This window comes from Pseudopodoces humilis, chromosome 3, assembly GCF_049639895.1.
Source record: "Pseudopodoces humilis isolate 2021_Gansu_Grassland_sample_001 chromosome 3, ASM4963989v1, whole genome shotgun sequence".
NCBI lineage: Eukaryota > Metazoa > Chordata > Aves > Passeriformes > Paridae > Pseudopodoces > Pseudopodoces humilis.
The window spans coordinates 3,155,032-3,215,979 of record NC_142202.1 but is presented as its reverse complement, the minus strand read 5'-3'; the positions used below and the strand labels follow the sequence as shown (position 1 = coordinate 3,215,979).

The 60,948-nt window shown below is 40.3% G+C and overlaps 1 protein-coding gene and 1 long non-coding RNA gene across 6 annotated transcripts; one reads left to right on the top strand and one right to left on the bottom strand.

Moving 5' to 3' along the window:
• Positions 1–607: 607 nt before the first annotated feature.
• PAPOLG (poly(A) polymerase gamma) lies at positions 608–19,673 on the bottom strand. 5 transcript variants are annotated; one of them, XM_005525454.2, is made up of 23 exons: positions 19,605–19,673; positions 16,700–16,858; positions 16,528–16,594; positions 15,820–15,901; positions 15,627–15,736; positions 14,991–15,044; positions 13,816–13,927; positions 12,848–12,937; positions 12,124–12,262; positions 11,913–11,985; positions 11,711–11,831; positions 11,352–11,436; positions 11,011–11,064; positions 9,355–9,474; positions 8,989–9,098; positions 6,999–7,120; positions 6,742–6,911; positions 5,748–5,836; positions 5,432–5,670; positions 4,456–4,527; positions 3,809–3,862; positions 2,942–3,036; positions 608–684 (listed from the first exon to the last, which is right to left on the bottom strand). In XM_005525454.2, exons 2-23 carry the CDS (start codon positions 16,744–16,746, stop codon positions 624–626), a joined length of 2,166 nt encoding a protein of 721 aa, XP_005525511.2. In that variant the 5' UTR covers positions 16,747–16,858; positions 19,605–19,673; the 3' UTR covers positions 608–623. The 5 variants fall into 5 exon arrangements, with proteins under 5 accessions (XP_005525511.2, XP_087908853.1, XP_087908855.1 ...); XM_088052727.1 differs by lacking the exon at positions 19,605–19,673 and adding an exon at positions 19,061–19,210; XM_088052729.1 differs by lacking the exon at positions 19,605–19,673 and adding an exon at positions 19,061–19,210 and having other exon boundaries at positions 5,600–5,670.
• Positions 19,674–21,548: 1,875 nt separating this feature from the next.
• On the top strand, positions 21,549–44,380 carry LOC148184555 (uncharacterized). The gene is made up of 5 exons (XR_015772268.1): positions 21,549–21,714; positions 23,493–23,689; positions 30,519–30,559; positions 34,100–34,166; positions 43,681–44,380. It is a non-coding gene; the product is annotated as an uncharacterized LOC148184555 (long non-coding RNA).
• Positions 44,381–60,948: the final 16,568 nt, after the last annotated feature.

Here is a 60,948-nt window from a genome sequence, read left to right as displayed (position 1 = left end):
TCAAGTTTAACAAATTTCAAGATACCTTTTTTCCTCTTTGCTTTTTCCTCATTAAGGCAAAAAGTAAGTAGTCTGTTACTTTCTCTCACTTTCTACAGGAAAAATCAATTGCTACAGCCAAAATGTAGGTGACTTCACACTAACTGCTTCTTTGCTTGTACCTAATGGGTAAAACCACAGATGTTAACTCCTGCAAGGGAAGTTCTTGCTCAAAGTTACTAATCAGACACAATTTCAATACAGAGCTGCTCCTCTTGGAAGAGATTGAGATGAGGGACTTGTGCTCAAGCCAGACACTCAGCAACCAGCTAAGAAAGCAGAGAGAAAAGAGTAACATTTGGAGGAAGTCTGATATCAAAGAGCTTCCCTCTCTGAGTCCTTATGCAGGAGTAATTTCCCTTTCAATCACTTTAACAGAGGAGAACACCGAAGTTGAGTAAGTTTAAACTTTATTTACAAACAGCTGAATTCTAATCTGCAGAGTCCTGGGGCAGCATCAAACTTCTGCAACATCCAGGGAAACTCCAGAACACTGACATCACTTAACATTACACTTGACATCTTATATGTCAAGATACATTAAGATAAGATGTGTAATTCATCAATGGATCAAGTCTGAGAAACTAGTAACCTAAATTCTTCCTGAATGTTCTTCTCAAAACCCTGAACATTCTTCTTAAAACCCTAAGAGTGAGGAAGAAAATAAAAAAAAAAAATTATAAAGAGCAGTTAGAAGATGACCACAAAGCAAGAGTAAAATAAAATGATCTGTGTAAAGGTATATCCATTGGCTAGGTTACTTCAGTTTGAGAAGAGTTGCATAAGTGCATGTGCTGACCCAGAGCCTATGGGAAAATCATCCCTTAAACAGTCTTGGAACACTCACATGGAAGAATTTAAAAGCACGGGGATATTACAGGACTATAGTCCACTACAAAACACCTCCCATATTCGTTTTGCTGTTTATCTTATCACCTACTTCAGCTTTAGTTCTTTCAGATTCATGATGGATTTGTATTTACACAGGTGCTGGAGCTGTATACCTACTGCAACTGGTACACAGAAGGGACAATGTTTGAGTACCACTGTTTTAGAACAGGTCACAAAACAGAGGCAACCATTTTATAAACCCAAGGTGTAGTTCTGTTTAAAGTTACTTAAGTAATAGGGGTACTGTTTCTTAATTTTAACCTAAATTAAAGCCTTGCAGTCTAAGTTTTGGAGGGTAGAAGGAAGAACAAGGCCTCAAACCCACTAAGGTAAATTTTTAAGGGATAAATTGCACTTGAAACAAGCTGGAATCCAGAGAATAAGGGAAAAAACAAGTAGTTTGTGATAAATATAGCCATGCTTTCTCCACAGGTTTGGGATACTAGCAGCAGAAGGAATGCTAAAGAGTTAAGACATGGCAAGATAGGTACCACCTCTTATTTCTTTACAGTCCTTCAGTCTCGTCACTAAGGTGGATACTTAAGATGTTCAGAGCTCAGATTTGCCCTTTAAGATAAGCAACTCATTTTAAAACAATTCAGGGGTATCTCTGTCCACATGTCAAACTGGGACTTCAGGTGAGTCACGCAGTTTGTAAGCTGCACAATGCAGAGAGCATTAAATCAAACTCCAGATTTTTTTGCAGGAAAGCAAAGCCATGTTCCTGGTCCCAGATTCTCTCCAGCATGGCAGTTTAGCTGTGGACTTGGCAATGTTAGGTTTACAGCTAGACTCTAACTTAAAGGATTTTTCCAACCTAAATGATTCTATGACATTATCATTTGGTAGAAGACTTTTTTTTTCTGGCACTGCCTTACTCCCAGTCCCTTTAGAGTTGGTTTAGGTGTCTAGATTTTTTTTAAGCAGACCCCATCTGCACTAAAAAAAAAAAAAAAAGAAAAAGAGACTGAAGATTTTAGATTTCACTTTGAAGATAGTTTTTTACAGTACATACAAAAATACTCTGGAAAAACAACTTACAATTTCACTTATGAAACCACCAAATGATAAAGAAATTACAACAGAGAAACAGCATAATACTTGTTCCATATAATCAGAATTTATCCCCACCCCCCAAAACCCCTAATGCACTTAGCTGGCTAAGCAGTGTTATCAGTTTACAGAACCAGACTGGAGACTACAACAGGTTTTCATGTAAGCATTTAGAACAGCTTCCAGAGTTTATCTGAAACCACTTTCTGCATGCAGCTTGCAGGTGGGCAGTAGTGTCAGGACAGCCTCAGCTGTTGCAATGTTTCAGTGCATCTTTGCTGTGTGTTCAGAGTTGGGCTTAACTACCCAGTGACACAAAAAAAAACCTCTCAAGTCTCACGCTGGAACAGTCTTGAGACCAAAAAAAAGCAGCAGACAACACAGCATGGGACATGTCTATCATCTCTGTACTTTGGCAGCATCCTCTGCTGCATTTCCTTCAATACTGAAAGCATGCATGGGCCTCCATGGGAGGCAATACCTGTGTAGTGCATGGCTGTGCAAGGCAGTGGAAAGCTGCAAGCCAAGGAAGCTGAGCACCACTGTGAGAGAAGCACAGGAGTGTGCCATATGGGAAAATAATTGGGGATAAGAACAATGCATGCACATGAATTAGGCAAGCACATTCATACACACTGGAAAAAACAGAACATGGCTGCAGCAACTCATTAACCCTGGTGACAAACATTCTGAATCCAAGGCACAGGACAGGTTAGTTTTTGTAGCTGTTTCAGCTGATGACAATTTAGACTTTTTAAAAACTCCTAAAGGTAACTGTTACAAGCACATGCAAAGAGTAGCTCAAAAAGAAGCAAGCATCTAACAACAGCATAAAAATCAGACCCTGATTTTAACTGGTCAGTTGCAGTAACTACCTTTCTTAGTAACTACAACACACATTCAGAATAAGGACTGGTAACAAGTGATTATTCTCTTCACCTGAAGATCAACCACTTACCCATTAAGGGTAAGTTTGATGGATCTTTTAATAATACGAATGCTATTTGTTGGAACAGGAGATGAAGAATCTGGCAGTTCTTTACTGGAAAGCCTCTGTAACACACAAACAAATGCCACAGGGAAAAAAAAAAAAAGAAAAAAAAAGATTTTTTAAAATTAATTATTGAATTAATTTTAAATTATTTAATTCAGAAATAGCAACAGATAACTTCTTTCCTAGCCAAATATAACATTCCTTATGCACCAACCCTGTATGGCCCAAACCCATTTTCAGAGAAGCCTTTTCTTTTTACCACAGCACTTGTTTAACCACCACCATATCCAGAGGAAGAGCATTTTCCCTTCCGCACAATTCTTTTCCTGCATGAACTGAGACAAGTTTATTCCTGGTGAGGGGGGGAATTAGCTATGAGTTGCTCAATAGCACAGTAAAGGGAGATTTTTCTCAGATCCAAGGATCAGGAAAACAGAGTCTCTGCTGTCTGGATCACTTCCAGTCTTATAGCCCTCAATTTCGCAACATTCTACATGACACAGAGCAGTTAAAGTCACCTACAGACTTCAAAGCTTCCAAGTCTCATCACAGAAATCAGTATACAAGTACTGATAACAGTCCAAGAACACCAAACCAGGACACAAATTCAGTGTCTGAGGGCACAGAAACATGGTTTTCCAAGTTCAAAACTTGGAAACTTTGGCTTCACTTTTGTGAAGGTCACTGCTCAGTTATTTAATTTGTTGGAAACACAACAGGTAAAACCCTACCACTCCTCAAACCACCAAGTTTAATGGGACATAAATCTTTGTACATAAAATGAAAATACTAGCTCTGCTTTACCTATGAATACAAAAGCACAATAAATACCTGTGACCTTGATGTGATCACTGGAATCTGCATGGATTTCCCATCAAGGACACCCTAAAAAAGCCAGAAGGGATTTGTTAGGCAGTACTGCCAGGTTCCTGACTGAGAGGCAGCAAGTTCTGGCAGCAAGGATACCTTAAAATCATACATGCATTAACAACCTCCACCCCATGGGGGGTGGGTTTAGGTATCCTAAAGCCCTAAAACCACACAGACAGTGGTTCAGGTATTTCAATCTTCACCAACAAGATCTCATCTTGATTTGAAGGTGTGCCCTCAAGAGTTTATGCCTCAGTAACAAGCACCATGAATAACGAAGCTCTTTATCTTCCCTTTGAGAGGCCAAATGCTTTAGTCTTTATAGCAGTTTTAATTTACAGCAGTGAATCAGATAGTTTTAAAAAGAAAATTCAATATCATTTCAAGCATGCCAAGGAATCTGACACTACCAAATCATCTAATAGCAACATTTAAAAGATAAGTCACAAAAGTATAATATCTGGGGAGTGAGGACTGAAATAAGCTAAATTTAAAAGCATATTTTTGTTTCCATCAGTAAACATGCAGAGAATTTATGTGAGGCAGTCTAATCACTAAACTGTTCAGCTTTTCAGTTAGTCCACTGAGTAAAATCACTTAAAGATTACATTTTTTGTAGCTCTCTTCCTCCCATCCTGAGGGTATCCGCTTTCTGTGAAGTTGGAGTCCCACATGTTTAGCTGGAGGAACAAAATACACAGACTCAAAATAATTGCTGTGCTAAAATCTTCTTATTTGGGTGCAGCTTCCAGTCAACACAATAAATGTATTAGGGGCCACTCTTAAATAGTATTTATCTAAGTCCAACATTACCCCTCAGGAATTTCAAGCCTCTGAAAAAGCCCTGAAATCTGTACTTGCAACATTAAGTACTAGACAACATTTCTACAAGATGAATCTTTATAAGTGTCAAAACTGAAGGTTCTTTTTCTGGCTGTTCTTTGCTTGTGCCTCCATTCAGAGGTCAAGCTCCAGGAACAGCTACTTAAGGATATTTACACATAACAATAAAACAAATGAAATATTAGTCTAAGAGTTCCACATACCAAGATGTAACAAGCAACTCCACACTATCATTTCAGAAGTAATGACCTATTGAGTAGGCTGCAAAACTATCAATAAAGCAGCAAAACTATCAATAGGCACTCAAAAAGTATCTACCAGAAACAGATTAGCTCATATATTTAATGTATTTCATATATTTTCATGTATTTAAGCCACAAAATTCGTATCTTCTTCATTTGGAGATAATTTTTTTCTGAATTGAGAACTGCTTCCAGATGAGACAGTTCATTCAGCAATTGGTCACTGCAGTGATAAGTCAGTACAGCAGTATTTAGATACCCTGGCAGCAGATGAGAAGCAGTCATTAAGTGCTAGATCCTGAAAATATGTTAATAGCTATACATCATATTCATTATGATTGCTCACATCTTCATTCTAGTAGAACCAGATATGCTTAAATTTAGATTCCCAAGTCCTTTGGGGGATGTATAAGTGCATGTATTTTCAGTTATTTCATTTGTTCTCCCTCAATAATTAATAATACTTGAAACCCTCCTTGGCCTAGCCCCCCCTCCTTGCCTTTTCTCCATCTATGGCTTTTTGGGGGCATTCTCCCGATGTAGGTGGACGAGATACTTTAGAGCTTGGTGAATAATGTTGCTTAGGTGAAGCACTCCTAGGATCCGTGATTAGAGTCCCACTTAATTTATGCTGTCTGTGCACAAAACACGTTCTGAGTTGACAAACCGTGTTATATCCTGGAATGGTGCAAGCAATTGGAGGTCCCGATGTTCTTAGTGCAACTGTAGCCTCCATTTCTGTAGGAGACACCTGGCTTTTAGAGTTTGGCCACGAAATTAAAAGCTACATTCCACCTACCACTTCAAATACATACTTGGATCAGTCACAGGAATGCAAAGTCCCTTAGACGTTGATGGCTCAGCTACACTGTTGGCACCACTACAACTCTGACATTCAACATTTCTATAAAAGTCAAACACTGGAGTTATAAAATGCTAGTTTGTAAAATACTGCATATGTCATTTCCAGAAAGTGCATGCAAGACAAACATTCACCTCCTTAACTCATTGTCAGAGCTCTGTTAAACAACACAACCTCCCAGCCAATGTAGCACCAGACCATCATTTTGCAGAATTTCAGACTTTTAAACTCAAGCATTTTCTTTACTGAGCCCTTATGTGCTGATACATTTTCCCAGTTAGTCTACCCAGAACACTGTGCTGCTTTGAACCATTGTTCTGTTCTAGCCAGATGTGCACACAAATTTTTGGGTTGGTTTGTTTTTCGTGTGACTCCTACAGCATCAAGCAGTCTGAACAGAGCAGGTATCACACATTTGGTAGGATTGGGCAATTACTCTCAAGATTACGTATTCTTCCTGTGCTTTGGGAGTTGCTGAGGGATACACAGACTTCCCAGGAAGTGACAGACACTTTTACTGCCCGAGTTCTCATACCACTTCACTAAGTCAGAAGCAGCTCTGGTGCTTCTGAGCCCCAAATCAGTATGTCATTAGAACTTAATCTACTTGGTATCAACAGTACTTTTTGTTAGAAAGAAAAGTTACTTGCACATAAAATACCCCAGCTTCCAGTTGCACACTAACCTGTGAAGATTTACATTCAAGACTAAATAACTTCCCTGGTGTCAAGTTCTTCATTCCTATGTGTTCATGGATATTATTTAGTTTTTTCAAGGCTTCCTTTAACCCAGTCTCCTACCACGTGCCCAAAGGAGATTCCAGCTTTGTTCCTGAAGCTCTTAGAGCCCTCCACATGCTTATGATCCAAACAAGAAATCCTAGACTCATTTACATAGTGAGTCAGTTAAAAGCAGCTTCTCCACAGTTCCAAGGTTATGGCACTAACCTTTCTGTCTCTGCTGTAGAGATGTCCAACTTAGATATCTTATTTAACGAAGAGGAATTAGAGGGTGTTCTGGAATCTCTGTCTTTGGAACCATCCGAACAGCTTTCACCTAAAGAAGACCTTTTGCACTGAAGTCCACTATTATTTTGACTAATATCTGACACCCTTTGCTGAAACGACAGTTAAAAAATAAAGTCTTCAAGTAATTATTAAAGCTTTTATTAAAAATTACCAGAAGCGCTGAATTTTTATTATACCTTCTTTCTTTTCTGTAAGGTTCCTGCTGGCAAAAAATAATGGAGTTGCTTTCTCTTCACATAAGTTGCCTCAATCTTCATACCTTCCTTTAGGATGTTGAGGGCACTGGCCTGCCTGTAAACTGACATCAAACACAGCTGTAGCTTAGTGGGGATGTTTGCATTAGTGCTTGTCAAAGTTATAGATGGTTTCTTTAGAAACACGTCTGCCCAGCCCACATGAAGAGTTCCCAGCTTCAGTTAACACAAAATGCTGCCCAAGCACTCCCAGCCATCACAAGAAGATGAATGTGACCTGTGATGCCTATTTCACACTCACTACAGACCAGACACAACAGCTACTCAAGCTCAAATATGCATTGATAAAGTCTACGTGTCCGAGGAAGCCAGACTGGATTTTAGGGAGTCTGATTTAACAGACTCACTACAATTTGAACAGGTTTTTCTCAGCTGCCTGCAAACAGGCGACTAACAAATGCTATGGCAGCACAACAGTTATCAACACAGTTAAGTCACATTTAGATAAGCTTATCTAACTGGCCTATCACGAGCATAACTGGAAATACAGATGAGCTTACTGACACACAGAGTGGGAAACAAAGCAAGGATACGCAACTCAAAGACTTTCTACAGGAGACCAGAAGTGAAGTAAAAGCACAAACATGAGCACACACGCCAATATGGACACTTGCTTCAAATGAAATTCACTAGTTTGTATACAAAAGGGAAATAAAAATCACAGAAATAAAACTCCAAACTGAGCTTTATATTCTTGAGCTAATCAACTTGAAATTAATCTTCGCCCTCTAAAATTTTTCTCTCAAAGTCAAGGCACATGGCAACAGCTCTCTAGCACAGAGCTACTGGTCATCCCCACATGAGGCAAAGGATTTCCCACCTCTCAAGGAACAGCTTTTCTGGTCAATTCTCTCTGGAATCACACCCTACATCCAGCACACACCATAGGCTGTGCTTCACTAAAGTAAGAGCACACAGCCATACTAACAATGACAATACTAACAATGACTTACAGTGTTTGTGCATAGAGGATTTACCATTAGTTCTGGCCTCTTAGCAGCACATAAATGTCATTAACATAATTCACATTTGCCATTGAAATGTAGTGCCACTGAATGTAACATGCACGTACAGATAACAGGGCAAGTCTGAGGAAATCACCCCACCTGGCTTGTAACTCAGACAAGAGTTTTGATGCATTTTTCTGTGCTTTTCTCATATCCCAAGCAGGAGCTAAGAAGAAGGTCAGGTTTTACTGCTTTTACTCATGTTGCCTGAACAAAACACGACAGAACTCATGCTGGTACTATGGATAAACTCCAACAAACATTTAGAGGATTTCACTGTTTAGAACTCTTTGTCCAAACACACTTGTCACTCAGAAGAATAGCCTGATTTCCTTATTATCCTAGCATTATCTAACAACACTTGCAATATTAATTTATTTCTACATCTATCAAAAATAGTAACAGACTAGGAACAGGAAAATTGACATGCAAGACTGCATGTATTTACAATGTGACAACCCAGTGACTTTCCCAGTTCTGGGATCATATTATACACAAACTGTCTTGGAAAAATCAACATCAACAGGCATCAACAACTCATTTCAGAGCCTGACATATCACTTCCCACTTCTAAAGTTCAGCAGCTGACTACTGTTAGACAAATATAGACAAACCCAGCAAATGGGCATCCCTGGGCTTCACAGCTGACTGTCCCCTACAAGAAATGCAGTTTTGTGAGGACTTATTTTATATATGGTACACAGTGTATGACTGAAACACACTTTTGTTTCAAGGTGGCCTTACTTTGACAAAGTGTCAACACGTTTTTCAAGCTAATCTTTTATATGTTGCTATCTACAGGGATATCAAATAACAGAAGGAAGTACAATTCACTTTGTGAAGCAACTTCTTCTGGAATAAGAAGAATTATACTCCACAAGTCTACAGCAAAAATAGAGCCTTACCTGTATCTGTGAATGACTGTATCCCATGTGTTAGATCAACGTTAGTCTTTACTGCACTTTCTGCTTTCTTAAATACAAGCCCAAGAAACCACATTGATACATATCCACTCCTAAAAAAAGAAAAGATTGACAAACCCGAGTTGGACACAGATATCAGACATTTGGATTCTGGTACATTTTAGTTTCTCAGTTTAGAGCCAGCCCAGGCTTAACTTCTCAGAGCACTTCTCCCTGAACTGCTCCCTTCTTTAAAAACATATGAGCTCAGGACCCTGCCAGAAACACACTGAACCTCTCTCACCAATGAGCTGAGGGGAACGAAGATACACATTGACCAAACTACTTCAGAAAAGTAACAGAACTCACTGTTTATAGAGAACTTCATTGCCAGGGAAAGACTGTGGCTGCACGTGTGCAATAGTTATAAATTCATTCCTTTCCAAGTTTCCAACCAGCACACGGATTTTAGACTCGACGAGGCCAATCCTAATAAAAACAAGAGGTATTTTATTCATTTTTAACTGTATCCAGCTCCTCAGTTAGATGTCTTTTTGTAATACAGCGTTAACCAATCAATAAGGACCAAATTTCGTACAGCTGAACAGACACCAGATCTTTATATCACATACACACACTGTAATTTGAGATGTTTCCAATGACATTTGTGCTTTTGCTTCTAAAGACAGAGATAAGTAAGTTCTACATGTACTCTGAACACTTCAGATACAACACTTCCACCTGTAACCTATGATGAAAATAAAAAAGCACAATTCCCAGCACCTCTGGGGTGCAGCAAAACTCCTTTTTGCCACAATGATCAAGGAGAACAGTGATTTTGAAAAGGCTCGAGCACAACTGTTCAGTTCCACCCAAGAAAAGATGCAATTCTTCCTGCAGATTGATCAGTGAAATGTAAAAATAGTTATTTTAATGAACAAATTATCTAGTCAACAATCCCATCAGAAACTTCCCTATGAAATGAATTGTGACCATGAGGGCTTTAATTTCAATAAAGCACTGGCATTTCATCCTTCTATCTAAAACTCTGTTAACTTTAAAAGCAGTCAGAAATCTCTATGTTCTTCAAAAGCATCTTAATGTTGATGAATAACAGAGATATTATCTATTTCCAAATCCACTCAAGAATTAGTGAACTACCTTTTCTTATAATAAACTGAAAAAAGTTTATCTTCTGCTTATCATTTTCCCAAGCTACAAAACTGTAAAATGTGGCTCTATTTCTGTCACTCAAAAAACATCAGCTTTACCACAGCCAGAATTTCCCTCATCTTTATTGTGACATAAAATAGGCTTTGTTCAAGAACATTTCACATTAAAAATTATTTGACCCTCTGCCCATACACCTTGTTGTACACAACTGTGACTGATACCAAGCTGCAGCTGATAAGATTTCTAGGTGAATATATTAGAACATTCAGACAAAAGGTAATACCTACTAAAACTATTTTTAAACTTAATGCTATCTTTTAGAGATGGCACAAGAATTATTTGACTTGAAGCACAAGCCAAACTTTGAAATAAAAGTAAGGTGCCCTCAGAACGGGTGTCTGTTACAGAGAGGTGTTTTGCTTCCTCACTTGACCGAAGCAAAGTACTAATTTCCTAACAAAGAAACCCACTGGAAAGTCAATAAACAAACACTACAAGTGTGCCTTAATTCTTCACCATTTCCCCTTATTTCAAATTTCACAATGACTCAGCACACTCACACAGATTAAATAAGTAATTACTGGCAAATCTCCCTTCATTGAAGAAAAGTACATCTGGAATAGGCTGACTACGTACCAGTGCAATCTAGTCTTTAAATATTACACTAAAACTCTTTATGAAAGTAAGTCTAAGGCTGTAGAACAGTGGTCTTCAAAGCAGGGAGGGAAGGGGGTGCATTCCATGCCTAGCTGCATAGTTACAGACTATTTGTTAACACAATTAACAAAAATATGGTGCAACATTGAATTGAGTTTCAGTTTTGCACTGGACCCCATTTAAAGCAGCACTTACCAGTTTAAGTGATGCTCTTCTGTAAAGGCACTGGCAGTCAGCACAATGTAATGTCTAGAAGAAGGAAGGAAAATTAGTACACTAGCTCAAGATTTTGTTCTACATTCTAAATATCAGGTGGGGGTTTTTTGGTAGGAAAAATTGTATGAGTGGCATTAGACAGCTTTTCCTATCTTCCCTATGTTAATACGTAGCAAAATTTATATAACTACTTCCAGTTTCTTTAAAAAGTCCTAAACTGAAACACATCAATACAATTTTCTATTTAGACCCCAAGTTAAAACCCATTATGCTAACCACTAAGTAAATAACTAAGTTCAGACAACAGATTTCATACGTACTTGTACTTCTGAAAGAAGTTCAGTGGTTCAAAGAGCTTTGACCAGTCTGATTTTCCTTTGAGAATCTCATCTGTAACTTCAAGACCTACAAATATGGTAGAAAATTTTATCAATTTTTTTTAAAGATTACCATAACAAACTTTAGAAGATTGTAACAGTAGCTGACAGGAAAAAAAAAAAGCAGGAATTTTCCTGACACAACACAGATCCTTTCCCACAGTTTATTGGAAAACTGGTCCCTTATTGCCTGCAATGAGCATACTTCCCAGAGAAACACCACACTGAACAAAACTAATTCAGGTAACATGGTTCCATAAAGCAAGAATGACACTGTTTAATAAGCACAGAATGCACCTTACCACGTTGGAACTCCTCTATCATGACGGCTCGTGTTGACACTGACACGTTGTACGTGGAGTTCTGCTGTGGATAGGACGGGGTGATGATGGGCATCACGTGGTACCGGTCTGATGGGTTCACCTACGAGTTACAACAGCTTTGCTCAGCACCAGCTTAGGTCAGAACAAAGTTTTAACCCTTCTGATTTCAATGGTTACCTACCCTAGGGTCCCAGACTGGTAAATTAAGAAAGCTCTCTTCAAGTCGTTTCAGCAACACTGGCTTTGGCCAATCCCTACAGAAGAAAAAAACAGTCAAGTGTCCATTTTAAGCTCTGCAATTCAGGGCTGCATGGGATGTTGTCCATGTACATCCTGATGTAAATAACTACAAGTGTTACTTCTTTATGCAAATTGAAATAAACAGCTTTTACCATTTTGAAAAAATCAAGAAGAACTTGTTAACGAGAGTAGAAGCCAAAGCATTGGGGTAGAGTTGGCATATTCTTGCTACCAGCATTGCCCAGGAGACTCCACCAAGAAATCCCATGATGTTGGAGTAAACACCACGCCCTAGAATGGATACCACACAGTTAGTCTGTGCGCTTTCAAATGTGCAGTACCAGCTGCACAATCTATAGAATAATTAATACATTTCAGCCTCCATGTCATTTACTTTTGCAGTGCAGTGAGGCCAAATTGCTGGTCCTCACAGTGATGAGAAAAAGAATCAGTACAACACCATGTCCTGAAATATTGCTGCTGTGAAACTTGTTTGTGCTGCTATACTGCTTCACTTCAATTCCCCTAAGAGAAAGGTTCTGCCATTCCTCTAGTACCTGCTCTAGCCAGGTGGGCAAATGGGACTTTCTTATTCCTTTTACACTTAATTGGGGATTTTTATCATTTATCATTGCTTATCAGGTTCCTGATAAGCAATGCAGCAGTGTTTCGCAAGCACTCCCCTCTTCTCTGAACTCCACACCCCCACTAAAAAAACACATGGAATTTACCACAATGACAGACCATGAGCCTAAACCAAAAGGGTTTTAATAAACAACTGTCATTTAAATAGCAATCCAAAGCTGAGGTACATCCAATAGTGAGCCTGAGGTGCCTCTGAGAAGTTTAAAGATCACAAACAACCCCGTCACTCACGTTTTGCCCACAGTTTAACTGCCCGGAGCGTGAGCCGGAAGTTCTCCAGATTGGGCACCAGGCGCAGTATTTCGTCTGTAACTCTGCTGCCTGCGAGACAAAAGGTGAAGCACAGGAGCTCCTGTAACAGGTACAGGTCAGGTGTTCCTACACAGCACCAACACCTCACAGCTTATGGTTCAAGTCTGGGAAAACAGGTTTGGATTACTTGCTTTGTATTAAATTATAGATTACCCATAACATTCAGCATCGCTTTAGGTAACCAGTGCCCTCAACAGCTTTTTCACAGTTTAGACTACAACTAACAACTTTCAAATAAAGCCTCTCCACTGGATGTTTTAGCCATAAGCTACAACACAAAAGGCTCCACCTCAGCATGAATAATTTTACATTGCAGGGTGGCAGAACACTGGAACGTGTGGCCATGGGAGGTCAAGGAATGTCCCTGTCTGGAGAGACTCAAAACCCACCTGGACACATTCCTGGGACAGCTGCTCCAGGTGACCATGCCTTAGCTGGGGGGTTGGACTGGATGATCTCCAGAGGTCCCTTCCAACCCTAAATATTCTGTGATTCCAGAAGCTAGGTTTCTTTTGACAACCAGCAACCATTAAAACACTTGGTGCTAAACACTGAGCAAGTTAGACTTCAGGTATTTTAATTACTTTTTTTTTTAATGAACTACTTTGTTTATCATTCATACATTCTTATCAAGGGCCCTACTTAGTCATCTGAATTTCTGGGGCAAACTGGAGTACTGCTCACAAACCAATCAAACAAACATGACACACAAGTTTGTGTAAACACACAACTCCTTGAAATATCTAAATTTAGACCCACCGGTCCCCTCCTCAGAACTCAAGTACACTGGAGATCATTTTCTGCACCTTGTACAGAAATGTGGCTTGTGTAATGTGCTCTCTATGCCAATGTAAATGTCTTCATGAAGGTGTGCAGAACATGCTCACCATTTAAGCTCCGTATGCATCTTATATCCAGGCTTTTGAGGCACGAGTCGTCCCTGAGATCGAGATCATCAGAAACCGTTGGCAAGGACAGCTTTGCAAACACGAGATCAATCTTCAAGAGAAGAAAGTTTCAAACATGACTGACAATGCAGCACTGTTTGCAAACAGGACACCAGTGAGAGACACTTGGCCATTCATGTGGTTAACATTTATATTTAGAATTATGTGACCATAGATAAATATTGATTTGCCAGAAAACAAGAAAATTGCTCTAAGTTCCCTACTTGTTTACAAAACCACTTCTATTTTTTTAAGCTAAGGAAAGGGGTTTTTTTCTTTAAGTTGTAAAGATTACTCTAAACTTAGAATTCCTATTAAAAGGCAATTTTAAATTAACCATAAAATTAAGACAAATTCAAATTGCCTCAACTGTACTTCAACAAATGAGAAAGCATTTTCTTTATGCTGTAAGGCCTTAAGCATCTGGTTTTCAGTATAACCTGAGGCAAGCAAATTATTCTTTGAATGTCTGTACCAGATCAAGGCCACAAAGAGATCACTGAATGTCTTCACAATAGTAATGCCAAGCAGTAACTTGCTTAGCTATTACAGAAAGTGGGTATTTATTCTCTACATCAAATGTATTCCAGATAGAAGGATTCCTGCAGCTGACAAACTGAGGCAGGAGTCCAATGAGTCGTTTTACTTTTCATTTTCTATGCTGTTTGTCTCACAGGGACTTCCATTTTTGATCTGCAACAAAACATCAGGCGATTTGTGCAGGGAACCACAACAGAAACACCCCCTGCAGAAAGGGAGCTCTTGTCAGAGCTCAGGGGAGTTAGCAAGGACACTGCTTCTACTCCCACTCTGCACATCCTTGGGAGATAAATGCTACCCAAGCAGGCTCCCCTGGTCTGCAGCACAGGTTTAAAAAAAGATGTCCCTCATGTTCCCACGCTCGCCAGGCTAGCTAGGGGCTTATTTTCCTAGCAGATCCCATTTTACTTCTTCTGGGATAGGTTGTGGTCAAGGCTGTTTAATTACAGTTTCCTAAATATGCTGCAATGTACCAATAACCTCATAAAACCTTGAAAAAAGCGATACTCCAAAGCAAGAAAAAAAAATAATTCTCGCTTAAAGGTGAAAAAACCCACAAAAATTAAAATTCTTACCTCAATGCCATCAAACTCAAATTTGATAACTGGTACATATGCATCCTCAATGGCCTGTGAAGGAGAGGATATCTGTAATAAGATATCCTTTTGCTACTTTAAGCTTTTTCCTATACTATGGATAAAATACAGAATTTACACTGAACCACTCAGTCCAAAGACTTGAGTTCCTTCCAAACACAAAAAATGCTAATAACTCCCAGGCAGGATAGCACTATTATGGTACCAATACTAGATTTTACTAAAAGATCTTATTTAGGCAAGAGATTCAGAGGCTGATCGTGTACTGTAACAGTGCACAACAAACCATCAGTATCAGTGGCTGTAAGCACTTACTACAGCCAAGGTGAAAACACACAGCTTCCAGGGACAACCTTGCTTTTTGATACAGCTGACTCATTCCCAAAACACAGGGAAGGCAGAGGGAGCACAAAAACTCTTACATGATGTAGTCACTGGGGACAGGAGCCAAGAGCTGGACAGCAACATTTTCATGCTGCATAAACCAGTATATTAGAGGGTACTCAACACTGATTTAATTTTGGCTTGTAAGATATTCACTAACAATGCAAGTTTTTAACATGAATATTCTTATTGTAAAACTTACACAATCTATCAAGCAGAGAGTTTACTCACTCTTAGGTTTTTTACTTCCTCTTGATTCCTCAGTTTTTCAAAGAATGACTGAAAAAAATCTGATCTTTCCACGTGACTGGGAGCAACACAAAGAGCATCTATGTCTGAACCTGCAAAGAGATTCCATTTCTCCTGTTACTGTTGGAAGCCACCTTGCAACATCAGAACTGTGACCAGGCACTGGAAGTACTACCTTTGGTGTGTACTCCAAGTCTGTAGGAACCAAATGTAAATATTTTGCCACCAACTTGTTCTGTTATTGAAGGGGGAAGATTCTGTGGGTAGAAGAGAAAGTTTAAGATGAATATCATCCTCTTGTGCAAGTTTGACTTGTAAGTTATTTAGAAAAACTGTAACAGCCTGCATAAGCAATGTCTTCTCACTCCCTTACATTTCAGTTTACTACAGTTTTGATTCTGTTTTTCTGAAATAAGTTAAGCTTGCAACTCAAAAAAATATTATAGGTGATGTAGCAGTACTTTTATTAATTTATACAAATTAAGAGCTATTATTAGACTTCCCTGCAGCAGAGGCACATAAATTAATACAGCCTAAGAGCCATTCAAAAGGCATGTCTAGAATCATAATTTCAAACTAGACTGAGTGCTGTAGGCTGTTTGGGGCAAGATTAGTGCCAATTTTACCATCTTTCTCATGCACAATGCTTTGTTTTGGCTTTGTTAACAGCTATCAGACAACTGACTGAGCCAATCCAGGAATTTATTCAGTTCCCCAAAGACTCTGAGACCTTGATCTTGAAATACCTTTTATAACTTATTTCAGCAGCATTAAATACTTGATATTTAAGAAGTTAAATGTTGAACATTAGCACAGATCTCAGCAGCGTAGCCTTTGAATCAAAAGACTTCAGCTGTTTTGACAAAAACAAAAAAGTTCTTACCTTGCTTTCAGCAAGCTCTGAAATCCATTCTCTGACAAAGTTATTCAGTTTACCAAGAACAGTTGTCCTGTAAAGAAAACTCATGCTAAGTTTGCTTTAAAAAAACAAAAAAATCAAACAAAAAACCAAGCAAAAAAACCCAAGAGGTTAACAAATTTTAGTCTTGTTATACCTGTGATAGAGTTCTTCCTGATCCTCAAATACCCCAAATGGCTTCATTGCTTCAATCAGCTTCTGGGTATGAATGTGGTCTTTATCACTAGGAGGAGCCAAGCTAATTGGAGAGGTAAGTCCATAGTGCCCTTGAGGCTGGTTCTGCTGCCTGGAAGTACTGGAAGAAAATAAAGGAATGAGTAAATAAAGGAAGAAAATCTCATTAGAAAACACCCTTTAGCTTACACTTCAGAAATCCATTTCTGACCTTTTACCCAACGTTGACAGAAAGGAGAAAAAAAAAAATCTTATCATTTTTACATGACTTGACCTCACTCAAAAGAAGCCACAACTGCTTTTATAAAAAAAGCATTTATGGATGTAAGAAATTATCCAAGATGCTGCCATCTTAACACAATTTATTTGCATTGCTGTAGCCCATCAGAACTAATCACAGGGAAGTAAAAAGGTTTGAAACCCACCACGGACAACCCTACAGACAGCAGAAGTTTTGGACAATGTAAGGTTATTCCAAACACTTTCCTGCTAACACCAAACACAAAAATTAAACTTTTCTTAATTAAATTTTTTTTTTAGGTTTCTATTTATTCAAGAAGTGCATTATAGTTGATTGTAAAGGCATATGGTCTGTTAAACAGTTGATGCAATAAATTTGGTGTATTACTATATGAATCCCTTGCTTTAGAAAGGGGAAAATGGAGAAAAAGCACCTTATTTTGCATTACCAGCTAAAACCAGGAGAAAGGAGTGGGACAGGAGGGAAGAATGGTGCTTAATGCATCAAGGGTCTCTACAGAAACACCAGCAGCAAGAGGGGGAAACACCCCAAAAGGTCTCATCATGCTCATCAGGATCCAGAAACAGACCCTGAGGCTCAAGGGATTAATTGTGCCATTATTTAAGCTGGATATTTTCCTCTTTCACAGATGGACAGCTTCAAAGATCAGCTGGGTTAGGGAAGAGATTTTTATACCTGTTTAAGGTACCTGACCCCATTCTGTCGAGTAGTAGAGTGGGAAGTGCTCAAAGGCCAGCTTCACCACTTGATTTTTTAAAAGACAGGTTATTACACAGCTCCTTATTTCTAATTGTTGCCTTTACTCCCTCTCTTAAAGAGATTTCCCTCTGTTTTAAGTATCCTTATGCAACTACACACAGAGCTTGCAGTCACCTAGGGTTTTTTTTACCTCCTCTTTCCTCTCTCCAAGCCTGTTTTTAGAACTTTGTGCTTTCCAAAAAGCTGGGGAGGCAGGTATTAGGACTGCAGTGCTATCAGCTAGTGTCCCCAGTCGGAAAAGCTGTTTACTTACAAGCCTAACTAGGCCTTGACCTAATTTACCTTGTTTATAGAGATTGACAATTTCCACTTCATAAGTAAAAATATTCATAATGAATATTTTCCTTCCTATGATATAGTTTTCATAACAAACCAAGGAGGAAAGCCTGTACTTAATTGCTGTGCATTACAACTAAATTAAAACACCTCCAGCAGCAACTACTTCCATGTTTTATGCACTGCTTGCATTGTACGACTTGTGCTTCATAAAGTTTGCACAAAACAAGAACAGGATTTAGACTACACCAGCATTTAAGACCTTTCCAAGGTACAAAAAGGCACCACCTGCCTTTCATCGCCTCGTTCTGCCTACAGATAATATAACTGGAGATTGACGTAAAACATAGTATCAATTAGATAAACCCAATATTATTAACACCAAATATACTTATTATTAATTAAATATTATTAATATAAAATTCCCTCATCGACAGCAGATATTTTTCAGTTGCTTACACATATTACTGATAGTTTGACCTCACAACTTAAGAGGTGAGGGAAACAACACCTGGAAAGTTTCACTGAGGGAAATTCCATAGAATTTGTTGCCCACCTGGAATAAAAAAATAAACTCTTACTTTGCTCTTCGAGAGCAAGAGCTTATAAGCACATAAGGGATCTTATGGATCCTAACACACATGGCACGCTATTTATTCACCCATCAGCCTTCAGTTTAAACAAGAAACCTGTTGCAGTTCAGCATTTTGCCAAATCTCGTTGCAACCTGTGCACCACAGCAAAAACCTCCAATGCGTGTTTGTTTTGGTAAATCACACTTTTACACAAAAAGCCAGCCTAAACGGATTTATTCCACGTTTTGCCCCTTATTTACAGCTTCCCAAAGCTGCAAGGCGTGTCTCCCCCACACACCAAGGGTGGAGGGCTAGAGTTCGCACTGTGCGGCTCAGGGCGCTGCCTTCAGCCATCCGTGCGGGGTAGGACGACCAGAAACCAGCTCCTGAGCCACCAAAACCCACAGCACAAACCGGGAAAAACAAGGATAGAAGAAGAACCCCACACCACCTGGGACCTTCAACGAAGGGAGCCCAACTCCACCCTTCACCGCTGCCACACCAGCTCATGCTGAGCGGAGCCCGCGGGCGGCCGCTGCCAGGTCAAATCTCCCTGTCCCTGTCCCCGAGGCTCAGGCAGAGTCACTGCTCCGCAGGGCTCCGCAGGGCTCCGCAGGGCTCCGCAGGGCTCCGCAGGGCTCCGCAGGGCTCCGCAGGGCTCCGCAGGGCTCCGCAGGGCTCCGCAGGGCTCCGCAGGTCGCGCAGCCCCAGACCAAGGCGCAGCCCCGTTACCGCCGTTCCTCGCCCGCCATTGCCGTTGCTTGGCGACGGCGTCGCCGCCACACGCGGTGAGACCCGGGCGAGCCAGCCCCGCCACCCGCACTCCACCATTTATTTCAACCGAGAATTCCTCCCCTCGGGCGAGGGCAGATTCGGCCCCCGCGGCCCGCCGGGGCCCCTCGCGGGGCAGCTCCGGCGGGGCCCCCCCCCTCCACCGCCGTCCCCTCAGGGCAGGGCAGGGCAGGGCGGGGAGGGGCCGCACGCCCCCGCCTCACCCGCGCGTCTCCTTCCTGGCGCGCGCGCACAGCCCGCCCCGCCGCCCGCGCTTCCCGCCCTTCTGCACCGCCGCCCCCTTCCCGGCGGCCCCCGCGCCGCCCGCGCGGCGCCCCCTGGCGGCTGCGCGTGTCCCCTCAGGGCGGCCCCGCCATCCCTTCAGGTCGCCGCCGCGGTCGCTGAGTACTCTGCGGGGAGAATATTCCTTCCCCGAGGAGGGTATTCCTTCCCCGTGGCGCTGACAGACCCGCCGAGGCTGGGCTAGTCCCCGGCATGAGGAGGTCCCGCATCGCACCTGCCCGCTCCTCCCTCCCACTGGACGTTCCTGCTCCTGACACCCCTTTCCAGAGAGGAGGGGTAAAAAAAACAGGAATCGCGCTCGAATTGGGCTCCTGACAGCCTCCTGACGTCCCCTTCCGGAGAGGACGGGTGAAAAAATCCCCAGGAATCGCTGTTGTATTTGTGTATTCTCATCCAGTAAGTGCAGGCCCAGCATCCCTTGACAACAGCTGGTATCGGGAGGATTTAACGCACATTGCTAATGTCAGCAAATAGTTCCGAGTACCCACCACAGCGTTGTTACCGTATAAAATATTCATAGAAACACGGAGTTGTTTGGCTTGGAAGGGGCCTTAAAGATCATCCAGTTCTACCCTGCCATGGGCCGGGACAGTCTCACTATCCCAGGTTGTTCCAGGCCCTGTCCAGCCTGGCCTTGGACACTGCCAGGGATGGGGTAGCCACAGCCTCTCCTGTCCCAGTGCCTCACCACACTCACAGTGAAGATTTTTTCCCTAATATTTCATCAAAACCTATCCTCTTCCAGTTGGAACTCATTCCCCCTTCTGTCACTATGTGCTCCTGTAAGTAGTCTTCACTCATATTTCTTAAAAGTTCCATTCATACCACAATTATAGTAATTTTGGGCCAACAGAGTGTTACAAACTGAGTATTAAATCAGCCAAACTACCCTGAGAATATGGCATTTGAATGACAATTCCCCACTCACATTCAAGTCTGCAAAAAGTTAAAAAATCAAAAGCATAATGATTCTGTAAAGTTGAATAAATCTTCAGAAAAATTTTTGCTTCCTGCTGCCCTGGTGTCTTGTCACATCAGAGCCTTTCTCTGAGATTAGTACATTATTTCTATACTTTTCTGAGTTGTATGATCTTTTTTGAGGTAAAATACATATTATATTGCAAGATGCTTTGAAGAAACACAACTTTTGTCCTGAAATTTTAATAAATTAACAAAATGAATGTACCTTTGGCAGGATAGTTTTAACTACCCTACTCAAATAACTTAATAGGGAGTTTAAAATTATTTTATCTATAGAATATTTCCATGGTAGTGTTTGTGCTAACATTTCAGTCTTTGATATGATCGATGCTTCTGCAAGGAGTTATACTGGTAAAGAAGAAAAAAAAAATCAAGCAAATTTATTGAGAACTTTTGTTATGCCTCTAGCCAAGCATTTTTTATTCTCAGAAATTCATTAGGGTTTTCTTTAATATTTTAAGGTCCTTGCAACAGTACTGTGATCCTACAATCAGGAAAACTTATATACTGCTTATGTTTTTCTTTTCTCTCAGGTTCATACCAGCTATTTAGTGTGAGGAAAACACCTGCCTTTATTTTTCCTGGGTTTACAAGGCCCATTACCCAATTTTTTTAAACCTGTTTCTGCTGCATGCTTCCTCAACAGGAGCTGTATTTGCCCACAGATGTGATGGAAGGTTTTTAATGGAGAAGTGATACTTTCCTTTAAATCACCTGGAACATTTAGGAAAAAATTAACAGCTCATCAAGCAAAGAAGTTTCTCTTCACGTGCAACTCTAATGTTAAATGGAAGTGAAGACTAATCAAGCTTAACCATCTTCAATGCTCAGCTAATAAAGAGAAAAGGTAGGAGGTGTTTGAGAAACAGGAAGTGTTAAAGTTAGGGTGAGACGGTCGGCTGAACTCTTATGATGGATAGAGCGTGGATTCACAAATAAAACACTTGTTCTGGAAAAAGGATAGTGCTGAGAAAAGTAATTAAATAAGGTTCTTATTGTTAGGGAGTTTATGAATTTTAGTTTCCATGAGGTGACTGGATTAGTTCTTCCGTGAGTAGTTTGGGTTTTGTTATTTTTTTACAGAAAATAAGTGTCTCCCGTTGTCTGCCATCTATTTAGTCCAGTATTAGTTAGCTCCTATTAGTTATTTGTTTCTAATGTATAACTGCTGCATTCTGCCCACGTAACTTCCACAGTTTATGTGTAGCAGTGACTAAACCATATCATGTTTTAGAGTGTGCAGAGTTTGAGGGCAGTTTGTTTCAAGGTAGTTCTTTCCTTTGCTGGGAGTGTTACATTTACTTTAAAATTCTTTTGTGTAGCACCTAGCTTATAGAGGAGGCTAAAAGCTAATTAAATATTGTATTTGGGGTTCTTTCTTGGTGGGTGTCTGTGTCATCCAGATAGCATTAGTTTGAGAGTGATGTGAAGTGGGGGGATGTTTGGGTTTATTTGTCTTATTTTTTTAATTGCTGCCAAGTTGTTAAGGAGTCAGTATCCTTTTCTGTAGTAAAAATGAGTTGATATCTGAGAACTTTTAACCTGTTAGAGGGTATTACTGAATTATATATTTCATAAACACCTAGGCTATGCATTTTCACTTGTCAGAGTCTGTAGGTATTATTTTAATCTAATCTGTGAAGTTAATGATGTTAGTGTGATGTGGTTTATAAAGTGCTAGTGTGAGACCACGCGTTCGATAGACTCATGAAGTCTGACAGTCTACTTATTCCTGGATAAAAGGTGCTGTCTGTACATTCCCTCTAAACTTGGTGTTGTTGTTTCTTACCCCTTTTCCACTTGGGTCTATTCAGGTGCCACCCTGTATTCCATAGGGAACTTTGCTTGTAAATGCCTCTCCCTTTTCAGTGGGAAGTGGCAACCTTGTTTATTTTTCCCTCTTTAAAAACTGTCTTTCTCTATCCCAAGTGAGCAAAATACCCATTACTATTTTATTTGATAAAGTGCTTTGTGATTATCACATCTAAATGTTATAAAATTTTAATGATTAAAAATGAATGAGCCTAAACAGATTTTTTTCAGGCATCTCTGGAAGAATTTGGGGTTTATGCATGAAAAGTTATGTACCAGCTACTGCACCTGACTCTGCTTCAACATGTGAGATATGCCTGAGAGGGAGACTGCTGCAGAGAAAATATTTGTGTGGTATTAAAATATTGTCCACATCACAGAAATTTATCAGAAAAAAAATAGTTTATTCAAACTTTGTACAGAGGATCTTATCTGTGTAGTGCACTATATTTCACTAGAGCGATTTTTGTCAGCAATAATTTGTATGTATACATTTAGGCTCTGATGAATATCAGCTAAAATACAAAATTCAATTCCAGAAAGCTGCATTTTGTAATAAATGTTCCTAGGATTCACTAATCTATCACATGGAAGATCTATGTTGAGAGATAACACTGAACAGTAGAAGGTGTGGCTACTGAAGACAATCTTGGATGGATTTAAATAATTGGTGGCTGAAGGATTTGAGTACTTTGTTGTGGATTTGGTTTTTTTTTCTTTATTTTCGAATTTCATCAATTTACTGGAGGGCAGTAATTCTGTAACCTTACAAGCTACTGAGAACTGTAAATGCATAAAATGTTTTATATTTTAAGCCACTCCTAGCTGCTGCTGAAACACCGTTTGGGACTGTACTGTCACACTGCCACTTGTCCTTGCAGGTTGGCTTTTCCTAATGGTTGCTAGCTCCTCATATGGACCATTCCCGGGGATTCTTCACTGCACTCACTTGCTAGGATTTCCACGTGCCCCTGGTGATGAGCCAGCAAAATGAAACCTCTGCTTTGCTTTCCCAGGGAAGTTTTGAATGCTCGTGCCCTTGATGTGAAATTCGTAGCGCTCTTCCCTGCCCATCAGCAGCAAAAGGCTTCGCTGGACCTGCACAGGCTCGCAGGGCAGGTGCAATTGTCACCCGGAGATGGACGGGTCGCTCCCTGGTTTCGCTTCCAATTGAAGCAGAGATTAATGCCGGTGTTACCAGCTCCTAAAACAGGTTAGTTGATGGGAACTAACTGTGAGCTCACTGAAGCAGCACTAATCTCACTGAAGTGTCTGTCTTTGATCAGCTCATTCTCTCTCAGCAGGCCGAAAAATAGCCACAGGACAGGAGTGCTTGGTTTACAATCACGGCAATTTCGCTTTAGGTTTGTCTTTAGCTGTTGGAGATTAATGAATCAAAAGGGTGTTTAAATTTACAACCAGTTCTCTTCTAATCACTTGGCAGTATTGTTTCTGGCTGTTTTCTGCTTTGATTACCTGAGCCAGTCATCCAAAGGACGCTGCTGTTCTGCCATCTGATAGTGGGGTACATATCTAAATGTCTGGGAACTGGCAAGATGATAGCAGAGGATGTTCAGGATTTTTTGCTTTTCCAGCTGTTTCCTAAGCTGTGTGTTTGTTGCAATCGTGCCCAAATCCGTCATTCTCCCTTTTTCTTCTTCACTCACTTTTGCCAATGAAAGAGTGGGTTTTTTTTATCCTACCAGCATGAATCAGATGTGGGGATGGTGTGTTAGGGATACCCACTTATGGGATGGGACCTGTGATGCTTAAACATGAGCAAAGGGTCTGCTTAAAAAGGTCTAAGGATGATAGCATTTGGATAAGGAGCTGGCATAGGGAATTGTAGGTTTCTTCATTTTCTTGGGGTTTCACTCTTAGGGGAGACCTTTTGTGGTGAAGTGTTTGCATGTCCTATAGAGAGCCTGGGTATTGTGGTTTTGTAAATATTTGATTTGAGCTCTGGTACCCTCAAAAGCTATTAAGTGCATAAAATTCCTTGCCCTTTCAATTTTCCTTTAATGTGCTTCCTTTTGGGGAAGAAAATGGAGTGAAAAGTGCACTTGTAATTTAAGATTACCCCTTTGTAACAAGACAGTGATCTCTGCTAGCTGCACCTGAAGAAGAAAAAAAAATCTTATGTGGTAAGTATAGGTTCAGAAAGTCTCCTGGGTCAGAAATAGTTGCCAGGAAAGTATTGCCCAAATTTAACAGGATATGGCTCTTACAGTTTTTTCTTCAGCACACTACCTTCATTTTGCAGGTAATATTTCTTTTAAAGGAGTACTGAAGAGGTGTAAATTGTTATTGTTGAAAAAGTATTTTCTCTGATCTGAACAGAAATTTCTACAGATTAATATCTTTAGGAAAATCTTTACATGGAGAGCAGACAAGTGTGATTTTTATTCTCTTGATCTAGGAAGAGAACAAAACTGTTTAATCTTTGCATTTTTCTTTACTCTGATGGGAGCCCAAGTCCTTGGACAGCTGCTGGAGTGTGACACTGGTACTGTTCCAGCTCCATTATGGTGTGAACGTGGCTGTGAGCCTGTTTTTGAGCATTAAAGCCTGATGCTAATACCCCTGATACACCATCTCTTATCATGTTGAGGAGTCTTCTTTGCCATGAATTCATTAGTTTCATGCAGAGATCGTATATAATTCTGATTGCTGCTTGCAGGGAAACTTTAAAGAGGGGAATGGATACTGATAATTACCGAAACACCTCAATTGTATGTGCGAGTGGGGAGAAATTTTCATATCCATTAACCTTGTGGTAAAGCTCTCTTGAAGGTTTTTTTTCCCTCACCTTTTTATATGTGATGGTGTTAGGTTCAACTTTATGCAGAAACAGGAAAAGAGAGCATAAGTAGAGCTCAGCTTCTTTTAGAGGATTTTGTGATTTTGGCACTTGTGTCCAGTCTGGTGCATTGTTCACAGGCTTTTTTTTGCTGTAGTTGATGAAGTAAACCATAGATAATTGATAATAATTTCTTTTTGAACAGGGATTTAATCAGGGAATTTATGTGCAAGGTAAGCATGGAAGCGATGCTTTCTTATAAGTCTTTAAATAAACAAAAGGTAACTGAAAAAGAAGATGAGATAAAGCAGAGTGACAGGTAATGGGCTGAAAAATTAGGAAAAAGCAAGAGGAACATTATAGAACAAAGTTACTGCAATTATGTAGTTCATGTGCATATTCTTTAGGACTTATTGGCTCTCTGTGTGTATATAAGTAGATATGCATATTCAATTACTTCTGCCTTGATGACTGGCAAACAAACATAGGACAAAACCAATATTGCATACAAATATGCAAGTGTTTCCTGATAGGTTCAAATTCCTAACACATTTTAAAAAATCCCAGACTTTAAAAATTCAAAATTTTAATTTATTTTATCATGTGTTCTCTTAGCTACAGGTAAAAATTGAGTGAGAGAATAGAAAGCAAGAGACAAGCAAGCAAACAGTGGATTAATCTGTGTGATTAATCTGTGTGATGTTCATGACAACTGCTTTTAAATGAGGCAGTCCAAGGTCTGCTTCAGGAATACAGTGCCTGGGATGCTGAAATGTTGTTGAGCTCCTGAATACAGGGTTCGTTCTTGGGTGCGTTGGCAAATAAAAATACAAAGGGTTCCAACTTGGGATAAATATAATTTACTCCTGGTTTTGGTTTTCTTTATGCTGTATGAAAAGAAGAAAATGGCAATTGTGCAAATAAGCCCCCCCACTGTCTTTATTGTACTTTCATCTACCTGGTTTCTCATAAATAATGGATATTTGGTCCTTTTTCTAGTAAGAAATTTCATTTTATCCTGAAAGTTTCCGGTTTTGGTTTGTTCTTTTTTTGCTTGCTGTGTGAAACAGTGGAATAAAGGGGAGGTGTTCACAGGGAAGATTGATGGAAAGATTTCAGATACACAGGATTATTGTTTTCTGAGATTATTGAAAATTGGTTCTCTTGGAGTTTGTTGCCAAAGAGGTTTCCCATCTTTGAAGCACTGTTTTCCCCCTGGGGAGCCCTAATTTAATTGATGTTTACTAGATACAGTAACTCCTTTCTGGGATGGCTGAGCTCAGTCTTTAAGGAGAAGTCTCTAGGTGTTCTTTGCTATTTTACACAGGAGCATTTAATTATTCCAGATATTTAAGAAATAATGCAAACTTTTGCAAGGGTGCTTTTAATTATGCTCTCATCTGCCAGACTTTGGGATTATTTTACCGTAATGTAAAAACAGGGACCAGTGTGATCTTGAAGTCACACTATAAACTTTGTAAGGTGCTGGTTGTCTGCAGAGGTGCTACAGGAAAGTAAAGCTAAGGATTCATTGCACAGCTAAAATCAGACACCTCTTGGTAAATAAAGTCACTTTGGTCACAGCAACATAGCCACAAAAATAGTGTGTCATGTTGATTGCTGAAAACTTGGCAGAGGGAAGAAATGTTCCATCACAACTGTTGGAAAAGTAGAGGGAAAAACTGGTTTCATGTGTTTGTGAATTTTCCAGGTAGTGTATATCTGTGCAGGTATCCTTTTTGTTAAGCTTCTGGTTCCTTCCCCGATGGATGACCAGCAGGTTCTTAATATTTCTGTGTACTGTTGTGTAATGCATGTGAATAAAAACACTGGATATGCTGTATGCCTGGATAAATACAATTAGTTGCAAAGTTTCTAGAAAGCAGTGAGTTAAGCTGTACTTTTTGGAATCATCATCTTGATACTGAAGTAGAAACTTAAGGCTTCTGCAGGGGTTTTTATTCGGTGTATGATGCTTCTGTTTCATAGTGTGTGAAGTGGACTCTGCTGTGAGGGGAGGACTGAGCTCTGAAGCTCGGGGCTGAGAGCTTCTAGCAATGAAACTACAGCAATCTTGCTGTGTGAGAATCACCCTCAATGTGGCATTCTTCTGAGTGCAACTGAATCTATGGGTTGCCTGGTTTTGCTTTAGGATTTCCTTCAATGCCCACAAATTCTTGAGGCAACAATCAGGAAGTAAAATTAATTTTTTCAGGCATAAATAAAGCGGTGAGGCATTCGGGTGTTTATGTGGTACGTGTTCTCCACCCCTAGTTAGTCATGGCTGTGGAAGGAGCTGCTTGCCAAATACTTGATTCATAACTATGCTGTGTAAGTCTTGTTATCATGTAATAGTAAGAGGTGGAATGTAAATTCTGGGTGAAGGTCTCTCCTAAAGGCTGGCCCTAAAGCAGTAACAGACACAGGTCTGGAACTGTTACCCTGCAGCTCAGCATCTTGATGGTTCTTTTTACTCATGTAGAAATCTGTATTTTCCACTAAGCAAGAGGCATGCATAGACTGCCCTGCCTCTTTCCTGGGACTGTAACTTTATAAATTGATTTTTTTTTCCTTTAAACTACATGTGGATTCATTTCATTTATCCTTTCATGTGCCCCATCAATGAAGCACGTAGGAAGATAAAAGTATTAATTACCTTCAACTACTAAGACTGAGAATAAATAGGTTTTCATATTGCTAGTTTCATACTGTACTATAATTAACAGCATCCAAGAGTGCAGAACTTGAAACAGATTAGAAAAGAAACCTCAGTGCTGTTCAACTTTTACCTTCAGCCCTGCAGCTTTCCAAAAAGTATACAGTGGATTTTCAGTCTAGTGGATATTTCTTAGCTGGCAACAGATAAAAGCCTTCAGTTTCCTGGGAGAGAACCAGAGCGTAGCAAAAGCTGGTTGCATAGCCACTAGTGGAATCCCTTTAATACTGGCTAGGTGATCTTGAGAATTTTTAAAATAACAGAAAGGAGAATCTCATTTCAGTGAGGCAGAGTTCATTCTTGATAAAGGACTTTCCAGAAACTAGTTCTTTGTAACTATAGAAACACCTAAATTTTCTAATCTTTGATGGAGAATGAGAACAGACTTTGCTGAGTTCTCATTAAATCCCAGAGCTGATAGTGAATGCTTAACACATTGAATGTAGTAGGAAAGAGGCTCTTTGGAACTTGCTTCCAGTAAAACATTCTCTAAATCAGAGTAATATCCTTATGAGGTTGCTTAATAATGAAAAAGGTGGTCAGAGGAATGTAGTGATGAATGTCCTTGGAGTTGAGAGAAAAAGGCTGAAGTAATGTAAAATAATTTTCTGAATCTTCCAGAAAATTATTCTCTCTGCCTACAGCCCTGTTTTATAAAATTGGAATCAAACCCAATTGTACTTATTTTCCACTTAAAGAAGAAAACAAAACTTTTGGTAACACTAAACAGGAGTAGAAGCAATTCTTACTGCTATGGAGACAACTAAAAAATCTGTATAATACAAGGAAGATGAAAAGCTACTTTAAATTTATAACTTTATAGTTAAGTTTGCAAGTCACTAAGAAAGTGAGCATCCTGCTTAGATTTGAACAGGATTTGATATGGAGCCAAATTCAGGTAGAAGAGGTACATTCTGAAACTGTTCTTCCAATTCTGGTAGAGAAGTTGTTGGTGTGCTTTTAGCTGTTGTCAAATGAGAAGGAAAAACAACAGGTGGAGCAATGAGAGACTTCCTTGATGGTGCTTTTGGCTTTTGTTGTAAGGGGATCTTTATTTTGGAGCACTCCCTCCTGTAGGTAACATGCTTCAGAATATTTGTCAAGGAATCCAGGGAGCAAAACAGAGTTTAAAAATTTTAGTATGTGCTAAGTCATATCACACTGAAGTAAACAGAGTAACAAACCACAAGGTATTCAGAGTGGCTGTTCCTAAATGGTATATTCAATGCCATGCTTTACAAACAGTTTCCTATTTTCATGTTGCTGATTTTGTAGATCTTGTTACTGAAAAATGGATGAGCTGGAGAAAATCTGCATACATAATCAAACTTGCACAGTTTAATTGCAGCCACCTCAAGCACTTCTGTGAAAACTGCAATTTTTACATGGGTAAGGCCCCTGTCATTGGTGAATGCCACTGATCCAATGCCAAACTTAGTTTATAAGCAATATTGCTTGAGAATGATGATTCTTCTCTCCACTACTTCACCAAAGAGAATATAGAATGAATGTAGTTTCTTAACATTTCTCAAGGAGCTGCAGGGGTTGTTAGACACACAATGATTTTTTTATTTATGATTTAGCTTTAATCAGAGATATGTGGCCAAATATCCATATGGGTCTTGGAAAATATGGTAGCTGGATGGTAAAAAGCCATAGTGACCCCAATAAGCACTTTAAACCAGTAACTCAGTGCTTAGAGGAAACTTAACTAATGGTGCAAAACCTGGAATTTGAAATCAGTCAAGTTATTTTTCACTGATGCAGAAAGAATCTTTCTTCATGAGGGAGACACACTTCTATTTTTCAGGAGTACACAGCAGGATTTTTGATATTCTTGCTTTGACAGCTGTAAGTTAACTTCGTTTTTTTTTTCTAACTTCTTATTGGGTCAGGTAAAAAATTTTCTCCCAGATTTGACCTGAGATTTCTCCCCATGCTGTAATTTCAATTGTCATTCCATGCTGCTGCCTTGATTCTTGTGTTTTTTCAGCTGAATAAGGCATCTTGTAATCGTCATGACTGTTGTGTATTGTTAATTAAATACCTTAAGCGCATCCGTCTCTGAGAGAAACAGGCTGCAGTTTCACTTAATGGTTGCTGTATAGGGTGAGGATCAAGAAGAGTGTGCTCATCTCTATTTTCCAGGATCACACAGGTACAGGGATGTGCCTCTTGCTTGAACTACAGAAAAAAAATACTGATATCAACCACGATGGATAATGCAGCACCCTTAGGTCAGCGCTGACACTCGGTGAGAGGTTGAGGCTGGTGCTGCTCTCTGCAGGTGTCTGATACATCTCTCTAAGCCTGTCAGTCCCTCAGATGGTCCCTGGGGTCAGGGGAGACAGTCTCTGGTGCAAGGACTGTGCTGCTTCCAGTCCTGCTGCCTGGGATGGGGGCGAGACAAGCCCTAAACTGGGATCTACCTGGTGCCTTCTACCGTGTTATTTGTTTCTCTTGGAAATGCCTTACTTGATACATTGTATGATTTCATTTGTGGACTTTTCCCCTTTTGTTTTTCAGGCTGAGATAACAGTCCTCTGGAAGAGCTGGAAAATACACAAGTAAGTTTTTAGTTTTTTGGGTTTTTTTTTTTTTGTCTTCCTCCTTTGAGTCATCTTTTGAAAGACCACGTCATTTGCCTGTCTGTCTAGAGAGCTCAGACTGGCTTCCTAACACTGGAATTTAAATGGTTTAAAATCAGGTGGTGAGCTTTTCAGAACCTTGGAAGAATATCAAGTCATGTTTCAGGTTTCTCTGCAGACAAACTTGAAGCAAAAGTGCTTCCAAACAATCTTTGCTTTCTGTCAGCATCAGCCTTGAGATTTTGGGTGGGAATCTAGAGAAATCTGTGTTTTGGATTTTTTATTAGAATTTGTATAACTAAAAGCAGAAGAATAACAAAGTCTATTTTTAATTGGCCCTAATATCATGTCTTGGCCAACCTCTGCTCAGTTACATGATCTCAGATGATCTGGATTTGTGCTGTACCTTTAGCAGAGCAAACAAGCACAGATTAACCTGTGCAGACACTTGCGTGACTTTCCAACCATCAAAGTGTAAGAGATTAAGCTTTTACAGAGTGTATCATTCTCATCTGAAAACTCTTTGTGGCAGATGTTCTTCTCTCAAAGTGATTTTTTTCTGCCTCACCCACTCCCCAAAAATCTCTTCGTGATCTTTATAAAAATAATGAACAAAGGATGTGATTGTTGTCTGTGGGGAACTGAATACAATACTTAGCGTCCAGAGTGTTGATTTTCCTGGGGAAAAATACAAGCTACTACTCCCTCTCCTGGCCTCATAGGGGAAATATATGGAATTGTCAAAAGGGGGCATTCTTGCTTTTTCAGACAAAGGGAAAATAAGTCATTAAATAAGTGTATAGTTAGACCTGTCATTTAGGAAGAGTAGAAATTGCTCAAGCTGAAAGTCTTTAGCCAAAGCAAATATAACAGATGGAATATTAAATATCAGAAGTGATTTGCAGACTAATTTAATCCCTTACTTTGTGGACAGAGGTTTTATCTATTTCACCTGGGGTTTGCCCAAAGCTTTTGTTAATTGATGAAAATGCCCACTGCAGTTACACATGTCTGTGTCTAGAAATACGTATCCCCTCCCACCGTCATTTAACTTTCAGAGGATAATTCTCTGTATCTGTAAATATACAAATCTTCCAAAGTCCTGCTGCTCTGTATTAGGACTTTCTGCAACTGATTTTGCACTTTGTTCTGGCATGTGTAGAGTTGCCAAGTTATAGTTGAACGAACTGTATATTCTTCTAAAAATCTCTTGAAAGGGCAAATCCTAATGTATAATCAATCTAGAAGTAGCTCTGGAAACAGAGAAGTTACTGATGCCCTGGGTAGCTCTTGCTCATGGAAACAAAAACAAATCCTGGACTGACTGTGCAGATTGAAAATTATTTTGGTTCTAAGCTTCTGTGTTAAGAGATATCCTCAAAGATGTTTACTTCTAAATTTGCCTGAGCATTTATGGATTAAACCTGTTAATAAACAGGTTCAAATTGGTGCTGGTAATTCCTGTTTGTAATCAAATTTTACTCTCTTCTTAGGTATTTCTAGTGGCTTTATTTACTCTAGTGTTATGGTCCTTATGATTAGGTAGAGTCTTGATATACATGGTAATTAATATGCTGTACCTTTAATATTCTGGATCAACTAGGGGAAAGCAAACATATGACCTGCATTTAAAAAGTCACATCTGAAGAGATCTTTTTTTTCCCTCTTGTCTAAGGAATAATTTTCTTTGTCATTCAGTTTATCTAGCTAGTGCAAATAAAAATTACTTCTGCCCTAAGATTATTGAATATTTAATCACTGTATTTTAAAAAGGTGCTACTTTTTCACCAAGATTCTGTTTTTCACATCTCAGCATCTGATTTAAGTGGAGTGGAGTGTTAGGATTGGGATAAAGATGTTTTCATGCTAAGAGGCACGGAACAACAAGGAGGTTAAAAGTATGTAGCTGTAGAAGGGGCTATAAAATAGTTCAGTTTAAAAACAAACAGAAAATTTCAATGATCTTTCAGTACTACCCTTCACCACCTGCAGTCATTTATACTTGAGGGAAGTGGGTGCAAGGCACTACCAGATACTCCTGGCTCAGGTTTGTAAGCAATCACTAAGCTGCAGAGGAGCAGAAGGTGTTTACACCGACAGCTTTCTCCTGGTAATGGAAGAAAAGCATTGGCCCCAAGCACTTGATTCTGAGCTCCGCATATCTGTGCTTAGAGCCAAGGTGGGAGGTTAATTTGGAGTTAACTGCGCCAAATACTCCAGTTTTTTACGCTTTAAACTGTTAATGTAGACATCCTCTTGCAGGGACCTGGGTATTTGGAAAAGGTTAAGTTGAAGTGAGCTGGAGGTACAGAACAAAGCACTGTCAGAAAAGCAGCTGTAGGTGTAAGGAAGAAATCTGAGTGTTATCTGTACTCGTCATCAACTCAAAAATAAAACCTGAGCAAAGAATTTCAATTAATCCACTCTGCCAAACAGTGCAATGAAAAGGTTAAAAGGTGAATAGAAAGCTGGCAAGATGGTCAATCTGCTCCTTGATTAAGTGACTGAAGATATGTTTTTTGGGATTGTGCCTGCAACGATATTCTTCCCCTACATGTACTGTGACCAGTTTTAGGATTGCTCTCTGTCATGTGTAACTTCCATTTCATCCTGGTTTTTTGTGCTACTTTGCACCAAGTGCAGCTGCTGAGGGTTGACTACAGCATGATTTAAAAATGCAGATTGCCATTCTGCTTTGGCTCACATAATGCCTAGGTGTGTGCTTTGAGCATGGTTTTACTCCACTGCAAGTTAGTAGGTCTCCTAAAATAAATGATATGTTATTACTATGATTTTTTACTAGGAATCTATTATTAGTGTCCTTTTGGAAGAAAACATGCTGTGGTTTTGTTTGTTAGTTTGTTTGTGCAGGTGTGAGGGAGTGTAAGATACATAGCTATTAAAACCCCTCAAACAACCAAACAAAAAACTACTATAAATAATCTTTGTGTGCCATGAAGTAGAAATCAGGTGATGGATTACTTACAGGCTACCCCAAAAATTTGTTGATGAGAATAAATGAAAATATTCTCAAACTAAAGACCTGCAGTTGCAAGTCAGATCTGATTCCAAAATGCAGATGAGGGAAGGAGCTTGCAGTGACTGTAGGGAGGTATCAAGTAAAGGTGGCCACAAGCTATGAGGGTAAAGGACCGTACAAACAACCAAGAATAATCATTTGTGGAATAGCATGGGGTAAGTTCTAAATCCTGGAGTTCGGCTAGCAATGATAAATTCAAGCAATCAAAGTTATTTTGGTTATACTATTATTACACAATGAAATATTTATATTCTTCCTAACATTCCTCAAATTTCTGGGGAAGAAAAACCCAACCAAACAAAACCCCAGCAGAAACCTGGTGATCAGGAACCTGAAAATTAACTAAAAGTTCTGCTAGTTCATGGCACTAAGAAGGCTGTAACAGCAACACTTTATGAAGTGCAAAGCTTTCTGAAGACAACATTTTTATTAAGAGAATTGAGAAATTAAGTTGATTTGTTCTTCAAACTCCCCCACAGAAAATGCTCAATTGATTTCAGAAGATGAACATACGTGAAAATTTTGTGATCAAGCGTCTACTTACAGGTAAGAGCAAAACTCCAATGGATTCTTGGCATTTGGGAAAACATGAATCAAGTTCTGTAACTCTTGGCTCAGCTTTGTCTTCAAACATTGTATTAAGAAATCAGGCAGGGAAGTGCTTTTGGGTGCTGGGTGGGAAGCAAAGGTAAGTCAGAGCAGAATGATAAATAATGTGTTGGTCTCTGAGAGGAGAGGTGTCGTCTTGTTCCTGACACACTGTCAAGATGATGTTTTACTGATTTGACTCTGTCTTGGAGAACACACAACAGTTACTTAGTAAGTGGTTTTATAGGGAATCTCACCCATGTTACAATAAACGGAGCTCAAAGATAACATGTCTTTTATGCTTTTACACTTTTTGGATGATAACTGTGAAAAATTACCTAGGGAAGGTTAGCAAGCTGTACCTGTGGCCATTTTCTCATGACCCCTGAGTGATAAAGTTTACTATCTTGGCTTATGATGTGTTGTCAAATGACAGGTTTGCCTGCCTGACCAACGAAAAGTAATTGAGGAGTGTTATGGTTTTACAATTCAGGTTTCACCAAATTTGTAGCTTTTTGAGCTGTTAGACCTGAACAAAATAGGTCAGTGTTGACAGAATAAGGTTGGATCTCACTTCAGATTTTGACTGTACTTTGGGTGCATCTCATACCTGAAAGCTTTATATGGGAAGCATGTAGTTTTCCTGGAGGTATTGCTGTTGTAATTTCACTTACAGCCTGAGTCAGGATTTTTTGATGTTATGGTACCATATTTTCTTGGTTGCTGTTCTAAAATCTATATCTGGAATCCCAGATCTGCATGAATTTGAACAAGTAATTTGAGAGGCTCCTATAAGTGGGGAATTGGGAAATCCCTACCAGCTGGAACTACTTAATAGTGGAAGCTTTGCTGACCTGAGGTTAGCTGTCCACAAGCCATTTATTTTTGTAGGTGTGGGGCCAAGATATGGAGCAGCAAAATTGCTTCTCTTGCTCTGTTTCTCACACCCTCCCCTTCAGTAGTGGTTTTATCTGTCACACCCATGTTGTGTCCTGATATATTAGTAACTGGAAAAAAACCAAAACAAAACTCCCCAAACAGATGTGTTTTGTGTGGTGATTGTGTTTTTTTCAAATATTATTTAGTCTTGGGACAGAAGTATCTGTGTAAACAGATCCTTATGGCTGAGATATTCTGTATCTGTTCAATACCTGCTGACTCCATGATTATTTTTAGTCCTATATACATTAAACATTACTATTTTTAGGCAGCTTCCTCAAGTACCTTCATCTGCGTGAAATGTTTTATCTTGCCACTTAGAGTTTGTCTAAGTCAAATAATAAAAAAGCAAAATATAAAAGCAGGATGCTTTACATGCATTACACTTTTCCAGGTAAGTTATGTCATGAAAGAAGAACATGAAAAGAAAAAAGGTTGTTTTGGCTACAGATGACTTTTTAACTCCTGTAGGGAAAGAGATTTCATATGGGTATCTTTTTGTTTTTGGTGTCACTGTGTTGTGATGTCGTGTTTCAGGGACACAACTTGGTAAATACATTTCACTGTAACCTCAGAACAACAAAAGCACTGGAAATCCTGAGCTTCCATGTATGGGTTAAAACAGATCTGTATTTCTGCTACAGTAAGAAGATGGGTCATGATCCAGATATGAAGAGTGGAAAAAAGCTTTTTTTTGAGGTGTTATATGATCTGAAGGACCCCAAGAGGGAAATGTTTTTCAGGTTACATGTAGTGCAAAGGTGGAAGCACAGCTGAGATGAGACTGGTGCTCAGTATGCATAAAAGAGTAGAAAAGGTGTTAAATGAGCTGGAAAAATTAGGAATGATGGAACCAGTGTGGTGACCAAATGCTCTTCCTTTGCATGAAGTGCCTGAACTCCTTGGTGTGGGCTCTGTGTACATATGTTAAAGGTAAATGGAGCAATTAGGATAGCATAGGAATTATGAACCAAAACTCCAAAGTAAACAAAGTGCTTAAATATATAAAAGAAAGGAAAATACTTATATTTGCACTGGTCTCCAGCTGACCACATACTAGATTGAAGCAGCTTTGTAAAGGAAAACACTTGTGGGAGGAAAGTATGTAATCAACGAAGTTTAAGCTTATACCTAGTGATTGAATGTTTTAGTATGAAATAAAGGTAGATTTTTTTTTAAAATGTTTTTCTACGTTGGGGAAATACTTTTTTTTTTTTCCTGCTTAGGTTTGATATTAAGAAATGGTTTGTAGCGGGTACTAAGTTACATTTTTTCCAGCCTGCAGTTATCATGGATTTTCTTAAATTAAAAAAACCCACCACCAAACAACAAAAAAATCCCAACTTGAAGCAACTCTAAGAGGTTTGCTAGCTTATTATTTCACCCTGAGGCAGGATCAATTTTACCTGTTATTCAAGACAGAGGCTGGTCTGGCTTCACTTTAAGACCATTATGATAAAGAGTGAGTCTTCCTGCTTTCCTCTGTTCATGTTTGATTACCTTTACCTGGTATTTTGCCTTATCTGTGCAGAATAAGTAGTGAGTTTTTGCAGCAGCCTTTTGCACAGTGGAAGGCTGTTACAGTGTCCCCTCAAGTGGGCTTTGTTACACAAAACAAATTCCCTAAGGGCAGTCAAATGTAGCACAAATAGAAAAATATAATGTAGGAAAGACAAGGATGATGCTCAAAGCCAAACCCAAAGTGCAGAAACACTCACGCTGTTTGCTTCTCAAATCTTTGCTTCTTGATATAAGTTTTCCCTTCTAAATACCGCCTTGAAGGACAGAAATTGTTTTGTGGCTTTGCAATTTTGCCTCTGTAGTTAAAGGGTTCAGTATTTCCACCGTGGGGGGAGTTTTCCCAGTTCATAGCAAGTGGCTTTTTGCTGGGGTCTGCCTTGGACAGGGCAGAATCCTACATGCATTCCACTTCCACCTTGTGGAGGGGATGGATTAGATAAGCTGTTTCATGAGCTACTCTGTCAAATAGCCTGAGAGACACCTTGCCTCCCATAAGACTTCCACATCTGAATCTCATCTATCAAAGGAAAGTCTGATATTTTCTAGGATGCCACAATTTGTGGAAATGAATGAGCTTAATTAAGCTCATGGGAAGCTCTCACAAATGGCTAGAGATAAATATCAAATGGGGTCAATACACTGTCATGAGACTTTTGGCTTGTTACTGGATGTTCCCATCCCTTTGGGATGGCCTGGAGGGCAAGGACTTCTGAGAAGATTGGGGTCGGCCATGATTAAAGCTATATTTAGAAACTTTTTTAATTGCATAGACTTCAGGCACATTAGAGCTGGCTGATTTTTCTTTTCTTTTTTTTTTTTATGGAACAGTTTTCTGTTAGAAAATGCAGTTTAGTGGAAATTGGAGTGTTCCACAGGACTGTGTCAATCTGATTGTAGCTTTTGACAGAAAGGGAAAATTATCTAAATTTGTCAGTGCTTTAGTAATATGAGTGTGTCATTTGGACAATGTATGCCTTATTGAACTATTTGACGTGTTTCATGTTGGAACTCAAAGCAGGATTTGAGTAATTGTACTCTTAACAAGATACCAGTTTGAATATATGAGAACTGTTATCTTCTACACAATAATTTGTGTAAATTATATTAAAGTGGAACATATGGGTAGACACTAAACTTCTATTGATTGTCACTGTCACTATTTATTATTTTATTCTAATAAAATAAAAATTAGCATCTAGATTAGATTCTAATAAAAATTTAGAAATGCTGGAATTTCTTGGAAAATATAAGTTGTCCTCAGTTTGAGGAAGAATTGGCAGATTAAAAAAAAAACAACAAATCTTGATATAAATCAACTCTATTGGTGATAAAGATATTTACCAATTTTGTGAGTCTGGAATGAAAGTGGTGGTCTCAGATTTTTCTACAGGAAACATAAAACATTGGTAAGTACTCACTGAACATAAAGGGTGACCAACACAGTAAAAATCAGAAGTGTGGGAAAAAATACTGAAGGAACACAGGTTATATAAAATAATTTGGAAAGCCAACCTCAGGGAGAACCTGGCCTGCAGTTCCTGATGGATGGCTGGAAATCCAGAGCATTGAGAGACAAAGGAATAACCATAAGTAAAAGTGGTGTGGGCATTCTGGATGTACCCAAACATTTTTTTTATGTAGATGAATACCACCAATAAATTGCTTTTGAGCAAATCATACTCTTGTACTTTGCAAAGGATACAATCAGGCAAGTTGTAAAGAGACATGGGAAAAATGTTCATTGGGGTGGTGGGATCAGCTGCTGGATTTCTGTTGCAACAAATTCATTGGCATTTCCTCACTGGGGAGAGGAAGGTGTTTGCTGCCTGTCAATTTGGAGCTCACTTTAGAGGGTAGGTGAACTGCTTAAGACTAAAAACCCAAGGACCATCTCATGATTATAGTATTAGAGAAGTGGAAAAACGTAACACGAGGTCTGAGGGTATCTTGCACTTGTCTCTAGTTTTAGCTTGTACTTGGCATTTCCCCTTTGGTGTTTGTTACAACCAGCAAAAGATCCTCTTGGTAGGGCTGTTTCTTGAGAAAAATTCTACTTCTAGGTTTGATTCTTGGTTGAATTGGATTCCTGGTTTTGAATTTGCACAGTGGGTTATAATTTTGGTTGTTTGAGCTGTTGCTTCCGTCAGTTTGCTGTAGGGAGTGTGCTGATGTGACATACCTGGCATGGTTTGGATCACAAAAGGATGACAGTGTCTGCACAGGTTAAAGTGCAGAGATAACCCTGCATAGTGGATGTTTCTGCCTTCAGCCTTCCAGAAAGTCAGCTCCAATTTAGCTCCATATTTTGTAAACTTCCTATTGGAAGTGTTATTTTTAGCACTATGGCATATTTTTGTTTCCCTTTCTCAGCAGCATGACTGCGCTCCATTCATGGCTTGAGCACTTCAAGTAACTTGCCAGCACTGACTAATGTCATCAAGCATAGCTTGTGCCTCCAGAATCCCAACACAGTTTTCCAGTCTCTAGATGACACAGAACCATACTCTGGACAAGTTAAAATCCTTAAGTGGTACTGTTGATGAAGGAAAAAAATAATTGCACTGAATGAGCATACAGGAGAGAGAGAGTTTTTCCTTGGTTTATTTTTTCACTTTGAAAAACCACCAAAAAATAATATAATACAACTTAATATATGCTGCTGTGTCCCATCTTGGGGGATGAGTGTGTCATTCCATATGCTGTAGCTAAATATAAATGAACTGTTATTAATGATTGCCATAATGTTTTCTAGCAGTTAGCTGGCTGTGATTCTAGGAATCTTTTTCCACTGTGTTTTGAAGGGTTAGGTTATTTAAACTTACTATCAAATAGAATCAGATCAAAGTGAGCTAATTTTTCTTAAACACTAATCATTTTAAGGCTATTGAACTAAATATAGAGTCAGTTCATTAAATCATTAAAACAGCCTGCAATAATGCTCACAAAGTCATTATAGTGCTATTCCCCAGCCAGAGAGGTGGTGTTGCCTTAAGCACAGTTTAATCAAATTAGATGGTGGGTTATGTCCTGGGGTTTCTCCTATTGATATTCATTAAAAATACATGATTTATCACTAATCTCTGTAAGGTATATCCTACTCCTCCAAATGAATTTTGTAAATGTCAGGGGGAAGAAAACAGAATAGTTTATTGTTATAAGAATTTAAGTGTGGTGTGATCACATTTACATTTGTATAATATGTAATTTAGTGATAGATGATAATTTTAATGTGCCTTTAAAATTTCTATCCTTAGTTAAAAAGTTAACAAAAATGGAAAACCCTCAGGAATAGCCACTTTATATTTTAGTGCTGTATAAGCATATGAATTAACTTTTGAACTAATTATTCTGTAGATCCTCATATAGTTTCTCTTATAGATTGTCTATAAAAGTTCACTGTTTAATTTCATGTGTTCCTTTTGACACCATTTTCCATTTTTTTTCCTTTTATTTGGAACACTTCTGTTTTGTGACTCCTCTGTCCTCTTCACTCTTAATTTTAAGGCTTGCCTTGTTTTAAACAGTGAGGAAACATGGATGAAAAGACCACACACAAACATTCCCCTCTGTGCTGTCACCACTACTCCTTTTAAGTGAAAATTTCTTCATTTATAAATGCTTTTTAATATTGTAACAGTGTAAAAACGGGGTAGATTGATTATATCACCTAACCCCCAAACATGCAGCTGGTTAATGGTGTTGTGAGGCTCAACCACGCTTCAGACCAGGATGAAACACATTTGATTAGTGGTTATTTGGAATCAGTACAATCTTAATTCCTCAAACTGGAATTTGCCTGGATTATCCCGACTCTGAAGTGCCCCATGAATTTCCATCTTTTTTGTATTGCTGTTACTTACAAATCTTTGATATCACCTGGAATATCCCCAGTGATACCTCTTGCTCTGAGAATTTCATGGTGTTGTGTTGTCATCTCAGTCCAGGGAAGAGCCACCTACTGAACTTGGTTATGGCTCCTGCAGTGCTTTCCCTGGGTCAGGGTTTTAAAAGAATAGATTTAATATTTCTGGGAGAAAAGGATCAGGTTCTCAGTGCCCTGAAAATCTTCTGTGTAAGCTCAGAGTTCACCCAACACTGCTTAGCTCATGGCTTCGCTATGTGGGGAGTAGGAAACTATTGACTTGATTGTTGGGTATTAATCACGTCACCACAGAATTGCCACTTAATTGAGACTGGCTTGAATTAAAACAGAAGTTGTAATTACTGAGGTGATGTTGTAATTACTGAGAAGTTCATATAACAACACTTGCAGTAAGAACTTCAGATGTGGTTTTAAAACCCTGTCCCGCTTGCATTTGTCAGTTGTGCCAAAAGCTATTGTCAATTACTCTGAGGTAGATCTGAACAGATTGCTGCTGTCATGGACTCTGCTGTTGATTTACACTGGCACATCTGAAAGAGGAGCTTGTACACCCTTTAGAAATGGAAAAAATTCTTCTAGGTGGGTAATTACTCTGCTGGACCCTCGGATACCGGTGGCTTTGGCTTTGCTGCTGTAGCTAAATGTAATTGTGATTCTAGATCAGTTGAAGCCTCTCTAGTTGGTGCTGTCAAAGTTCCCCCTGCCTCCTGTACACTGGTTCAGGAGCTTGTCTCGTGCTAAGGTAAGCAGGTTGAGGAGCCTCAACCTGCAGAAAAGTTTTCATATTGGCAGCTGAAGTCATCCTAGGATTTCTTACTGAGGGATTTGACAAATGCCACTTCTAGGTGCAAGGAGGAGGTCAGGGATGTACAACACGGTGAGGAGAAAGGTGGGCCAGGAGCAATGATGAGAGGGGCTGGAAATGGCACTGAGCTGAACTCTGAGTTAAAGAACAGCAGTGCTTTTGCTCATGATCTTATTTCCCAGCATGTGCAGTGGGTTTTGTTTGTTTGTGATTTTTTCATACTGAAGTTCAGTGAGTTTTCTGAAAACCAGAGCTTTTGTTCTATACTTTCTAGCTCTTGTTTTATGAGAGAAAGCTTGAAAACCTGTCCTAAACATAATGAGGTTCCACTGACTAAGAATTGAAGAGTTCAAACAGAAAAGATACCCTCTTTTTTTAACTGGCTGCCCATGTCATGGTTATAACCAAACTCCTGACATTCCTGGAATGTGAGTTGTGGCTGTTGGATTTTTTTCAATGTGCTGGGCTGATGAAGTGGAGTAAAGGAAGCAGCCTCAGAGGTAACTGAGCAGCACAAAAGCCTTGTCTGGGTGCAGGAGCTGCTGGTGCAGGCTGAGGTGTGCGAGGCACTGTCTGCACGCAGCCCCAGTGCAGCTGTAGTGTAGGTCTGGCAGCCAGCCCACGAGCCCTAATCCTGCAAATATACATCACACGCTCTATTTTATACTCGTGAGAAGCCCAGCCTAAATGAAATCCTATTAAATTGTGGGTCTAGTGCTAATTAAACATCTGCCTTTCAGTGATTTTTTTTTATTATTATTTTGCTGAGATTACATATAGTGTCTAGGTAAGTACACACGTATAGGATTTGTTATATCAATTTTTTAAAAAAGCAGTATATGAAACATTTGTTGTTTTCCTATGGTAAGTCCCCATAATAAAGTGCTGATGAATGATGCCATCTACTTTAACTGATTTTACTTCCAGTTCAAAACTTTTTTAAAGTAAAGTGTGAGGTACAATAGGGCAGCTGGCTATTATCCATAGGCTCTTCAGCTCCAAAGCCTTTAAGGTGAGATGTGAACAAGACTGTGCCTTAATTATTGGCAGCAACTAGCTTGTCTTTTCAAAGTAATAAATGGTGGTCCTTACAAAGTCTCTTCTTAAGTAGCTAAATGCATAATCCACTCGGGATATTGTTTTAAAATTCATTTCATCTTCAGTAATTTGATCAGAGAAAGAGTTGTATTGGTCATTTCTCTTGTGTAAGAACTGTGTCGCACCTAGGGGCAAGGAACATTTATTTTCATGATTAATACCTGTGAGTTTCATGGCCTAATGAGAAAGCCCTAGATGTATTTGAAATTAAATTGCCTTTTTTTTTTTTTTTTGACCCTTTGTTCCATTCATGTAAACACTTGGACTACTGTCCTTCTCCTTGCGGGTCTGAAGATCCTGTAACTCTCACATAGCATTGCTTTGTACAAATAGTTGCAATATTAAGGTATGGGGGTTCCAAAACAAGTCATTTTAGGTAGACACCTGTATACATTTGTGTAACTCAAAGATGAATAGCCCTGGAATTGTGAAAGTGGAAGTTAATGGAATATTTTTCCCTACTTTCCCTGGCACCCATCCAACCTTACCAATAAATCTACTGCTGGGTTTTGTGTTGCGGTTAAGTCTATTGGTCTCTTCACTGCAACCTCCTGTTTGTTGAATTCCAGTCCAAAAGATATGTACCAGAAGAAAACCCTACTTAGTATATTCCTACCTGCACTGTTTCCCTCTCATGTAATAGCTTCTGCTCCAGTGTAAAAGCAGCATTAGTCCTTGATGATCTCACTGCAGTGTCATCTTTCCTTTCTCTAATGTCAACTCTTACTATCATTTGTCTGCATTCAATTGAAGATCCTTGGTGTGAAGGCTGTCTTGTTTCCCCAAATCCTTTATACCCTTATGGCTTTGACTGAATGGTAAAACACCCATACTTTATTTGCTGATGTGTTTTTGCATGTGTTTTTCTTTGGTTCCTCCTGCTCCTTCAAAACCATTCACTGATAGTGCATCTTGTTCTGTAAAGACCCAAAGAAATTAAAGGAATGCCTTGGAGTGGACTGGGAAAGAAGGAGATGGAGCCCTCATGATAGGAAGGAAAATACTGAGAGATAGGCTCACCTGTTAGAGCTACTGGTGTCATTAAATACCTATCTACAGTGTCCAAAAGCTTAAGTGGGTAGCCAAAACTCCACAGTGTAAGGCAATTAAAATGACTGATGCCTTAATAAAAAGGCAGCATGTAGCTGATATTTTGGCTGTTTGGTGTTGTATTGGCATGATTTAAATGCTGCATTTTGTTTCTGTCTTGACATCCACCACCACAGAAGTTAACTTCAAAAATAAGAAGTGATTGTGCCAGTTGAGTAGGAGTGCACTGAGAAAGGCTTGGAGTAGCTGGCTGTGGCCCACCTCATTCAAGTCACCTGGGCATGAATGTGATAGTCTGCTTGCAACACTGGGAATGCCCAGCTGCTGATCTGTTTTGTGCCAGCACATGCAGGAGCACAGCTCTGAGAAGAGCAAGAGCCAATTCAAAATCTGCTGGTGAGAACACTGGTGGTGGGATGGGACTGCATGGCCTGGTTCAGTGCCTTGTAGAAAGAGCTGGGCTAACCTGGAGTAAGTCACGTAGCCATCAGAAGGTGACTGGGTTAGCTCCTCAGCTGGCCGGCACTGGGTGGGAAGCAACATGTGACAATGCAGTGGTACTTTCACCTCAGACAGTGGCATCTTTGGACTGAGGTTGTTTGGCCAGTGTCATTAACTCCAAGATGCTGAGCTTTGTTTAACAAAGCAAATGTTACATTAAAACATAATTGAGCAAAATCAATAGCTGTGCTGCTCTGAATGCAGTGCTGGTGGAGACAGCACCCCTGGTTTTCACTTGAGATGCTGCTGTTAAAATTAATTTCAAGGATTTCCCTGTGCAGAAGATGAAGCATGTTAAAGACTTCGGCTGTTTATACTTATTGTCCCAGAAAAGGATAGAGCAACTGAGTGAAGCAGAAGCTTTATTTTACCAGAGAAGAGGAAGTAATTCTTGGAGGGTCTCTGAGGACTTTTGCTAATAGGTCAAGACCTAGGATTGGAAGCTCAGGGTGCAGGGTGGAGTTCCCCTTGTCTCTGTGTGTGAAACCTGCTTCTTGTGACCTGTCACGTAAGCTTGGTCTGTTAGTCACTCTTTCCCCTGAAAATGGTTCCTGCAAATAGAATAAAACATTCTTTCACGTTGGTGCAAAAAGTGTAAACATTTAACAAATTTACATATACTTTAGTTAACAACTTGTGTGGTAGATTTACCATCCACCCCCTAAAATAAAGACTGATGTTTCCTTTAATTACGCGATGATTACTTTCCAGCAGGATAAATCAGCCCCTGCTGAGCTCCAGGCTGCCACAGCTAGTCTGGTACCTATGCCTGAATTCAATACTTTAAAGCTGACTTCAATATTCCTTTCACAGGCAGTACCTGTCTGAAGGCTCCTAGACATGACCACAGACACCTATACTGTCAGTAAAATCCCTGCCTTCTGGGCAAGTCTGAATCACTTCCTTTGTATTTATCAGAGATAAAAGGTAAACATGCTTATGGAACTTACCGTGTTTCCATCCTGCTTGTAACATCACGTGTGTGCACATCTGAATGCACAAACCCATAACATGAGCTCAACTTGGAAAGCATCTGCTTGTTTGATTGGCAAATCAGATATTTCCCTATGAATCTGACATTGTCCTGACTTTATTCTCCAGGGGATTTTGAAAGAGTGTCCAGATGCTGTGAGCTCATGGTGGTTTTCTCACTAATTTCTACATTCATGTGTGCATCTGATATGTGTGATGTGTGTGCACATTTGTGCTGTTTCAGTGAGAAAGATGCAAACACAGTTGTGTTACGTAAATAAGAATTTATCTGTTCAAACCACTACTCAGGAGTGCATGATTTGGCAATGGAAATTATTTCTTAATAAGTGGTGTCTGGTTTTAGTTCTGGCTGCTATCTTTTCTGACTAGACAGGTTTTGGCTGTTGCACATTTTCATTTCCCTCTCTTTCATCCATTGTTCTTTCTATCACTAGTCTCTCACTGCTCTCAGCACCTTCCCAGATGTTCCCCAGTCTGGAATGACTTGCCTGTCATTGCTGTGCATAACTTGCCAGTTTGGTTTGACCTTTTGATGTGTGGTGGAACTGAATTCTCTTTTCTTGGTAACTGAGAACGTATTTTCTGAAGCTGCATGGTTTGGGACACTGTATGTACAGAGACATTTTAATGGTGGTTATTGTGGTAATGAAAGACCTATTGAGTTCTCAGCAGTCAAAAGAGTCACTTAGAATAATGAAGATGTTTGAATATAAGGCCAGGTTCATTCCTGTTTTACCTCAGGGTCTCTTAGGAGCCTTCTTCATGTTCACAGCTACTTTTTCATTGCTTGCACTTCCTCATGTGTCTCATCTTTACTCATCATGACATTGATATCACTTGACACGCCTGGCCAGCATACAGCAGCTGTTATTTTCCACACTCAGGCTGCCACCCTGGAAATGTAGGAAAAGGATTTCTTCTTTCTAATGATCTGTGCCTCACAATTTGAGTGTCTTATATATGACTTCATACCTGCTTGATTCACATCCTGAGAGAAAGATGGATACAAACACTTAAGAAACTCAGTTTGGGTGGATGCATTTTCTGACATCAGTGCTGTGTAGCTCACTGGGATGGAGCCCACATTCTGGTTCACTGAACACCCCTTTTCATGTGGCAGCACCCTGAGTTGGTGTCCTTGTTCACCTGTTCCTTGTGAAGGCTGTGCTGCGTTGAAATAACAGTGTCTGTATTGCAGTTTTGTCTCTTGTTCAAAGCAGTAGTTTGTCTGCATCTGAAGTGCTCAAAGGATGGTGTCAACAAGGCCTAATAACCTCTGAGCCCAGCTGCATTTTTAGCAGTGGTACCTTCTGGGCTGCTTTTCAGATTCAGCTTGTAGCTCATGCAACAAAAGCAAGGATGGGCTGTGTGTAGTTTTGTAGCTGTTTCCAGCTTCAACGTGTGTAACTTTTTCCCAGATTTGTGCTTTCTAGCAAACACCTGAAGATACAGCTGTGCTCTGATGCCTCTTCTGCCATCCTGTCTTCCGTGCCCATATCCCAGAACAGTTTTGATTCTGAGTCTCAGAAATCCTGCTGGTTGCCTTTGCTGAGGACATTAATATTCCTTTGTGGCAGGCTGGTTCCCACATGGCACTCCTTGGCATCTGCTGGTGCCCACTGTGCTGTGAGGTAACTGCTGTCCTTCCACAATACCTTGTGCCTGTGTCTTTGGCAATGAGTACTGAGGCCCAGTCAGGTAGTATTTCTTCATCAGTGTTTTTTCAAAGGCTTTGCACAACTCCTGTGTCTATGCAGAAGTGCTTTTACCTGACTCTAGGAAGGAATCAGGTGGGCACAGTGGCCAGGAGGACCCAAAACAATTACCTACCTTTTCAGTAGCCTCATGCTGCTTATCCAGCTTGCAGTTTCTGTGGCTTTAGCAGTGATGCCTTCAGCATTTATTTTATTGCTCCCGTAATTTTTCTTTCATGTGAGCGGTGCTTGGTGAAGCAGATGCTCTACTGTCTAGGCTGTTCTACTTTTCAGGTGTAACATGCCTGGGAAACATCAACTACTTCAGAAACATTTTGGTAATACCAGAGAGACGTCAGTCCTTTGAGCTGTGTGTGTGCTCATGTGTATGGCTGGTGATGTCTTTGAAGATGCTTGTATTCAACTTATACTTGCAAAAACACAGTTGATTTGCTCCCTAAACTTTTTAGGAACCCAAACTTTGATCTCTACAGGTCCTTACTGTTGACCTTACTTACACAATGTGGAAGTGGGACTTCAGAGGGGAGGCTGAGGTGGTTAAGGTGTCAACTGAAGGATGGGGGAATGAAGGCTGTGTGTCTGCTCAAACTGAGTAGATAAGGAATCTGCATTTCCTACAGGAGTACTTGAACCAATAGGTAGCTGACTATTCCAGGGACTCTCCACTTATTTCCTTGCTTGTATAAATGGATGTGAATGCTTCATTGCTCTAATGCTGGAAGGAAACTCTTGCTGGATGCTACTGATTGTGGGAAAGAGGCAGGATGCTGAAATGCCACCAGTGCTTATACATTTCATGCCTGATCAGTTCTGGAGCCTTCCCTATTGAGTAGTGCCTCTGTGCCTGTGGAACAGCTTGTATCCAGGCTGCTCTATGCCTCAGGCTGAGCATTTCAAAATCAGAAGGCTTTGAAGAATCTGTAAGAGAATAAACTTCTCCTGTGGTGAGTTCAGGTAAAATGATGGCTTCTGTGCTAGGAGTTTTTCATCCAGGTGTTCTCTCTCCTCAGTCTACTTGCAGATTGAATGGTTGTTGTACTGCTGGGTCATTTTAATTTTGCTTTTGTGGGTGCAGTGTTGTTTTCTTCTTTTGTGTAATGCTGTGGAGCTTCTTGTACTTCAGTGCTGTCACTGATGACCCACGAGCAATTTGGTGTTGCTTTTTTTTGTGCATTGTTGTTATCCTTTACTGCTAAACTGTTTCAGGCTTTACCAACCACTTGACATTGGCTGGTTTGCATCACACTAATATCACATATGTCCAAAAGTTAAAGGCAATTGTTTTTTAAGAGTATTAGGAAAATTGCAAGGTCTCCAAAGGTAGAAAAAGCCAGAGTCAAAGCTGCTTGGAGAATTTAGCTGGACTTGGTCATGTAAAAGGATGAAAGAACCTGAAGTTTTGAAACTATGCTCTGCTTCCCTAGTTTGACAAATTAAAGAGAAATCTGATAGTAGGGGTAGCATGGTGTGTGGACATGCCATTAAAGACTGTTTGAGTGCCCCAAAGGGCCCAACTCAAGGAATTACTAGTAATCTTCATCTCAGGGCTTCTTAACCTTTTGAAGCCTTAAGCTGTCAAGCTAAAAGATTAAACTCTTGTAGGTTTTGGTGAATAATTCCCCATGTTTGGGGGACAACAGAAGACAAGCTCTTTAGGCCCGCCCTATGGATCTCATTATTTGCATTAATGGAATAACGGAGAGCTGCAGCAATTTGCCTGATGAAAACAGGGTAGGTTGCTCTGCTTGCAAGACTATTACAGATATTTTCTAATGGTACAGATAAGAATTTAAAGGTATTGAAGCCAATTCTGAAGTCCAGATGCAAAGAGTGTGAATACTTCCATCCCCACACAAAGAAGGATAAGAGGTACAGGATACAGTGATTGCTCCCTTTGGAAGCAGAGTGATCAGTGTGTGTCAGCAGCCTCTTCCAAAGCTGCTGTTCAAGTCTTCTGGTCAAGTGTTTGCCTACCAGATTTCTCTTTTCCAATGGGAACACTGAAAAATGAGATGGATTTTAATCTGCACTTGGGATCTCTCAAGCCAGTGGCTAAAAGATGAAGACAATTGGTTTGCAACTTGAATTCAATTATGTTTCTTTTATGTAGATATAGTGGATTCGGTATGTCATATCAGTATGACAAAAAAGGGAAGTGAATTATCCTGGGCCCTGAAACTATTGTTGGGGAAGGAAAAGATTTGTAGATGTTAGTTAACATACTTTGACTACTATTTGCCAAAGCCATTCATTACATCTGCCTCTGCATTAGAAAGGGCACAATATTTCATTTTCCATTTCCTTTCACAAATAGAAAATTAATTGCATAGACTTGCAGAAAGTGCAGATATAACTCATTATGTATTGTTAAGGCTGTCTGTGATAAATTTATCAAGCTTAGACAAAAAGTACTCTGAAATCACAATGGATCTATCTTAATTAATGTTCTTTAAGTGACAGCTACACCTGTTTGGAAATCGGAGGTAAAAGGCAAGTTTTCCAGAAGCACAGTACCATAGTGGTCTCTGCTTATAGAGGAAGCTGGCAAACATGAACTATGCTTTGATTTGAGCCCTGTTACTACTTTTCATGAATCAAATGCAAAGTCCTGTTTTGCAAATGAATTATTCCAGTCTATTGGTTAAAAAAAAACCACCAAAAAATAAACTGGGCTGTTATGACCATGCAATAATGGTTATCTTGCTGTTCCTAGTAATGTAATTGAGCAGTTATATGGGGTGAAGGTGAACCCATTAAAGTCCATCTCTATGATGCAGTTATGACATATGCTGTTTATAGAACTCTCCAGCCATAAAAACTATCCTACTGTTATCCATTCTTGGTTATATTGCTGATACAGCTTATCTCTGCTGGTGCCACTGGAGTGGTGCTGTGGAGACTGTCCTTAATGACAGCAGAAACCAGAGGGTGATCAGAAATGGTGTCACAGTTTACAGAGAGAAGCAGCAAACAGGAGGAGGTCAGGGACACCAGGACATGTTACTGCCATGTGCCACGTTGCAAAGAAATACTACAGGATGGAAAGATAAGGGAGAAAATGGGAAGTTTTGTGCTTTTGGCTGGAGGAAGACAGACTTGCTGATGGATGGTTGAGCGCTGAGAAGAGTTTTCAACAAGCTGATATTTCAGTCTGGTTTCCTCTGGGTTGGGTTTACATCCTGGCTATAGATTCCATGAGGGAAAAGCACGAGACTGGCAGCCAGAGGCTCTTGGGCTGAGGCCTTACAAGGGTGAAAGGGGAGTGTGGTGAGCACCAGTGTCTTCATTACTGTCAATCTACAGTAAAACACTTGCTGTAAAGACTGCCTTAATATGTATTTTTAAGTTCTGCAGTTGTTAGATTGTGATTTAGGAGTTACCTTGTTATCTGCAGGTTTGGTTTCACAGATGGTCGGCTCTTAGAGCTTTTGTTACAGCCTCACTTTCAGCTGGTGGGTTATAAACAGTCTGAAACTTCTGCTTTTCCCGGGTGCTTTTCCGGCACCATCCTCTGACCTCCATTTCACCCCTTCCTGCACTCCTTTCCCCCACTCTGAATTTTTGGAGTGCTGAGATCAGCTCTTTATTTTTACCAGTACTTTTTAAGTTTGAATTCTAACACCAGAAAATACAACTAAGTTTATTGCAGCACCTTTCTATTTTTCTTGTTGTGTTTGCCAAGAAACTGAAACTTTAAGAACAAAACAACCTGCAGAAGTCCGTATCAGCCTATTTCCTTAGTTGCTTCAAACAATTCTAGAGTTCCTTGAGTTTTTCTGTTCAGCTATGCAGATGTGAAACATTCCTCCCTCAGTCTGAGCATGTACAGACCTCTCAGTGGCAGAGCACGATGGAATTTGTGTGTTGCACATACCTCATTCCAGTCACAAGTGTCATTACCAGCAAAACTATGTTACAATTTTCACCAAACAAGCCTCAAACTCAGACTTCAAAATGTAGGTATTTTTGGTTTGTTTTCCTGAAATGGTGTTTGTTTTACTTGGCTTCTGAGATTATCAAGGGTTTAGTAATGCACTGCCTAAATGGGTGAATTAAAAGGAATCTGGTAGAGAAGATCTAGTTGTGGTTTTTTGTTTTGATCTGTAGGTTAATGTGTGCAGGTCAAACAATCCCTCAGTCTGCAAGGGCACCGCTGCTGATGTTGGTGGAAGGAGTTTGCAAAGACATCTCTGTGCACTTGCTGTTTCAGTGATGGACCCATTTCCTCTCTGTTTAGAGCCTCGTTATAGCCCTGTTCTGCAGGAAAATACACAGTGGTGCTAAAAGGGCATATTTCCCTTCCTTTCTTCTGTTTCTTTCCCTGCTGCAGCTCCAAATGTACTCTTTGCTATTCACCACTGTCCCATTTTATCTGTTACAATGCTGTCAGCAGAACAGCTGATGCTGACCTCCTATGTGCCATTGTTATGCTTTAGTACCAACATCCCCAGGTAGGTGACAGAGTTTTCATTTCTTGGCTGTTATTTGAAATTCTAACTTGGGTAGGTTTCACTGCCTTGGTTAAAACTCTGGGCATGAACTGAAGATTCTTTCACAGACAAACAAGGGAAAAAAGTTCTGACACCATAGAATTGGAATATGCTGTTCAAGCTCAAAAAATACACCAAGTAGGAAGAATGGAGCTCCTGGCTTTGAATTTAGCACATCAGTGGTGTGTAGACTTGGATTTATGATGTCTCAGCCTTTTGATTCTCCTGTACTTTTCAGTGGTGGTCGTCACTGCTTTTTTTCATCTTACTGGTAGAAGACCTTGAGGTTTAGTCACATGTGACTTTTACCTCTGCCAGTGCCATTCCTAGATTGGATTAGAGATTAGGTTTGTCTTCTCTTTCTTCATCCTTCTCCTTCTCATAATTGAGTCCACTGAACTCCAGTCTCTTTGAGATCAAGCTGCTGTGTTCAGCAAAGACAATCCTGTGTCTGATTCTGTAATCTGAGAAGTTGCTCCCTTTCAGTCAGTAATTACCCAGAATTTTTGGGGATTTACAGCCCTGTCTGTTCTAAGATCTCAGCCCATTCCCTGACTGTGATTTAGAAGACAGTGGAAGGTGAATGGAAAAAAGGAAGATCTGTGAGGGGTTGAATGTTTTTCATTTGCTTCCAGAGCTGCTTCCATGCAGGACTTCTAAATCAACTTCCAAAATCTTTGACTTAAATCTTTGCTTACATCCAAGAAATGAGTTTTCTATGTCAGTTGCATTATGATAAATCTGAATACCCATTGCTGGTGTCCGGCTTTGGAAACCTTGGTTCTTCTCAAATAATATTTTAGAAACCAGAATATTGGGTAGTATGTATCTCTGACTTTTGCTGCTTGGATTTGCAGATGAAGAATATAGGTTTGGATTGTAGGTTTTAAGATGCAAGGCTAAGTTGAATTAATATGTCTCATACAAGGTGAGCTCATAAGCCATGGTGTGGCACAGCACACAAAACATCCAAATAACCTTAAGCAACAGACTGATTTCAATTGGGGTTGCACCAATCAATTTAAGAAGCAACAGTATGTAACTTCTGTGACACAGATTTCACAAAGTGAATAATTCACAATTAATGTTATGAAGACTTTAAGAGGTAGAACAGTGCACAAATACTCTATGGCCTCTTCCTTGGGCATGAAATACTCAGTATTTGCAGTGAACCTCTATTGAACTGGACCATACCCCACAGAAGTTTACCTTAAACTGAACACAATACAAACAAATTGTATTTGAAGTTGTAATTCAGAAAGAATAATGAATGCTAATTACCTATAGCATAAAATAGGCTGTTAAAGTAAGATTTTGTGATTTCTATTAGCTCATCTCAAAGACTGGTGGATGTGCATAAATGTGAGAGGGCTTAGAAATTTAAATTATTTGGATTAAAAATCACACTACGTTTAAAGATATAATGTGGAGATGGAAACATTGGTGAAAAAGTACCCTGTTTCCACATTGCCTATCTTCACAGGAATAGTTGGAAAGGATTAATGTCCCTCAGTAATGCAGGGCCATGGTGAGATGCCCTCTTTGGGCTCCCTCTCTGCAGGCCAAGGGCAATAATGCCCCAGCTGCTGATCAACACCGGCACCACCAGTCTCTGTTCTGTGTCAAGCAGAAGTACCAGTCTGGTTCAACCAGTTCAAACAGCTGGTTTGAACTCACCCAGCTGATTTTGTCTGTCATGCATTAGGGAGGGAACATCTGAGCTCCTCTGTGGGCAGAGGAGTGGATGAGAAGAGTTCACAGCAGCACTGTCCTCAGTTGGACTGTGAATAATCTGTCAATGGGCCGATTGTCTTCACAGGGTCTTTTGTACTGCAGTTAAGGCACTGCCTGTTGTGTGTGGACAGGGCTGAACGCAGAGGAATGGATCTGTGTAGATCAGTCACAGCCACATCAGTAGGGAAAGAGAGATTGCTGTGTGGGGCAGGTGCCCTGTAAGGAAAAAAGGGACAGCTCACTTCCTCTCCCTGCAAAGCCATTCCTTCCTTCCCAACCCCCACATTTACCTGCTCCAAGCTGTTTTTCCACTAGATTATCTGCAGAGTAGCTCTACAAAGAGCATTGAGAAACAAGCCAGTACAGAAGCAGAAGGACTTGGGAATTTCTTTCTGATGTCCTGGTATGCTCCAAGTCAGCTTGACAGGAGATACACAGAGGTGGCCAGCAGACAGTGTGTCTTTACTGTGAGTGAGGAGACAAGATTTCTCAAAGTCTTTTCCCTTCTCAAGGTAAGGAGTGTGCAAGAAGCTCATGGGTTTGGAGTTTACTAGCTCATCACAATCTGCTTCCCTCTGGAGATCACGAGAATGGGGAGGGAGACTGATGAAAATTTATCCCAAGGGACAGTGCAAGTTCCTTCAGTTTCACAACCCATCCTGACTTGTCCAGCCACGCTTGCTTTTTTCGGTTTGATGGAATTGATGTATTTTACACTGAGCTGTATTATGAACAGAGTTCAAAGCAACTGTGTGTGATGGGATTGATTCTTTGTAAATGAACTATTTTCTGTTCCAGGGTTCAAGCTCAGAATGTCATAGTTACTTTTTCTTTTTGGAAGGACTACCTCTGTTCTCAGGCAGGAAACAAAAGCTCATGGTACAGAGCATTTCTTGGAACCTTGACTCTATAAATAACTATTCTGTAGAGCACCCAAAATACACCAAAACACCAGGTCTAGTATGAGCCACGGAGGAAGTTTATGCAGCTACTTACTGATTTGACCCTTGTGTCAGTGCTCTATGTGCTGCTCCCCTCCACAGTTTGTCAGTGAAGAATCCCCACAATTGCAAGTGTGGTGTGACTGCACGTTCTTGACATGACTGTGCTCACAGCAGGACTGGGGTGGTTCTTCTGAACCTGGGTTCAGAGAGGAGTTTTAACGTTCCTAGGTATGTACCTCTGCTGAACCTAGTCTAGCAAAAGGTGGAGTAGGGTCTAGTATTAGTATGCTGGACTGAGGAAAATGTTAAATATGTATCCATATCAGCATCCAGCAGCTGTCAGGATAAAGGAAGTTGTGTGCCAGTTGGTGCACGCAGCAGCATCCTGTTATGGAGAAAAATGCTGACCACACTTCACCTTTGGAGCCAGCTGTCTTCAGGGATTTTCCATCAGAATCCATCTTCAAAATGCTCCTTGTCTTCCAGCCTCCTCTAAAGTCTTCTTTATCTTCAGGTCAGTTATTCTTCACAAGGTTCTTCTCCAAATTTCAGCAAAAACCCAGGGGATACTTGACAATCCACTGGAACTGAGGAAAGCTGAAATCATGACTTGGCAATCTATTTTTGATAAGCTGACTTTCAGGATTTATTCATTCCTACTGCATGTATCTGCAAGTCAATCCAGTAGGCATAAATGACACATAAGCAATGGAGTAAAGGTCATACCTGAAGCGAATTTTTCTTTTTATTTCTTCCTCTTTTAAAAATAGTTTCTGTAACAGACTTACAAAATCACTTGTACCTTTGTGGGGTCATCTCAGATGTCTTGGGTATCCAGGTGTATCTCTCTTGAAAAGCTGAATTTTTCAGGTCATAGATACTTATCACACTTTTGTTTCCCAGCTCTGAAAAATTAAACCTTCAGAATCACCTACCACTGTGTCCAGTTGCTCTTTGTTTCACCTGCAGTTAATAAACTCTGTAATATGGACTGATTGTACCTAAATAGTTGATAATATTTTCATTATCATCTTTACGATCAGTTTCTCACAGATGTCACAAAAGCAATGAGTCCTGTATTATGTTCTAAAGAAAGAACAGGGCCTTCAGGGTCAGTTGATGGAGGGGGCAAAGGTGAAAGGGACCCTTGGGCATGTGGAGTTTTCTGTGGGTGAGGCTGATGATGGTTTAGTAGCAGGACTGGAGTTGCTGGGGCTGAACAGTAGGAAATGAGGATGAATAAGCAGAGAGAAGCTGGAAGCTCAGAACGAGGCATCTGAAGATGTGATGACACAGAGGAGGATGTTAGAGGAATTCAAAGCACAAGAATAAAATGGCTGAGGCAAAGGCTCAGGCAAAAGGAACATTACTTTCATAATCTGCATGGGAGAGGAAGGGAGCAAGAAGTGCCTGAAGGGAGAAGGTGGGCAGAGAGAAGGGTTATTGTGACATGTTGCTTGGAAATAGATGATGAATGTTTTATTCTCTGAAACCAATTACTTTAGAAGAGCACAAAAGGATGGGAGTCACTTGACTAAATGGGAACACCTGCATGTAGGTATTGATACCCCAGCTTATAATTTATATTCTCTATATTATCTAAATCTCTGTAAACAGAAGAGAAAAATATTAATAAATGGGTTGGGTTCTGAAGGGCAGGGCCTTTCCAGAGCCCTGAATAGCTCTGCAGTGTTTCGAGTTTCTCCTCATTCTGCAGGTTCTGTCACCCAAAAGGCCCTGTAAATTGCTGATCAGTTTATGGTGCCAGATTGTTGGGGTTTTTTGGCAGTGCTTAAAGGTAAGCTGAGTTCTTCTGAAAATAGTATGACAAAGCAAAGGTTACCCAGCACTCTTAAATAGATGGCCATTTAGACCCAAATTCACCAGAAGCCTGCAATGTTCCTGAAATTAGAAAGCAAGTGTCTCCAGCTGATAAAACTGAAACCAGAGGAACACAACGCTGTGGTGACTGTAATAATATGACTGTATTGTGTAATAACTATAATAGTGATGGTATCTGCAAGTGTAACCTTTAATTACTCTGCCTGTTTCTGCAAACTCTTTAGGAAGGAAAAATAACACCTATTTGACACATGTTGTGAAAATTAAATTTCCCAATAGACAAGAGTGTAGGAATGTCTCTCCAATGTCAAACCAAACTCCCTTCTAACACAATGTTTTTGTCTCTGACAGTGACCAATAGTAGATGCATAAGGGATAAAAGATAAAATGTGACAGGTAGTGTGACACTGGCTGGGTTATAATTTCCTACTTTTAGCAGTTTGCAGATGAGGAATTTCCTGAGTCTGAGCTTTCTTTCAAGGCATCCTGTGTAGTAGTCCAGCATAGTGCTTTCCCTCATTTATGCATCTATTTGCTTTTATTTTTCTGTCCCCTGGCATTGGGTCTTCTTCTTCAGCTCAGTGTCCCATGTGGTGCATTCCAGTTGATTTAGGAGCCTAACACCTATTTTCACAAGGGTTATATGAAACCAGGTCTTCTGAGAGTCACTGAATATTGCCCATAATGGGAGTTTTCTGAAGTGATTTTTGGAAAAATGTTGTCAGAATCTATGTAGGATTTTTAAAATTAAGGTAGTGAGTAATTTAAATGCTATTTTGTGTTTGAAGAAGAAAGAAAAAAAAAAGAAAAAAAGGACAATAGAAATGGGATACATTTAAATTGGAGTTATCTAGCATTAGAGAATTTTACATGTGACATGAGAAAAATATCATTGCCAATACCACTGGTATAGATATTTAAAATACTTGTGTATTGGAGTGCTCTAGCCCTGCTTTTAGATGAGGTGTAAGCAAATAGAAAACTGTATCATCTATGGCTGGTGCACAAGACCACAGTACAGTAAAAGATTTATTTATCAGCCAAAACTGTCTTGCTGTATCTCTGCCTCTCTTATAGGCACAAATATTAGTTTCTTTTATGCTGTAGGAGGTTCTTGTCAAAGGGAACAGAGGAAGAGGGTCATCCCTGTTGTTCCCTTTTTTGTACTGACTTCTCTCCTAACACTTGCTAAAAGTAGCACTGAAATCAGTCCAGGTCCCTTAACTTCTCCCGAGGGAGAATGTGGAGAGAGGTGAAAGTGTCTACTACAAATACATAATTTTCTTTTCACTTCATTGTTCCCTCTCCATCTGACTTGGCAGGTTAGTGGGAATGGTGAGCAAATCGATCCCGAGGCAATCAATGCCACGGCAGCTGGCCAGAGCTGAACACCGATGCGCTGATCGCCTCCAAATCAATTCACACGCTGCTCTTGCTCAGGTTACCTGCCACTTCAGCAGGGAGGGATGGATGGGGAACTGAGGAGAAAATTGCACAGAAAGTATTCTGGGACCTTTCTAAATAGGCCACTTACGTTCAACCTCTCTTCACTCAAACGTACATTTATACTGGATATAAGGATATGATAAGGTCACGAGGCAGTGCCGTGTTTGAAATTCAGACATTGCTCAAAGGGAGCAGAGTGGGGCCCTGGAGAATTGTGTGGAAGGGACGGAGCAGTCCTGCATCTTCTTCACTGTTTTCCGCCTTGGTGTTAGGTATTTAACTAGTCAAGCGTTGCTGTTCGGATGTGCACAAGCTTAAATAATCCTGTGGAGTGTTGTGCCACGGGGAACTGTGGCTCCTAATTTCTAAACACTCCTCAAGGTGAGCAGCTTTTGTTTTGCTTTAATAAGCCAGGAGTTGTGCATGTCGAAAGTGCCTATTGTACAAAGATCTCAATTTACTTGGCAAACTTCCATGCATTAAGTCTCCCTGCTTTGGCTGTCAAGGAGTGAGGTATTGTTATCTCCATTAAGAGCAAGTGAGCCAGGAATAAATGCCTGGTCTCTTCGTATTGCTGCTGCTTCCTTTTATTTTGCTTTCTTCTCCTGGATAGTAGCCCTTAATTTAGAGTGTAGATTGTTGAGACTAGGGAAGGTTCTGGCCTCTACAGAAGAGGGACGGCAACTCATCCCCATGCCAACACAAGGACATCTCCCTTTTTCTCCTGCAAGTGGCTGGCTGTGACCCAATTCAGTGCTGTCCTTAGGGATTCTCTTGTCTGTGCCACAGTTGCCATGGTCCCTAGGGAAGCAGTTAGCAAATAATTTAGAGGTAGGACCACCCAGCAGCCTCTTCTTCCCACCAGTCACTGATGTGAGACTTTGGCAAAAGGCTCAGTCTCATGTGGGAACGTGGATCCACATGCACAGAGGATAATCCTGCAGGGAACCCGGTCCTACACGAGGGTATCCATAGATTGGGTGCTTTGGCTTCATACATGAAACACCTCACTTGGAGAAGAGGAAATAAATGCAGTTGGCTGAGTGAATTGCTGAGAGTAATGCTGAAAGGCAGTGGCAGATCTGTGGAAAGACTTGAATATTGCGTGCTCCAGCCCATGCTGCTTGCAGTAACACCAGTGCTGCATGACTGAATGTATTCAGAGATTACTGCTTTGTGTGTCCCCTTACGGTTTAGGGTACCCCAAGATGTGGCACAGGAGCTGCATCCCCCTTGGAATGGAAGGTGGGAACAGCATGTGCAGAACATGACAGCCATGTCAATAAGGAAGAACTGGCATTCATTTAGTTTATTGCCCATTAATTTTAAGGAGTGCTGATACACTTTTCTGTTTTCAATAGTCCAATTGCTGCTAATCATAACAGGAAGTAAATATTGGCCACTGCCTTGGGAACACATTGGCTCACAAGTGATCTGTGGCAGAAATTGTCTTTTTGCTCAGCACCTGATCAGATGAGGCCTTATTTCTGACTGAGGAGCAAGAGTTCAAAGGTTGCCCATCACGTGTCCTCTCCTGCTCTGAGATAAAGCTGGCAGGTGGCTGAGACCTTATGGCAGGGCCCAAGGGCGAGCTGCTGACATTTGTGAGGTACTCTGAGCACAACAGAGAGGTTCAGGAAGAACTAAGTGTCTGAAACAACACAAGGACAGTGTTTCTTGCTGTTCTGCTGGAGAATAGATTCTTAGCAGAGTTTTATTTCTCAGCTCTGAAAAATTGAATCTTCAGAACCACTTACCACTGTGTCCAGTTGCTCTTTGTTTTACCAGCAGTTAATAATGTTGTTTTATGTAAATTTAAGAGGATACAAGATAATCTGTTTGCAATCCAAATATGGTGAGGTTTTGTTGGTTCTGGCTGGACTGCGGCGTTGAAGTTGAGATGGAATGTTTTACTCATCTGGTATTTGTGATGATGTAAGAGGCATCTCTTAATCTCACATGGATGGCTCTCACCTACTCAGCATGGGTACTAGTTGGATGTGCAAGGGGTTATCGATGGGCTATTAAGTTTCCAGAGCCATCTAGAACTTTTTTTCTTTTTGGTTGGCTTTCTTGAGAGAATCCTGTCTGTCATGGTGACATCTCAGCATCTGGAAAGGGTTACCATGGTGATGCTTTGAGTGATATGTTAAAATTAATGTTAACTATAGGTATGGAAAGTATATGATAACCAGATATGGCTTAAGGAGTCTCCCAGCCCTTGGAGCTCTCATGTAATAGTCCTGTTTGAGTTGCAAAGAGGCTGGTGAGGGATTGCTGTTTTACTAGGCTAAGAGTCTGGAGATGCTAATGAACATGGAAAAGCAGGATGGTGGCACTGCCAAAGGTTCTCACAATTAATGGTGCTATTGTTCGACATGCCAGCGGTGCCTCAAGAGTTACTTTATGTGATAGGGAAACAAAGGCTTTAACATCTTGAGAAAGGCTCTTGAGGACTCATTAGATGACTCACCTACATCTGGCATTCATCCAGGCAAGTCAGGCTCTAGGGCAGGTGTCCATGTTGAAGTGTAACCTGAACCATTTGCTGCCCAGCTCTGATGTCTCATAAAAGCTAAAGGAGCTTTACTGAGCAAGCCTAGGATTGTCTGGAGTTGGGACAAGGCCAGAGAAGTTGAAATCCTGTCTTCTGGCCCTCTCTGACTTGAGCTGCTTTCTCGGTGTCTGAACACGGGATGTCACCTGGCAATAGAGCTATTTACTGTAATCCCAGCAGTCCAGACTGCTATGAGACACCCCTCAGAACTGGAGGACCCCTGCACATGCTAAATCTGAGCTACAGAGGTGCTGTCATGGCAGGGAAAATCACCATTTGGGCAAAAGGGACTCAGTATTTTTTGCAGTAGATATACAGAGGGTGTTTTATCCTATACTGGCTTTGTGAGAGCTTTTTAGAATAAGCTAAAATAGCTGAAGTCTCTCCTGAGCTTTAGCTCTTCAGGTCTGCTCTTGTTGAGCTTGGGAGGTCTGGTAGCACATTTTTCCATCTCTAGAGTGTGGGGATGGAAGGCAATAGTGATTACTACTTTCTCGCTACATCCTTAATCATTTCCATGTTTGGGTGTTGTTTGGAAGTAAAAGCCTGGTTTATGACAATTTTCTTGTCCAGAAGAACAAGATCTAATTCTTCATTCTTGAGTGAGGTTCCCCTGCTGTCCCACTGACACATGGAACTCTGACCCAGAGATGTGGCTGCATTCACTTGTAACTCTTCTGTGGCCTCTTGGAGCCTCTCCTCCTGCAGGCCTTGGGTGAATGATGGAGGGAGGCACAGAATCACAGAACTGGTCAGGTTGGGAGTGACCACAGTGAGGCATCTGGTCCAACCTCCCTTCTCAAGCAGGGTCACCCCAGAGCATGAGGCACAGGATTGTGTCCAGACAGTTCTGGAATATCTCCAGTGAGGCAGACTCCACACCCTCTCTGAGCAATCTGTTCCAGTGCTCGGTCATCTACACAGTCAAGTTTTTCCTCATATTTAGGTGGAACTTCCTGGCTGTCAATTTGTGCCTGTTGTTGCTTCTTGTTCTGTTGGTTGGCACCACCAAGAAGAGTCTGGCTCCACCTTCTCAGCACCCTCCTTTTAGATATTTGTACATATCAATGACATCCCCTCATATTGTGTCTTCTTGGGCTGAACAAGCCCAACTCCAGCAGCTTTTCCTTGTAAGAGAGATACTCCAGCCCTTTAATCATCTTTGTTGCCCTCTTCCGGACTTGCTCCGACAGTTCCATGCCCATCTTAGGTCGAGCGTTTA

What these genes read in the sequence shown, in the direction of transcription:
- PAPOLG (XM_088052727.1), bottom strand. Translation starts at nt 19,119, where the DNA reads ATGAGCTGGTGTGGCAGCGGTGAAGGGTGGAGTTGGGCTCCCTTCGTT. An exon ending in CCCTTCGTTGAAGGTCCCAG is followed by an intron (nt 16,859 to 19,060) that starts GTGGTGTGGGGT and finishes ATTTTCTTCCAG; the next exon opens with TACTTCCAGGCAGCAGAACC. An exon ending in TTCTTGATTTTTTCAAAATG is followed by an intron (nt 11,986 to 12,123) that starts GTAAAAGCTGTT and finishes TTTCTTCTGTAG; the next exon opens with GGATTGGCCAAAGCCAGTGT.